Here is a 72089-nt window from a genome sequence, read left to right as displayed (position 1 = left end):
TGGAAATATTAGCCTTTAAGTCTACATTAATGTAGTGCTGTGTATATACCATGGCCATTAATTATTTTTGGGTATATGGGTTGTGTAAATATTATTGTAGAAACATTATTAGAGCTACCATATAAAAATCATGAGATCTCGAAAGCCGGATTGCACGTCGAAAGATTGCTTTTCATAATCATTGCTGTACCAAATAGAGGTGCTCTTTTATTATTGGATAGTATTTATGTAAAATTTTGTATAACGCTGTAAACAACCAGAGCTTGCAGTTTGTTACACAAAACAAAGTTATAAAAAATACTACACGTTTGTAACCATCTTTTATTGTACATATATGTGATCCAAGCAAAATCGGTCAGAACTCGGAAATATTGATTTTGAGATACAGCCAAACTCAAGGAACTATTTCTGTTTCTTTGCCTGTTGTTTTGGAGTCTCTTAACTGCCTGCATATCTTTGGAACTGGTTATTTCAATTTCAATGGGATTTTCTGCAAAAATCCAGTTTTGTAAAATGCTTTTTCACACTATCTTTGAAGAAACTGATAATTTTAATTGTTCCGAGTTCCGACCGATTTTAACTTTGATCATATCACATATAATATTTTAGAACGTCGTCAGTTATAGAATGCTTAATTGTTAGCTCCTTAATTTGATAACTTTTGGATTGTTCTGAGATATACATTTTTGGTTAGTGGACTTTGCTTTCTCATTCTGACACCCTGTTCGTAAATATCGAGTAAGGCGACTAAGATCATGCGCTTATAGAGCCCTCGAAACCCTAAAAATCAAAAGTTGCAATTTTAACGATTCAATTCGTGCTTGTGTACAATACAGCAGATACGTTCCCATTGAAAATCGTTGAAATTGCAACTTTTGCAGTTTTGTTCGATTTTTCACTAATAGAATGTAGTCCAGCTAAAAAATGTATATTTCAGAATAAGCAAAAATTATCAGGTTGTTGGAATAACAAGACTGACTTTATAGCTGAAACTAGTTTCTTTATGTACCTGGTGTACTTGTGCAATTTGAATTCAAACAAAAAGCTATTACATAATGGATTCAAGTACCAGGAACTTTGGATTTACAATCAATATCGATTGACTTCTTGGGTCAAAAACTGCGTCAAGAAATTTTTCCAATAAAAATTACACAGATCCGAATTAGATGTCACAAAATCTAATGCGTGAGTTAAGGGAAAACGGGTAGCCATATTCGTTTTCGTTTTTTTGTATAACAATGATTAAAATAAAAATACAAACCAATACATGAAATGTGCGCATCCTACAGGAAAAAAAAAAGTTATAACGTTGTTGTTTGTTTTAGTGAACTTTTATATGCCTTTGGTATTATAATAGATTTTAAAATTTTTTATTGGTTTTTAGCATGTTGGAATTAATGCACTGCCTAAATTAGTCTATCATGCTGTTGGGTTGTTGTTGTTGTATTTAGTGGACTTGATTGGGCCATACATTACTAATCCGATTTAAAATTTTATTGGTTTTATCATGTGCGATTAATGTACTTCTTAATTAGTCATCATCTGCTCTCTCGCATGGATTCCATGGTCAATCCTTCCATTGCAATACCAGTCCCTGGAAAACGCCAACTATGGAAATTAAAACTTTTGACGGTGTGCAATGTTCAGCAGCAAGAAACCACACTTCTGTCAATAGAATTGCAGCAGCCAATACAATTTAATCTAACTAAATCTTTAAACCATTTTCACCCTGGAGGTGGAAGTATCGTCCAGTTCGTGATGGTATCCATGGGTTCGGAAGCCAATATAGTGCAAAGTGATTTGCAAAAAAAAAATAAAACCAGGAAACTCAGCCTGATAACAGGGACACCTGAGGATGATCCAAAGGGATCAATCATGTCACTTCTAGCAAAAGATAAAAAGCAAAAGCTGCTAAAACGTGACATTGTATTCAGTGGAGGAATAACACAAAGGTGTAAACCCCTAACATTTCGAGAAGACGCGCATTTGGCATGCTGTTTGTGCAAATAAAAAGTGAGAGAACAGCTTTCCTATAGAGCAGATAAACATCTCAAATAAAAGTAACTAACACCCTCCCGCTTAAAAATGGCCATTAATCAAAACGGACTTTGTATTACAAATCTATAAAATGCATTGGAAGCAGAATTTATTTCAAGTGCATTTTGACACCTCATTTGATACGATAGTTCAGAAAACAATAAAAACACCGGTCAATTAAATGTATTTTGATTTGAAAGTTGCACTTACATACAATACAAAAACACTCAGATATCATTACACAGATTTCCTTCCATAATATACAGAATACAAAAGCAATACAATTTACTGCAACTATCAAATCTTGGGTTACATTGATTTAAATGCTACGCTGTGACGTCAATATTTAATCAATTGCTGCAAATTATGTGTCAAAATGTGCAGAAATAAATTCTGGCTGTCCAACGCATTTTACAGATTTGTAATACACCAGTTGCCCGTTTTGAATAACGGTCATTATTCAAGGGGGGTTAGTTACTTGATGTTTGAAGAATGTTCAGGACTAAGCGCACCAGTATTCGATCCAATCAATACAAAAGACATTACATTATGGTACACTTCTCACAAAATTAATCCGACTTTTTGCCCATTGATAATTTAACCTTAGTGTGAACTCTATTGACCTCGATGATTGCAATAATAACACGGTTTCTTCCATGATTTGATCAAGCACCAAATAAGTATGAGTTGTTTCCAGAGTTCCAGTCAGCTAAACTCTGAAATACAGGATAAGAACATTTGTATTACACGTGTCCCGCATAAACTCAAAATTTCCATATTTTACTGTCTTTTTGTTGACATAGCTGATATAGCTTTTTGATTGATGATGCAATGGGCGGACTCAGAGGTACAATGCAAAAAGAAAGAAAATTTATAACCAGACCATTCTTCCACGCCTCCACAGTCCTAACAGTACTAGTCTTGATGCCAAAACTGACCAGATGCAGTATCTGCTCTGATTGTAGGACATCACCAGAGTCAGACTGTAGTTTTATCAATCGCTCATATGGACTGGCAGCTCAGACACCGGACTCCTAAATTGCCTCTCTGTCTCCATACCTCATTAGTCCAGACAAAAAACTTGGACTCGCACCTGATAAATCATGGTCTGAGCTGCTTGTTCACATAATGCATTGGCAAAGCTAAATATAGCTCTCTAACATGTGGCATGTAAATTGAGTCATTTGGAGTCATTTTAAAGAAAAGTTGAACAATGATGGCGCCCTAACATTTCCTTCCTTCTCTTCTGGGAGAGGGCCAAGATTGACTGAATTTTGACGTCGTCAGCTTGGTTTTACGTAATCACGAAATGTCTCAAATTATTCCAAAAGTGTATGCATGTTATTGCCACTATTTTATCAGTTCTAAATCCGTTGAGGTTCGACAGTGAACCTCATTGTAAGTACTGTTTTTGAATGCTTGTATGAATAACGCACGATATGTTTATGATTATATCTAAAAATTTCGCCCATCGTGTATCCATGTTTGCGTGGTCTATCGGTAAGGTTTTCGCCTCCCACGCAGAGGGTCCCGAGATCGATTCCCACTCCCGGCTATAATAATTTTTTTTTCTTCACATAAAAAAAAAAAAAAAAAATATTTATTTTCATGTGAAAAAATGTATACATTTGCATGTACTGAGAAATATATATTTTGTGCATTTTTGTTTCTGTAACGGAGCCAATAGAGGCTAAAAATGCACTCTCGGCATGGGGCGTCTCAACGTCCAGGCAGTGTTGCTGTCATATTGTCTGTTTTGTTTACGCTATTGGCTGTTGCCATTGAATAATGTCGGCCACCGTCGTCTGCTTTTTCTTGGCATTCCGATGGCCTCTCTTACCAACTCGTGTGTCTTCCTTTGCCTCCAGCTCACTTCCTCCGAACTCTTCTCCACAGCCACAGTTCAGAGACTTTGGATCTTTCTGTCTTCTTTCTTTCTCAGTGTCCAACTTTTACATCCTTAAAGAGCGATGCTGGAGCAGGGCCTTCCTATATCAGGTACATTCAACATTTTCAAATTCCAACTCAAATCTTTGGACTTCCATACTTTCCATACTTCCACAAGGTCTATTGTTACTTTTTTTGCTATCCCCGCCTGATCTTAATCTCTGTCTCACTGTACATAAATGAGTATACCATTTGCTGGAAGACTGGGTTGGACATTTTAGAATGAAGAGTGGCGCATGATTCTCATCTATAGTATTAAACATTTAAACACCAATGACAACAACATCAATAACAAGAATGTCAATTCTGCAACAGATGTTCCTAAAACTACTTTAGCATCAACTCGTCGAAAGTGCATGCACCTCTATGCTGTACCGCTTTGAATGTAAAACATATTGAACATGTATGAAGTTATGGATTTACATAGGACATCGCAGAGATGAAATCGATAGATAGCGACAAGAAGCGGATGCTCTAGGAAGCTAGTAAAATAATGATTGTATGTGATGCTGTGCTCTTTAAAACACGCTTAGCCTAACATTGACTATTTTAATAATGTACAGCAACAAAATAATGTTCATTCTATGTAAGTCTTTTTGATTTCAAAACGGAACAACAGTGCGTGTTACTAAAAACGAAAAAATTAATCAGGTTGCTGGATCATTTCAACAATAGCATTTAATGTTCTTGAGATTTTAAAATATAGCCGCAGGTCACAAACTGAATACATTTATAAACATCGCTTCATGTACCAGTTTCATCATTTTCGAGTCACTGTACATTACAACTTTGACAACTCCCCACGTACATTTTGTCACAGTTATAAAAAGAAGTGGAAAATGGTGCTTGAATATCCTAATATTATATGTTTTCTCCATACGGCATGTTTCATTAATTCGTTAAAATCAAAAGAATATTATTACTTTGATACATGACTTCACCTTGATTAAATTCATATTCGTTGTCCTTACACCTCTTTTTTCATATGGGAGCCTTGCATTCAAAATAAAGATACTCGCTGAGAACTACCGAGATATAACTTTGTCAATTGAATACAGAAATAAAATAATTGATTCAATTTTGTTGATTCAAGCATATGTCATTTAAAAACAACTAGAACCACCTGTTACAAGTCTATATAGACCTCACCTTTATCAAGCCTTTTTTTGGGTAGCGAAGTTTATCAAGCGGATGTGGTGGTTACTACCAACCTACATATGCTTATTTGGCACCATGAGATAGGTATGTGTCTCCCATTTCCATTGAGAGCAAAATAAGCACCATTCTTAAACACTTCAGAAAGTTCCTGCAATCTTATTGGTTCTTCGTCGTGTGATATGGACACGATATAACACGGTTTAGCGCGTGCGATTCGAAGCGATACGCGTGCGCGCTATAATTTGTCATATAATTTTATTATATCGCGAATTTCAACAAATCAAAATTATTTGATATCATCAGAATATTCCGTATATTCAGAATGCAATTTGGTGTGTCTGATGTTCTCTCAGGCCCCATCAAAAATACTGTGCAAACATGGCAAAGGTGGCAGACCGATCCCCTAACCTAATATAGTCTATTTTAATATTTATAGCAGCAAGTAATATTCATAATAAATGTGTAAAGCTTTTTTGTTTAAAAAGATCAATAGACGTGTTACTATGCTTTCAAACAGGAAACATAAAGCAGACTGCTGATCATTTTAACAATATAGCACTTAATGTTCTTGAGATTTGGAAAACTTAGTCCTCAGGTCACGAATTGAGCAATTTGAAAACATCACTTCAATTGCAATTTTCTTCCTTTTTTGCGTCGCGATACATTCCATATTTACTCCCAACGTACATCTTGGATCATGGATAAAAGGGGTGTAAAATAGTGCTTAGCCTAGTATATTTTTATGTTTTCTTCAAACTACAAGGTTCAATTCTTCAAAACAAAAAGAATATATTTCACGCATATTTTACTTTGACACCTGATGAAATGAGTGCATCTTGTTAAATTTATATTCGTCGTCCTTTACACCTTGCAGGGGCTGGTCACCCACCTTTCCACAGTATTTTTGTTGGACATAGGGAGCACATCAGACACACTAAATTACATTCTGAATACGAGGAATGTCCTTCATGTTATCGCGTATATATATCGCGAATTAAAAAAATTATTTGATATCAGAAGGACATTTCGTATTCAAAATGGTTAATTAGGTGTGTCTGATGATGCTCTCAGGTTCCATGAAAAAACTCCACAAACCGATCCTCTTTAACAGCATTGGTCTTTGTATTTGAGAAATCATTTTGTGATGTGCATTAAATTTAGACTTGCAGCCGAGCAACTGACAAGTTTTTTAATTGTTTTAAGGGCTCTGGAGCGTTTGGACAGTATTTTTTTGGGACATGAGAGCACATCAGACATATCGAATTGCATTCTGAATAGGAAGAATGATCCATCTGATATCAAATAATTTTTTGATTTTTTTTTAATTCGCGATATAATATGTAAACTTTCTTTATGACAAATTATTAAAATTTGATATTTTGGTAAGTTTTGATATATAGCAGTGCTCGAAGGAACTTTATATAAATCTAATGATATGTACTTAAAGTGTATGTAGCTGGGATGAAAAGCCGATGATCAATTGGAAATTTTGACCTTTCATATTGAAAATATTAAAATTTTGCCCCAAAAGACCTTTCCAGGTTTTTTGTGTGTGTGTGTGTTTTAGGGAAATAATCCATATCATCAATACAAAAGGTCAAAGTTTCAATTGATCGTCGGATGTTCATCCAAGCTACATACACTTTAAGTACATACCATTAGATTTATAAAGTTTACTTCGAGGACTGTTGGATATCAAAAATTTAAATTTCTTTAATCATTTGCCAAAAATATATATCATATCGCGAATTTAAAAAAATCGAAATTATTTGATATCAGAAGGACATGCTATCATTTAAAACAGAACCACCTGTATAACTGTGAAATCGACTTTTGATCTTTGCAAGAATTTGAATTGAAATACATGCAAATGTACATAAAAAACACAATAAAATGCATATATAGCCGGAATTCCCCACATAAATTTTGTCACTGATAAAAGGCGTGAAACATTCTCTTCCAGTTTTAAAGTGTTTTGTTTTTTAAACACAAGACAAATCAAAATATTCAAACTAAAAATTAAAAATCACCTTCATATTACCAACAAGAGGCCGATGGAGTAAAATTAAGAACACCAACACTTCAAAAGCTTCAAATAATTATGATCAAGTGATCAAATAATTATGATAAAGCAAGTTTATTTAGCAAATATTATAATTAAACAATATACTAAATTTAGTTTTAGAAATCTATATTTAACAAGTTAAACCTCTAACAATAGCAGACAGGTGTCCAAAATAGGTATTTTCTATTATTATCTAAATGTCAATACAGCCGGTGCAAAGGTCATAAGAGTCTGACAGATCAAATAGTATGATCATATTGTTGTGTTCGCGTGATAAGGATTAATCTAAGATAGCTGCCGTTTTAATTTAACAAGTTCACAGTAGATAATCACGTCTACCCGTCATCCTTTTTTGTTTAAATTTCTTTTTTTAACCCACGCATAAATCTGTAATACTTTTATCAATCTGAGAAAATTATGAAATTGGATATTCATATTTTGATATTCAATTTTTTTTGAAGTTCAACACTACTTCAAATATGATCGTTTACTGGGAACGCTTTCAGTAGTACAATCCGCGTCCTCAGCCGGATGTTATGGCTTTGATGATTTATGGCTTGACAACCATGGATGACTTGGATGAACTTAAACAGAGACACTGGAGTGGACTTTATAGATCCAGTTTGCTTTTACAACTCAACATTCCCAATAGCAACCAGGGGGCCGAGGAAAAACACCTTTGATGTCATCTAAAAGTGTGACGTCATCCACGGCTGTCAAGCCATAAATCATCAGATCTATAACATAAGGCGGAGGACGCAGTTAGGTGTGAAAGCGTTCAAAGTAAGCGATCAAATTTTAGTAGTGTTGAAGATAGCAAATTCTTCTAATCCAAGAAATTAATTGACTGTGAGGTTCGGAATCGATTGTTTAAAAAAGAATCCTGCCAGAAAGATAGATCGTATGAGCACTTTAACAACGTACGATAGCTCAATTTCATGCAATAAAACCACGGTATTGGCAGTTGAGGATATTCTGCTGTGATTATATTCTCCAAGATATATCACAATTAGTTCTTTACATGTTGCTTCAAGAGCTTTCAAGTGACCGTAATAATAAACTTAAATGTCAATCCTATACGAGCTCAGTAACACCGTCAGCGAGCTAGAAATCGTTTATGTCCGTATATACATATGGAAGCTTGCCTGCTCAACTTGGGGAGTGGGGTCGTTCGGTTCAATGAAAAAACATTTCTAAAGTGGAAACACTTTTCGTGAGTAAAGTGAGTCAGCCAATTAGTAAAATTGTAAAGTACACTCATTTCCTAATGTGACACAAATAAACTTGGGTTCAATTGTGACAACACCAAGGTGTGCGACTTCTTCAGATGGTGCAATTTATTTAACAAACATAGAAGTCTTTATATTCTACAGCATGCTTCGACTATATTAATTAATACGTATTTATAAATAGCTTGTAAACAGTGAGTCTCGAAGTGCTCTACATAGCGGGTGGTCTTCCTGTACATTTGATTGTAAAGGCGGTACAACACGAGACTAATAACATACAGCAAAAATAATTGTCTATTTTGTTTATATTAAACGTTTCTGTCGGCAAATACTTTCAAAAATGTTGTTTTTGATAACATATTACTAAACCCGGCACCCCATTTGTAATAACTTTGCTATTCAATTAATAATTAAATTGAATGATATAAGCCAACATTCTAAAGAGTTCCTATCCTTTTCTTTATAGCGGTCAATGGCATGAAGATTTGGACACTCTTGCTTGTGTTGTTATATATGTCGTGCCCATGGGTCACATGCGCATATTTATAAGTACGTATTTATAAATATAGTCGAAGCTATTACCAATGTTCTATGTTACTTTAATAACCAAGCAACTCCCCGACTGGTCAGAAAATGTATAATAGGTAAATAATCGGAAAGGATCTATTACCTGTAGCATCTCTGTGCATATTAGCTAAAGATAAACCTATAACTCTTGGACTTGATACTAGCTTTAAAGAGTTAACACATCTGGATTATTCATAAAAAGTGTTACACAAGCTCAACATTTAATCCACTATCCATGATAATTGAAGGGTCCAACTCCCCAAGGTCCTGACCAGTGTAAAAGAACACAGATATGTGGAAGACAAGATTACCTGCCCAAATCCTAGTATAAACATTTAGTAATTGCTGATAACTGTACAAACCAGAGCAGTTGGCATTGCCAACGATGTTAAAACCATTAATAAGATACATGCAGCAGCTATTGCACAAGGTAGTAACACCTTGAAATAGCAAACACTATATTGACAACTAAATAAACACAAAGAATACACAGATAGTGTATATAGAAGAGTCACCATTACACCACGAATGAGCTGTAAATGTTCTACAATTGGCATGAAGGTCCATATTCATAAATATTATTCAGTTTGGTGCTACGTATCTCATTAAATGAGGTACACGTAGCACCAAATTGAGGTACCTATGAATACGACCTTTCATGCCCATTTTACACTGTAACTCAGAATACAATTGAGGACATTTACGCACTCATTCAGGTGTATGGTCACATATATGATCCGACAATAATTGTTCTTACTTGTTATGCGACGATGAGATTGAGTAATATTGCATTGGTCACCTGATAAGAACGTCTCTCGTATATAGGCCTGTCGCACGTATGTATTATGCCTTTCTGATAGAAAAAAACAACACAAAAAATCAAAATGGCCAGACCTGTCCAGACCCGATAGACCACTGAAAAGCAACTTAGTCTGATTCGGGAGTTCCCAGATGAGGCGGAGGAGGCTAGTTTGTTTCCACTCATGATGAGGTGCCTGTGAAAGAAGTAAAACAAGAAACAACTAAAAAGTAGAGGAGGTTCTATCAGATTCAAAGGAGGTAGGTGGAATTGATACTGTAGCTACTATGGGCTATATCGGTTGAGATCCTTACACCCTATGGAAGTAATGACAGGGAGTGTGAATTTCGAAAGGGTTTATGAAATAGGTGACTCCATTAGAAATTCACACCACCTTTTGTGGGGAGATTAAGGTCATGTCTTCCTTTAATAGGGGTGTATAGAATTCAAACTATTTAGGCTATATCAAACTTATTGGTACCTTATCCGTTTTGCTGTGATTTAGAAGACCAAGCTTCTATCTCAAGATATGTTTGATCCTCTTGAAGCGACCACAATGTATAACATTCAAGCTACAAAAGTAAATATATATTTTATGTTATATTTCCATGTCTCAGTCTTGTCTCATATCAATTGAAAACTGATGGGGAACCAGTCATTTTGATACAACCTGCACACGTATTAACAGTGTGTTACCTAGTAGGTGTTTCAATTAAACCCTTAGTCACTGTAGTAACTTTTAATGAACACGTTTATTAAACCCCATATCAAATTATTTTAAAATTCAGTCTACGTCAGTGTGGGCATCTCTCTGGATAACGTCACCTTCCATTGAGAGATATTGTGATTCATTCGATGATAACCATCATTAGTAACTTTTATATGAATACAAATTATGAAGATCCAAAACCACATGAAACATGTACTAGGACGCCAGGATACGAGATATATTATAACAACATACTGTGTACATTTGAGCTTGCAAAATTAAGGTTTATTACTCCTGAAACGAAGATTTCTTAGTAGGCAAAAACAAAATTGGTCTCGCAGTAGAAAATGAAAAAGGCAGCTGCTCCGCTTTTTACACGATTTTTATGGAATGCAAAATGCGTAGTCTTTATTTAAATTTGGATGAGCTGATTTGCAACCAAATTTGATGTTCCTGATGAGTAAAAAACACCTTCAATACCTTAACAAATTTAAAGATAAGAATTTGAAAAAGCTACTCACGCGGTCTTTTGAGATGGGCCTCCTCATTTAAAGGGCATATCTCTACACAATTTGACTTATTACATCGCTGCTGAGTTGGACACATAGTTCAAAGCCGTTATTACTACCGGGAGTTGAGCCAAAATGAAAACCATGTAAATAGAGATGACACGGAATCGTAAATTTATGGAATTTGTTTACGTAGAATCCGTAATCAAAACGTCAGTGTAGTTCCTGATCATCACACCGCTAATTGAATAGAACATTTTTTCAATAGTGTGGTCATTTCAGAGGGTAATCACCTCTTGCCGTAACGCTGTTGCATAACGTCTGAGAATGTGATATGCATGCTGAATATAATAGAACATTCAACATCATGTAGAATACAGTAAGCCAAAGAATTTTGGTACCAGTTATGTTTACCTGTATATCCTAAACAAAGATATATATGTCATAACTGGAACCATCAACCAATAGTTGTATCTTTTTAGCTCAAATTTGAAGACCTCATTTGTTGAAATTGATCAAGAAATAAAAGACACTACGATACAAAAAGCCAAAAAGAAGATGCAAATTGAAAAGTTGCAGTTTGGCTCCATAACATGCCCTATTGATTTGTACACAACGCCTTCAAGCGAACAAGAGAACTAGCGCCGTGCTTCTATTGATTACCATGTTAAAACTAGTGTCGTGCTTTCATTGATTAGAACACAAAAGTGCAACTTTTGATTTCGTTTCTTCATTAGGTTTTGGATCACCGTTTCTTTAATTCTCAACTGATTTCAACAAAATATGGTCTTTAATCAGAGCTAAAGAGCATGGGATTGGCTGCTTGTTTTATTCATTTGACATATGTCTTTTATTTAGGATAATAGTGAGTGAACACAATTGGTACCTTAATTCTTTGGCTTAATGTAGGGTGTTTATGTACATTGACTCAGTTCAAGTATTTGGTAATTTACTTAAATAAAGCACAGCACTTTTCGTAATCTGGATCTGGATCTGGATTTGGATTGATAATCGGCACCGCCTCCTCTGGAGGATCACGCCAATGGGGGGTTAGGTCAGCTGATTAGATACGCTAGTTTAAATGTTCTTTGAGTCTTTCTTTAAAGGATGGTGTAGAAGGTGCCTCAATACTATTCCATTTTCCAGAAACTGGTTATCAGGAAAATCCAATTCTACATTAGCATTAAACTGTCAAATACATTGGAAATTAATAAATCATTACGCTACTAAACAGACTAAACAAATAAGTCCTATTTTGCCATTTGGTTTTTAAAAGGGATTCAGGTATACTATGATCATTATATGCTTTAAGCATGTCACATGTTACCAACTGTCAACATTAAGATCACCAAATGTCAAAGGTAAACGTCCATTTCTGAAAGCTGGATTGAGTAATGTCATCTGATGTTACTGATCCTCATCTGGGTCATATAATTGCCCATGACTTCATGCCGAATTAGTCATTTTCAAAATATAGGCTTACGAGCCTATTAAAGCCATATTGTATTATTTTAGATGAAACAGATTAGCATTTCTTTTCCATAAATGTCAGGTTTTACTGTCAGATATATTCCCTTTTAAATTTGAGCCGAACAACCGAGATAAAGCAAAGAAAATTGTAATTTACTACCTAGCTCCAATGTCGCCAATATGTATCACTCCTTCGCACGCCACGGTCCTTTTGATGTGCGTATTATCACCGTCCCGCATGCCATGTGACTATTATTTCCATCGTAATAATTAAACAACGATTCCAGCGTTTTATTCAAAATCTCGGATTTTCACAAAACTACAGCACCTAAGGTCTTGAATTTTGCAGGGTATGTTAGTTAAATAAAATACATTACAATCGTGTAAAACAGCAGAGAGCGTTCTCAAAATGTTACAATATGGCATTTTAATCAATTATTTAATGATTTAAGGGATCTGGAATGAGCGTTTTGAGCGTTTCGACAGTATTTGAGAGAAATCAGACATATCGAATTGCATTCTGAATACGAAAATGTCTTTCTGATATCAAATAATTTTCATTTTTGAAATTCACGATATAATACAAATTTTATGACAAATTATTAAAATTCGATATTTTCACATTTTTGATATATAACAGTCCTCGAAGTAAATTTGATAAATCTAATGACATATTCTTAAAGTGTATGTAGCTGGGAGGAAAAGCCGACGATCAATTGAAATTTTGACCTTTCATATTGAAGATATGGATTTTTTTTCCAAAAAAACCTAATTATTTTGGTGTTTTGGGAAAAATCCATATCTTCAATACGAAAGGTCAAAATTTTCAATTGATCGTCGGCTTTTCATCCCACCATATAGACTTTAAGTATAAATCATCAGATTTATAAAGTTTACTTCGAGTACTGCTAAATATCTAAAATATCAATTTTTAATGACTTGCCATAAAATGTGTATTTCATTGCGAATTTCAAAAAAACCAAATTATTTGATATCAGAAGAACATTCTTCGTATTCAGAATGCAATTCGATATGTCTGATGTGCTCTAATGTCCTACAATAAATACTGTCCAAACGTTCATACCCCACCCCTTAATATATTCCATTTTTCATATTAGATCTTGGACTACAGGCATCTTCGATGGCACCGTCTTGCAAGTCTGAAACCCAATAATAGGAGTTTCAAAATCCTTTACGAAACCATTGCTTATCGTATTATGAAAGATTTGAACTGAACCAACACACACACAAATATTAAGGTTCGACAATCATTATATCCATAGAAATATTTAAGTAATATTCAAATAGCAGTACAATTCAAACAAGGATTATCTATATTTTATTTTCTCCTGTTATATTTATTACTATTAATGATCTATTTTCAGCATACACCACTTTACAACCACCACAACCACAAAGACGCCGTAAAATGCCATCAATGTCTACTAAAAGGTCCAAAATGAGCGTGTGCAATAAAATTTGTTACGGGTTAGGAGGAGCGCCATACCAGCTTACAAACACTGTAATAGGATTTTATATTTCTGTGTATCTTTTAGACACAGCGGAGGTAAGGTTTTCTTTCAGATATAGTATACTAGTACTACATGACGCACCCTAAAAAGAATTTTTTCGGTGAAAAATCTGTGACCGGTTAAAAATCCGTGAAAAATCTGTGTTTGACTCCTTAAACAAATCAGTCCTATTTTATTTTAGCTAAAAGGGTTTATTATTCATTTGATCATACTATGCAGCATGAGACCTGTTACCAACTGTCAACATTTGACAAAAATTGCCTGAGGCGCAAGTCAATTGCTGGAAAGCTGGACTGAACAAGGTCATTAGTCTAGCGTAACTGAAGTTCGCCTTCTGGGTCATTATATAGCCATTTGCTGTGTGGCCAACGTACATCATTCTTGGTCATTTCAGAATGAGCTATTCTAGTTGAAATCCATACACCCTATGGAAGACACGACCATAATCTTCCACACAGGGGTTTGAATATCAAATGGGATTGCCTGAATGCGTGACTCCATCTGAAGTCTACACAACTTGTGTAGGTGATTAAAGTTATGTCTTCCATAAGGTGTGTGATTTTCAACTGGAATAGCCCAATCCGGCAGGAAATAATGCTGTCAAGAATCTGGCAACTATATAAAGAGGTACCTGTCGCATGAAATGAGTGGTCCCTTTGTTTATAATCATGATAATATAAGTTATTAAAATTAATAGTTACATGCAGGCATGTATCCGGGGCCTGTATCTGTGTTCGTTCTATCATATCATATCATTAGGGATTGGGTATGAATGTTTGGACAGTATTTATTGTGGGACATTAGAGCATTTCAGACATATCGAATTGCATTCTGAATATGAAGAATTTCCTTCTGATATCAATTTTTTTTTTTTAATTCGCAATGTAATACACATTGTATGTCAAATTATTAAAAATTGATATTTTTGATAAAGTAAACTTTATAAATCTGATTATTTATACTTAAAGTGTATGTAGGTGGGATGAAAAGCCGACGATCAAAAAATATGGATTTTTTCCCCAAAACACCAAAATAAATTTTTGGAAAAAAATCCATATCTTCAATATGAAAGGTCAAAATTTTCAATTGATCATCGGCTTTTCCTCCTAGCTACATAGGCCCCTACACTTTAAGAACATATCATTAGATTTATATAATTTACTTCGAGGACTGTTATATATCAAAATATGAAAAATATCAAATTTGTCCTAAAATTTGTATTATATCGTGAATTTCAAAAAATGAAAATTATTTGATATCAGAAAGACATTCTTCGTATTCAGACATGTCTGATGTGCTCTCATGACCCACAATAAATACTGAAAACACTCATTCCAGATCCCTTAAAGTAACCACACAGTTTATTCTGTTTCGAATACAGAGGTTACCAAAAGGTAAAGTTTGCAAACAAACGCATTGGTATGCTTTAATTACTAAACCCATATGCAATTGACGTAACTCTATTACATTTTCACTCTAATACATCTGGTTAGTCCGGTGTTAATACGTGTTGTTTTATCTAATATAGGTCGTTTAACATGGTAATGAACATCAGTTTCTAGTTAATGTAGTCCTCTGGAGTATGGCATCCCAATGTTATGTATTCCGTGGAGTATGCAAGGGAATACTAAACATGCGTAGGATGCGTATTTGTAATCTATATACCGTACAAAAATGTTCTGCACGTGTACTTTACTCGAATAATTAACTTACCGGGAAAAGTTCTTGTATTATATTGATTTTTGTTGGAAATCCGAGTGCTACTTCTGACTGCTTCATGTGTCCCAATCTTTAGTCCGCTCATTACAGGTCTGATAAAAAAATCAACCATGAATTGATGGAGTAGAATATCTGAACCATCGATCAGTTCAAACACACTGCGGAAGCGTTAGCAAATTTGTAATTAGTTTTAAATCCGCAAGCTCAGATTTCCGCAATACATGAATGCAACATGCATTTTATTGTACTGATCCAACTGATCTAACTTCTCTTGTACCCCTTTTTCCTTAATACACTCCAAAATAGTATTTTTTTCTCTACTATGATGTCAATTCCCTGGAGTGTCAATGAATAAATTTAATGATGGTCCCACTCAGAGGTTTGCCCTAATCCATATGTAACACTCTTCTTCCATTATAAATAATGTACATGTATTACATCAGTGGTTCATATTTTTATATGAGTAACCTATATTTGTAAAAGCCTTTGTTGACAATTGGCGCTTTAAATAAGTAGGCTACTACTTTTGTGCCACTGCAATATTAAAGGTATATTACAATATACGGTATAATTTTAACAGAAATATAAATCACAAAGTTCTTGTGTGCAAATCCAGGAATACATTAAGTCGCTGATGTAGTTTCGTGGTACATCATATAGCACTTTCTCAAGTTGAATGTCCAATTCTTCCTTCTGTTGGAATACGACGTTGGTGTCGCAATTTTTGGTGTTCAAGAGCTTGTCATATATATGAGGTAAAAAGTGATTCCCCTCATCCCCTCATCTCTTTTTTTCGAATAGTATTGCTCTGATGAGTTTGACACATCGTTTTTTAATAGCTTCTTCCATGTGTCAATGTTATCATGGTTATGAGTTATCAAGGATAGAGAAAGTTTGGGGAGGAGTATACCAGTAAATGATTCATGTGGGAGAAAAAAACAATAAGAAGAAAAATTAGAATAGAAAAAAACATTGTTCCTGAGAAAGAAACCACTTTCAACATGTCCGTCACTTGTTATTGATTTTGTGACTTACAAGCTCAAATTTTTATTAAATTGTGCCAAACCGCCTTGATATCTGCAGGGACTGCATTGAGACAGTTACAAAGTGCTTTACCAAAAATAAGTTAAAAACGCTGCCTCATTAACAGTATTTTATATTATAAAAGCAAAATTAATGCTTTACATCCCTTATCTATGTTCGAGCTCGTTTAGGCTAGAGTGTCCCTATAACTCTACACCATACACCAATCTACACCATACGTGACATCGACGACAAGAGATGTGATTTATATTAATATGAAACAATTATGAAAATGCTTATAAAAGGTTGCCAGAAAACGTTTAAATGTCGGGTTATATAAAGGGCATATAAAGGGTATAAAATGTTTTCATAACATTCAAAACATTTGTTGATAACCTACTGTAAATATTCTAACATAATGTTATTTACGTGTTGACAAAATATTTTGCAAAAATGTTTGCAAAAATATTTTACAATAACAATTTTAAAACATTTTTAAAATATTGTCCTAGTGTGTTTTCATACGTTTTCTTAACCTTTATATAACCCGACATTTAATGTTATTAAAACGTTTTTATCTGAACTAAAACCCAACCTGTTTAAAACGTTTTAAAAACGTTTTTGAGTTTGCTGGGAACTAAAAAAATCCACAGGACAATATAGAAATTATGTTTTGTCTCAGCTTTCTGTGTTCATACATACCACGTATTTCCGTTTCCTCCCATGTTCTCGACTTTTTGTAATCTTCAGAAAAAAATAAGTAAAAAGTGGTAAAAGTACAATATATTCTCTCTTTCTTTTCTCTGTCTATATTTCTCCTTCCTCACTCACTTTTCGCTTCTTTTACGATTCCTTTTTTCTTCTTTTTTTCATTATCTCGATTGTATTTCGTCCTTACTCTATGACTCAATAACACACTTGTTTCCAATTATTTACTTCAGATTCCTCCAATCTACGCAAGTCTGATCATATTCCTTGGTAGATTATGGGATGCTATGTCAGATCCGTTGGTAGGAAGGCTTGTCACAAAATACAACACAAGATTTGGAAAACTGAAACCTTGGTAAGCAGAGGATGATAATAATAAGTAATAAACCCGTTTTGATTGAAAAGACAGCCCCGTGTAACATTTCAAGGATATTTGTTTCATATGACGATTCTATATAAAAACAAAACAAAATGAAAATGCCGAAAGATTGCCGTGCCTCAACTTTTGTCGTAAGTAAACAAGTAAAATAATACGTATGTATACGGATTTTTATCATACGCATCCAAATACATATAACTGTCGAAACACAAAACATTAAAGGAAAAAGCAAATAAGTCTGATTGATTCGTTTTTATAATACTTAGGTACAAAATTAATTTTATTTATTTATCGAGGTTAAGTTTTTCGTGTGGAAGTGGATGTGGTAAATTGCTACACTCCACAGACGAACAACTATATAGAAGTTTCGTTCAAATCGGAACAGTCTTTATTCTCGGCCCCTATTTGAGCCTAAAATCTACCGCATACACTTTGCACAGGAAACTCATAACTGTTATCCAAAGTAAAGGAAAAACACCGTGATACACTGGCATTAAACTTTGAATCTTGGTAAACTGCGCGACTACTGATGGTAAAACAAATAAGTTAGATTGCCATACCTATTAAGATTTAAACAAAGCAAAAAGTAAGCTGAACTGGTAAATAGTGTTTACCGGAAATATATACTAAGGAGACTATTCGTTTATATTTGATAATTTGGAATTATATTCTATTGACAAAGTGGTTTGCAAAAAATACAAAAAAAAAAAGAAATAATATCAAAACGCTACAGAAGCATAAAACGATCACAGAGTATGTTGACAATAAAAAAACACTTTTTATGTGGGTGGTTTAACAAAAATATATGTATATTATACAGTAGTTATACAACTAAACATCTCAAAAAAAGTAACTAACCCCCCCCCCCCTTAAATAATGTGCATTATTTAAAAAGGAGCTTTCATATTCCAAATCTGTAAAATGCGTTGGAAGCATAATTTATTTCTGCACATTTTGACACCTCATTTGCAGCAATTGACTAAATATTGACATCACAGCGTACATTTACATCAATGTAACCCAAGATTTGAAAGTTGCAGTAAATTGTATTGATTTTTGTATTCAGTGTAATGGAAGGAAATCTGTGTCATGATATCTTGGTGTTTTTGTATTGTAAAAATGTGTGCAACTTTCAAATCGGGACCTCACTACATTAAATTGGCCGGTGTTTTATTGTTTTCTGGGCTATCGTATCAAATGAGGTGTCAAAATGCGCAGAAATCAATTTTGCTTCCAATGCATTTACAGATTTGTAATACAATACCCCTTTTGAATAATGGCCATTATTTAAGGGGGTGAGTTACTTTTTGAGATGTTTACTTGTTACTTGTTTACTACTCAGCAAGCTGTAGTATAGTCAATAATAGCTATTCTAAAAACCTTTTGAATTGGATCCAAGGACTTGCTACCTTATCTGTGGTCAAATGCTCTGCAAAATATTGAATTGACAACAAGGAAACACAGAACATTGTTATGAATAACGTTATAAAGAATGCATACAAGAGGTTACCCAGCAAACACAAAACGTTTTCGACATCATTCGCAAATGCTTATAAAAGGTTGTCAGAAAACGTTTAAATGTCGGTTTATATAAAGGGTACATTAATGGTATAAAAACGTTTTCATAACATTAAATAACATTTGTTGGTAATTTACTGCACAGCAAACACAAATGTTTTACAGAAAACATTTAAATGTCGGGTTATACATGTATAAAGGGTATAAAAACGTTTAATAACATTCCAAATACATTTTTGAAAACTTGGTACAAATCATTCCTAAAACAGAATGTTATTTTGGGGTTGAAAAAATATTTTGCAAAAAATGTTTGCCCAAAATATTTACAATAACGTTTTTAAAATGTTTTCACGACCTTTATATAACCCGACGTTTAAATGTTATTAAAACGTTTTGTAAAATACATTTAAGAACATTTCTGTGTTTGCTAAGTGCAAATATTTTAACATAATGTTATTTAAGTGTTGACAAAATATTTGGCCTAAAATGTTTGTAAAAATAGTTTACAATGACATTTCGAAAACATTTTTAAAAATATTGTTGTAGTGTTTTTTCATACAAAACGTTTTAAAACGTTATCATGACCTTTATATAACCCGACATTTTAATGTTATTTACCTAAACCAAAACCAAAACCCAAACTATAACTTATTTAAAACGTTTTAAAAACGTTTTTGTTTTTGCTAGGTAACCAGTTGCGAGTATTTTAAGAGGAACCCCCACCTGAGCAGTTTTCTGGGATGAACCAAGCTCTGCCTGGTCATCCAATTAATCAGTGACAAGGTTATCTCTGCATTTGACAGGTGCTAATTGATGTTTAAATGTTATTACATCAATTAGCACCTGTCAAATTCAGAAAGAACAGTCACTGATTAATTTGATAACCAGGCAGGTTTGGTCCACCCCAGAAGAACTACTCTGGCGGGGCTTCCTCATTAAGATTTTAATCTTCTCCCCATTCTAGAAAAATACAAAACTACTTTTTTTTAGATTTAAAAAATATTATTCTGTTTTGCCAAATGAAACATAGCTAAATCCTAATCCTTTAATTAGTTCTAACTGACAATAAAAGTCAAATTTTAGGGAAATTTTAGGGAATAAGGACCCAAAACAGCCGCCGTTTTTAGTCAGGGGTTTTAGTGTGTTTTTCGTATGTTGTGACACGCCAGCCCAAAGATTTGTACTAACACCACTTTCAGGTTATGCATTCTAATTTTGTAACACATTATTTTCGAATATATTTCATAACCAATTCTCATAACTAACATAAAATATTAAACTTTTGAGCAAACTACAAATTTTAAATGCTGTTGACTGAAATTGTCAGAAATCATGTAAAATTGCATGTTTTGGCTCATTTCGCCTGGAAATACAACACTATTTAAATTTCACTTTTATTGCCTGTTAGAAATAACTAAAGCTACGTTTCATCTGGCAAAACAGGATAATATACTTGAATCCAAAAATATTAGCGCTGTATTTTTCTGGAATGGTGAGTAGTAGCAACTCTAAAACGACAACAAAAGGAAACTTTTTTAATAAAGGAAATTTTTAGGAAATACATTTTTAAATCATGTATAATGATTGAGTGTTTCTGCTTCAATACACGATGTATTTATTTGTATTTCTATTTTTATTACATTTAGGATGTTTTAGGGACGCCGTTAGCAGTGACATCATATTTCTGTATTTGGTATATTCCTGAAACAAATAATTTATTTAACAAAGTCATCTGGTATTTGATGTTTTATTGTGCCTTTCAAACATTCCTCACGGTAAGGGTTGTAATACTAATTTGTCTTTCATATCAATAAAAATCAGATAAAAATCGGGATAAAAAAGGTTAAATGTATTATCCATACTAGTCTTGAGCAGAACAGTTAACCGGCACATTAAAAAAAACCTCTCTGGGTCTTAAGAATGGCTTTGAAATTAAGAAGGTACGACAAACGGAAAGTAATTTATACAATGGTCACAACTTTATTTGTTTTCTTGTTCATGTTATGTGTGTTTTGTTTTTCAGTTTTATCAAATGCCGTTTGGTACTTTATCTTTATTTGTTACCGATAAACCAGAGGAAAGAGAAGGTGCTGTTATGATAAGTAAGTCACTCCTGCAAACTGCGATCTTGCGTTCGACCACAGTACGAGAGGTGCGAGTTCGAACCCTGGCGGTGGTTTAGTACGCTCTCTTGGGAAAAATTGAGTTAGCTTGAAATTCCCATGGCCAAGGAGCTTACTGGTAAATGTAACCCGTACGAAACTCAGGGAGCTGATCTTGGTTGAGAAGTTCCTTTTTGGATTGTCTAGGGTATGCACTATTGAAGCTACAGAGTACTTATGCTGTTGTTAAATGGTTTATGGAATGATGTGGGCCGTAGTGGTCAGTGACAACCTGTAAGGTATACTGAGGCTTGTGGATCAACGTCTAGGCGCTGTGCCTGTGCGTAGCGCACTATAAATCACCGCGCTTTTATAAAAATAAAAAAAAGCGGTCACGGTGGTATTAATATTTTTGTGTCTGTTATCCTAAGTAAAGAGTGTTTTACTAGTATACCGTATTTGACTCACATAGAAGATTAATTAAAGCACAAATATTCACTATAGGTAATGATTTCAAATATATTTATAGGAATGTTCGTCGAACTGTTCGCTAATGTCCTGGGCAACGTTATTATGGGCCAGTCTTTATCCCTCTACGTCGATGCAAGGGTAGAAAACCCCGGATGTCAGCCAATCAACGAAACAAAGGTCACTGTACCACCAAGGGTGCTCGAAGTCCGGGTAAGTTCACGCTGTAATTGTTTGTATGAACGGTCAAGTGTGTAGGGACACATAGAAGTTTAATATTTTCCCTATCGTAATAAACCAATGAAAGGTTGTAAAGTGCTGTCAAGATTGGTCTGCGAGGTGAAGGCAATCAAAGTATCGAAATCACATTAGACGCCCACATACACAGGACAAAAACAAATTAATTTGCTATAGGAATAGCGATATTTTACTAGCCAATTTGAGCGAGTATTACTTCCTACTTCCGAACATTCATTTAGCCAATCACTGCTGTTTATAGAACGTCAAAACCATACACATTTGCACTACGGCACTCAATATTAGCATTTAAAAGCAAAAGAGTACAATCATAGATAAAGTAAATAATGAATGAGCATTTACGAAGAGATGTCGTCAACAGTTTCAATGTGTTTAGCAATTTTGATATGATCTAGACGATTGCTTTGGATGTTGTAATTATTCAGCGTGACATGAAAGTGACCTATTAGCTATCGGAATTTGTGTGGTTGGGGGGGGTGTAGACATCTACCTTCATGATAAGTTTTTGTTGAGGCGGTAACCTGTGCCGTCTAACCATATTGAACTGTAAGACTTATCAGTTATAAAAGTCGTTGGCCTTGCCGGCGTGAACTCTATCGGTGTTAATTATTTGGTCTTATGTGAGCAAAATAAGGAATCGCATTATGAATAACAATTACCGTTCTTGTTGCAATAACGTGGGGAATTAGTTTGTCCTAAACGTTGCTTGCGGTTGTATGTATTCCAGATTCATAACACACTGCTTGTTTTAGTGTAGGTGGCCTTACAAATTATAAGGGTTGGTTCCGGTGTGCTCTTGTAGAATTATGTTTATCAAGTTTTAGTTCAAAGTATTTACTTTGCAGCTATTGCGGATTTTAAAGTTTGTGTGCAAATATGAATCAACCAATCATTACCCACAGTGCATTGTGATTATTTATAAATTATCTTCTTTTACTTTTTCAGTATAAAAAGAAACAACATCTGTAATATATCTTGCAATGTGTCAAAATTGTCTAAAATATGGAACAATATTTAATACATTGATTTAGTTTTGTTATAATTATAGTATCAGAAATAACGAATTTGTCCCACCCAATGTGTAACGAGAAAAAAAAACTCCGCATAGAAAAGTATATACCGTCCTCATGCCAATGATGTTCTTCTTATTGCTGTTGTCCGTTTTGCAATTGTTGTTTTAAAGACATCAAACGGAATATGCCTTTTCGAAGTATGGCGTACACAAAAGGAGGGCAGTCTTCAATTCAGGTAAACCCGGCAAATTCAAATGACTTTACCCACTTCGTGCAGCGCCATCCTATTGTGTCCGCCCCATATCTCGAAAAGGCTAATGGATCACTGTCCATCACGGAAGCTGCCAGCTTCATTATGTGTTTAGAATGCTAAGCTTTATTACATATGCATGCTTAGAAACAAGAGCATAACCCCTTGATATGGTACCCTTTTCCTCAGTAATACATATACAATGGGTATGATGGTTTCAAGCTTGGCAAGAAACAACTTTGTACCTCATCTAATTAAAGAGAAATGGAATATCATGTTGTTTTGTTTGTTTTTCTGTTTTGTTTTTGATAGGGACAAGCCTACATGATTGGTGCAGGGACTATTGGTGGAATTTTCCTGATATGCGCAATGGCTGTTATATTTGGAACAAAAGAACACAAATGTAGGTATCATCAAATTCTTTAACTGGGATAGTAACTTTTATTTTATAACAAGACTATTGTATTGTGATACGTGGTAAAAACACTCAAGCGGAGTGTAATACAATGGTATTGCGAAAAGTGGTAAACCTTCGTTGTTTTTTACATTTTAATATATATACAATGCTAAATGCGATAGGTTGTAAAATTAATGTATATTATACAATGGTATTGCTAGAAGTGGTGAAACTGTAGAGTATTATAAAATGGTATTGCGAGCAGTGGTAACACTACATTATTATATTGGCATATTGATATAATGGTATTGCGAGAAGTTGTAAAACTATATTATCTGGCAGGGTGATATACATTGGTATTGCTAGAAATGGTATAGACTACATTACTTGGAAAACAATGTTGATGGTATTGTGAGACGTATAGTGCAATAATGGTAATGGCAGTGACATTTCAACAATGTACATTGCCTGGCAGAGTAATATACAATAGTTATATGAGAAGTAAAACTACTTGTTTTTTGTATTTGAGACTGAAAACTACAGTGAGCAAAGAATTAAGGTACCAGTTGTGTTTACTCCTGTATATCCTAAATAATGACAAATGTGTCAAATTTAAAACAAGCAACCAATGCCTGTACTCTTTAGCGCTTATTTAAGACCTTATTTGTTGAAATTGGTTGAGAATTAAAGAAACGGTGATCAAAACCTAATGAAGATACTAAATAAAAAAGTTGCACTTTTGTGTTTTAATCAAAGAAAGTACAACGCTAGTTTTTCGTGCTAATCAATGAAAGCACGGCGCTACTTCTCTTGTTCGCGAACGCTTTGTGTACAAATCAATAGGGCATGCAATGTGGCAAACTGCAACTTTTTCATTTGCATCTTCCTTGGGTTTTGGATCGTCGTGTCTTTATTTCTTGAACACTTTCAACAAATGAGGTTTTAAAATCGAGATAAGCGATGCAGTTATTGGCTGTTGGTTCCAATTAAGACATATCTGTCTTAGTTTAGGATATACATGGGGTGAACGTAACTGGTACCTTAATTAGTTGGCTTGCTGTATATAGAGCTACAATGAAATATGCAATTATTGTATCGCAAAGAAATTGTCAAACTATAATTATTATGAACAGGGCAAAATACAATGTTTTTGTGTTAACCATTAATGTTAAACATTATGTTCCCTGTGATGCATAGTTAACAAACCATTCATAATACCAAGAGAGGAGCCATTTCTGAAAGCCATTAAGAGAGTGGTTACGTTCAAACCATGGTTACTGCACGTTGGAACATTCTTAAGTTTTATCATATCACTGCAGGTAAATGTTTTTCTTGCAAAAAAATTTATAAAATAAAAATATGATCTAGAATGTTTTATTTTGTTGCAAAAGAAAACATCACATTTGCAAGTTAATATTTTGAATAATATTTAAAACTATAGCCAAATAAATTAGTCCTTTTATTAAATTTTCTCTTTTTACCCTTTAACTTCCTTTTGTATACATATTGCACTGGCCTTCTTCGTTTGTCTTCTTGTCTTTCTTATTCACCTGCTGTCCTAAAATTGAATATTTACCATAGTTTAAATATATATTTCTCTTTTTTCAGATTGTGCAGGGAAATTTTGCGTTATTTAATAAATACACAGTTGGTCTTTACAACTATCAAAATGCCATTATTCTTGTTTTGGTAAGTATCAACACAATGTACACAAGCTGCATTGAAGCAAATAAACATGTGTTGTTAATGTTAAAATAAAGTGTCCGTTCGCTTTTAGAGATGCGATGTTTTGCAAACCGTTTACGAAATTGCGGAGTAAAAATTAAAATATTATATTGCATATTGCTACAGTTTCTGTCATAAGTATAGTTCGATGTCGGTAGTTAAAGTTTAATTTATTTTCTGCCCTGGAATATGCTAAAATGCGTAAGACTGACCTGCGGATTACATTTTAAGTTTACACATTCAAGGAAGCTCTGTAATCAATCAACAACTATTAATAATAGGATTCTTTTTCCACATTCCCCTTTAGTTATCTGCCTTCGGGTTTGTTCCTTTTTGGAACAAATTTAAAACATGGTATGGGAAAAAGGCGACGCTTGCAGTTGGAATGCTGGTAGGTAGATTATTATACATAAGTTAATTGAGGTCATTGATATTACTAAAACATGTAAAAGATCATAGTAAAACGTTTCCTAATATAAAAGCAGCGTATCCAAACGGTAAAGAAATTTGACTCTGATGCAAAAGGTCCACTGTTCAATTCCCTGGTGGAAGCTAATATCAAAAATATCTAAACAGCTCTTGTCGTGGGGCTGGTGTAGTGAATGACAAAGCTCTCGCCATCAGTTCCGATCAGGGTATTGCTTGGCTGTTTTATACCATACCCTGGGCATCATTGCTTGTTATATTATTCCTAATTGCACATATTCCATCTTTTTTTAACCAAACTTGAATTAAGTTATTTACACAATCATTTTAATTATTTAAAGTAGCGTCATATAACGTGATTACTTTGCCTTAATTACCATTAACTTTGACAGCCGACGTTTCCGCTAATAATAATATGGGGCACGATACAGGAAGGTGATATATGGCTTCAGTATGTATGTTGTGTAATTATGGGTAGCTCTCTGGCGGTGGTCCAGCTGGCTCCTTGGTAAGTCAGATTTACCATAATTATCAGTCTGTGTTTAAGGCAACTTCGTAGAACAATTTAAAATGAAAGTTCTAGTATTAGTAAGACATTGGAGGGCATTTTAGTAAAGATCTTTCCAATTTCTGTAATGGATAGGTAATGCGTATTTTAACTTAAGAGAGTAGTCACATATACCCATAAAATCAGTACTTTGTATGCATTTCAGAAACTCTTTGACTTAAATGAAAAGTTAAAGTTCATTATGCAAAATGTGTTACCCTACAAGTAATTGAACCCTTCGTAGAATTTTTAACATATTGTTAACATCTAACCTGTAAGGAAAAACACTTTCGGTGAAACTTGATAATTATGTACCACATCACATACATTTCGTGATAAGAGGTGCGCTGCTTGGGGAACACAGTCAAATTCCTTCGTAATACTAAGTGGCCAAGGAGGTCCGTATAATGTACCCAATATTTGGCTTTTCTATTTATTGCGCATAAACACCCAGATTTTGTATGTGTAATTGATTGACTGATTGAGTATACCTCATGTGTATCTTAGTACTCGTTGTGTATCTTAGTACTATTTGAATTTAATACAGCATCTAATTGTGGCGCACCCATGCGGTATCACCCAAGAAGTGTCTCTTTGATCACACGTTTACCGCATGGTTATCAACTACACGAAACTCAATGTGTTGACGTCAAGTTACTTAATGGGTATTCCGGATATACCCCAAAAAGGAATTCTACAAGCACATCTCATGCATTTATAATAGCATACTTTTCAAAATATTCTCCACATACAGGGCCATGGTTCCAGATGTCATCGATGCCTTTCTACTGGAGACCAACTGCAGTTATGAAACTATATTCTTCACATTTTATGTAATGTTTGTTAAATTTGCGGCTGGAATGTGCCTTAGTGCTTCAACATTTTGCTTGGGTAAATATTCAGCTTTCTTATTGCGATGTTCCTCTGTAGATATGAACGTAATTGCATCCGACGGGAGTATTAGACCCAAGAGTTCTTTAAGCCTTAACATTCTGAGCCAAGTCAGCACAAAACTTGTTGCACTAATATCACCGAAATCAATGTCAGGTTAAGGTGGCTGTGTACTCTCAGACATGCATGTAGTAAAAGTGCAATAACTTTGTAATTATTCGCGCAAGACATATAAAAGTATACATTTTTATGACGGCAAGACATCAATAAATCTTAATATAAATACAGATTTGGGGTAAAAACAACAATTATGAAGAAAATCACAAAAAAGTGAGTTTTTTGGCAATATTTGTTAGGTACATCATAACAAAAAACACTCTTTCCAAAATATTTTATTTTGTTTTTAGCTCAATCTTGAGGCTCCATTCCAAAAACGGTTTTTTTTTTTTTGATATTGGCCTTATTTTTTGAGATATTAACCATATAAGGCATCAAATTGAACTATTTAAAATTCACAAACGCCTATTTGCACAAAATGATGCCTAAAATCAGAAATAGACCAAAATATAAAAAAATGAGAAAACCGTTTCTTGAGTCGATCATGCTTTTCACGATGATCATATTTGCTTACCTATAGATGCTGTATTTATTGAGTTATCGTGTACCTAAATCGTCATTTTACCGAGAAAATGAACATTGAAATAATGGCCGTTAAAGTTTAAAGTGGTCACATTTTGCCCTTTCATCGAATCTCGCAGGAGAATGCGGCAGTTTTCGTTTTTCTACCTTATATTATGTGAACATCGGGTAAATCCACAGCCCGTTGAGAAGTTTAAGCGAAATCCATTCATAACTTGATATTCAAATCGAGGAAAAGAACTTGAAAAAACCCACATTTTATCAGCTAAAACGGAGCCATTTGACCACTTGAAATTAGTGTTTCCAAAGGATGCGCCACGCATGCAGATAAGCGTCGCGTATGCGTAGCGTATCTGTGCGTTAACAAATTGCGCGATACGCAGCGCGATGCGTTGTTGCGCGCGTGTCACCCCGTTGATACAACAAAGATTTTCTCTCTTTTAAAATTGCAAACACGAATGAAATAGTGAAATAAAATACATAAAATAGCGCAGTTGGAGTTTATAAATCTGGATTTTCTTTCCTTGTATTTATAAAAAACATAACAAAGTAACAAATATCAAAAAAGCTCAATTTTGCGAAAGAAACAACGTCTTGAGTACACAGCCGCGTTAATAATCCCACTTGATAGATGTCGCCCTATTCGCCGTAGAATGGAAGGTAATTAAATACCACAGCAACATGTTAAAACCCTTTGCGATGTTCTCTGTTGCTAATGTAAGTTATATTGCTATATCAAAATTCGACACGATTAAGTTTTTTTTCATCCTTTTTATAAAATTATGTCAAGTTATGCGAAGAAATATTCTTTAATTTTAAAGGGGGAATTGTTTTTTAACCCTTTAAAACGGTATTGCTAGAAGTGGTAAAAATGTATTATCTGGCAGGGTGATATACATTGGTATTGCTAGAAATGGTATAGACTACATTACTTGCAAAAAACAATGTTGATGGTATTGTGAGACGTATAGCGCAATAATGGTAATGGTAGTGGAAAAAAATGATAAATGCTTATTAATAGCCTTACAAAGTTACAGCCCGTAACCTGTTTTACATCCATGCGGAGATTGGTGTAAAGACATTGTGCGCAGAGCAACAATACTGTAGGTTGCAAAATAATTTCGATTTCTTTCGATATTCAGTCATGCAAGAACCTTTCAATAGTTCAAAATTTGCACATTATCAGAGACATTATCGGATACATTACTAATAGTGTTTGGTGAATAGATTATGTAGCTAAGTGCAGCGCTAAATTACATTTAAGTACGGAGTTCGTCAATCGTAATGTTCGTCAATTCTCATTTTCCTGTCCAAAATAAGCTTGGTAGCTCGTGAAATTTATACGCCTAAATTGACACCATTTAACAGACGAAGGGGTTCAAGAAGACATTCTCCCACCTTGCTGTATAATGGGCAGGTGGTACAGTGTGAACTTGAAACTGTATCCATTCACTTTCCTGTTTTGTATTTTCTCTCTGTTCTAGTGTCGTAGCTGGTTACGAAACGCGAGCATGTGAGCAACCTGAGTCTGTTATACTTATGTTACGTTTGTTAGTCACCGTTGTACCCACTGCTGGCTTGCTACTTGGTTATATTTTCCTCTGGCATTATCCAATTGATGAAGAGGTCCGACAGAAGAATCAAACAATAATGGAGATTTGGAGGTATGCTGTCTTTTTTTTTTTCTTTAAACTGGTTATAACTATATTGTGAAATAAAATATGCTTGTTGGTTAACCCTTGTATCACTGACGTATTTCTTTTTGGTTTTCTAAGGTAGATAGGGTAGCCCGCATGGATTTGTAAACAAAACTTCCTGTACTATTATTACACTGGAATCAAAGAATAGCCCCGGCATCCAGTGATAAAAAAATAAGTACCAGCTTGTTCAATATTGTGCCGTTATAACATCACAATGCGAGTGCGCCTTCGCAAAATAGAAAAATATGGCTATGTACAAATCATATGCCAACAATGTAGAAAAATAATCGTGCAAACATACGATTTTCACCGGATTTTTGGCTGAATAGAGCAAAAATAAAAGGCAATCAAGTGCTTTTACAACTCCTCTGACACAATAAGTTTAGCCGACCACCCTGCCCTCGATTACCGTGGTAGGGCAAACTTTGTTTCGCTATAACGATCTCAAATGATGGACTTAAGATTACCTCAAGTCATTTGGGCAATATAACAATAAGCGTTTTTAACCACCATAGCATCGATAAGGGAAGGAGTTCATACCCTTTCCATAAGACGAGGATTTTGTTTTCTTGGTTCATTTGTTGGTATTTACTTTAAACCTCTCTTCTTATATCTTTTTGTATACAATAGGGACGATACAGACGTAAGAAGGAAGACTACTTTATTCCGATCAAAGAACAACGATCACGGTCACGGTCCATGCGTACCTCTACCATGAGTTTCATGTGAAAACCCGCACATGCTATGTTGATGATTTCTGTACGTATAGATGTGTATTTATGAAGGAGAGCAAGATAGTTTGTCATGTTTCTATGTTGTTCCTTTCTATGTTGTGCCAACATCTGACATTGAGAACAACATCTGCCATTTCGATAATGTGAACATTGTATTGGAGGGATGTTGAAAGTGATCTTCAAATGTGACCAAATTTGGAAACCAAATTTCAAAATCGATCCAGTAGAGTCGAGAAGAGTATTAAACGTGGTACGATTCTGAGGTTACCACTAGCCTACCACTTAACCGTAAAAATATAATGTGCTCTAATGCCACTCTTGTTCATTTCAAAATAACAAAAACGTAGCCCTATATGCAAAGAGCATTGTAAGTGGTCGAAACACATTCTGGTTGCTTAGTGCTTAGAAATGAGAAGGGATGCCACGTCGCGTCATCTATCTATGCGTTCAATATGTAAGCTATGTCGTCTGCCCTCAATACTGAAATGAACGATGTTGATTGAAAGCGATGAAACGATGGGGTGCGTGCGTTTATTTGTTCGTCTTAGGTGTATTTTATGTAAATGTGTAAGTCCAGTGATTCAAGTGCAGCTACCAGAGTGCACACGTGGACAGGTGGCATTGTCATATTGAATGTAAATGATTTGTATTACCATTTGGACATTCCATACTTTCTCATTATACCCAGCAAACAAAAAACGTTATATTTTCGCTTTTGGTTTAGATAAAACATTTTAATAACAATAAATGTCGGGCTATATTAAGGTCATGAAAAGGTTTTAAAACACACTGCAACAGTATTTTTTTAATGTTTTCAAAATATTATTGTAAAACTATTTTTTTGCAAACATTTTCCGCCAAATATTTTGTCAACACTTAAATACCATTATGTTAAATCATTTACAGTGAGTTATCAAAATGTTTTTAATGTTATGAAAACAATTTATACCCTTTATATAACCTTTCTATAACCCGACATTTTAACGATTTCGGACAACCTTTTTTTAACCTTTTGCGAATGATGTCGAAAACGTTTTGTGTTTGCTGGGTATTTTTACAAAGCTCGTGAACAATTACCTGAACCATTATGTAAGTTGTATCATCTACCCTAAATACTGAAATGAACGATGGTGAAAGCGCTGAAACGATGGAGTGGGTATTTTTGCCTCACGTGTAGTTTTGTGTTTAGGTAGGAGGTGGGGTGGGTTTGTGCACAGGCGTTCAAAAAGTGTCCACCTTTAAGGGGCACAGGATCACTCAAAGTCGGAAATTTTAAACATTATTTTGTATTGTATCTTTAAAAGTAATGATGATAAATTCATAAAAGTATACATTTTCAGAAAAGAAATGACACAAGGAATCCAACTAGCACAGCAGATTTCTGCAAAAATGAGCAGTTTTTGAGAAAAGCACCACCAATTTTTCGGTCCGCCATAACAACTTACCCAAAATATCAAAATGGATGAAAATTGCATATTTGTGTGCTAAAGACACGCATCTAGAAAGTGTGTTTTTTTAATTTTGAATTTTTTCTTCGTTTTAAAACTATGGGTCAAAAAATATCAAAATTTGACCTTTTTTTCAATTTTGACCAAAATTTAAGATAATTTAAGGTATGTTTTCAAAACGAAGAAAAAATTCAAAAATTTGAGAAAACACTTTCTAGATTTGTGTCTTTAGAACACAGATATGCCACTTTTGTCAATTTTGATATTTAGGGTAAGTTGTTATGGCGGACCGAAAAAAATTGGCATGGAAATTTAATTTTGGCGCTTTTCTCAAAGAGTGCTCATTTTTGCAGAAATCTGCCGTGCTAGTTGGATTCCTTGTGTCATTTCCTTTCTGAAAATGTATACTTTTATGAACTTATCATCCTTACTTTTTAAAGATACAATACAAAATAATGTTTAAAATTTCCCACTTTGAGTGATCCTGTGTGCCACCTGTGTGGACAGGTGGTATTGTCATATTGTATGTATTGTATGTAAATTATGATTTATATTACTCGTTGGACATTCCATAGTTTGTATAGGTATTACATACATAGACAGTATTTTTACTATATTCGGGAAAATTTTGTATTTCCTTTAATATCGGCATACATTGTATTTCATACTCTATGAGCAGGATAGCTGGTGGTTATTGTATTTGTCAAATCTAACTAAATGTAAATGCAATTAAAATTCATAAAACTATCAAGCTTACGTAAGAGCCAGTTTTGTTTTACAAACATTACAAAGAAACGTGATTCGTTTTTGCTTAGTTTAGCACTAAGGTGTATTATCATTTAGCAACATGTTAAACTGACTGTTCCTTAGTTAAATATACATACAAAAATACAAAGACCACAGATGGAAATTGTCTTCTGCTTTCACCAGTTGATTGCCACCTGTCTTGGGGAGTTTCGGCCTTCTTATAATTAAGACTCCCTCGAGGTGGGGGCCGGCAGTAAAAATCACCACCTCCCGCTGGTGAGCTACTAATTTTAGCAACATGTTAAACCATAGACTCTGCTTACTGTTCCTTATACAGATACACATTGGCTGTTATCTGGGGCTGTTGTAGATGATTAGAATTGTTAAAAAACAAACTTCGGACTTGTGAGTCACGGTTTCACCTGTCATGGACGATAGGCATCTTCAAAATGACGATATTTAACCTTTAGTTGTTGTCGGACAGATCGCAATTTTAGAGGGCGTATTATCAGCCAAGTTATAAACATGAATCTCCCGTTTCTATTCATGGCGTTTGGCACCCTTCAACTGGAATAATGCTAGAAATCATTGAAGAGTGTGATAATTCATATAATCCAATTGGAAACCAAAGTCATGAATTGAGACGAGATTCCACTTTCTATTTCATTTGTATGATCTCCTGCCTGATAATCCGCCCTTTGAACCTGTCCAACCTGAGTTAAAGGACCTATCATCGTCATTCTGCAGATCGTCAATCGTCAATGATAGAACAAACCGTCAAACGAGATTCAAAATGTACAATAAATCCATTCTAATCAAACTGTGTGGGTTGAAAAATGGTCGTGACATGTTTGGTGCCTCTAAAGATATCGCCTTTCTAAAAAATCGTTGCTAAAAGTGCAATCAAATTTTTAGCATTTAAATTTATTCACAATGATCATGTACAGCTAGGTTCCGACATTAAGGAATGCGATACAGGTTGTTTCTAAAAGATTGGCACCTGAGTTAATGTGGTTGCTATAATAATATTTCTAGTTACAAAGTTCGAACAGAAAGTGTTTAATATCAATTTTATTACAATTTCCTTGACCAAAATGTTAGCTTTTTGTATAATAAGGACTACTAGTATGTTTAAGATTTTGCATCCAAAGGTTAATATTTGTATATACTGAATACTTTGTATTATAATGTCGTTTTATATATTGGGATTGATAATAACTTTGTATAATATGTTGAATGTAAATAAAACAGCTCATGCAGCAAATACTCGAAAATATTGTATTTTATTATTTTCCAAAGGTCATAAACATTTTACTTCTTTTGACTACTTCAAAAATAGTTTATTTATTTATATTTATGCTAGACCATGTGATAGAAAATCATAGAGCAATAAAATATAGTAACAACTTTTGAAAATAAAACAAACAACAATACCTGTGTCCGTCTGTACGAGGTTGTTTGCAAAATCTGTTTTCATTAATGTATATAGTACAAGGCGCTATCGGGTGATTTTTGAATTAGCATCTAGTTTTGCTAAATTAAGTGGAACCAATGTTTTTGGCATCCTTACACCTCAAATAATAACACTAGAATTGGTTCTTTTTTTCTATGCCCCTATGCTTCCCACGAGGGGTCGAAGGTAAAATGGGGCCAAAATTTAAATTTTGTTTTATCACGTTGTAATATACCTCAAATTGCTCCTCTCGTTTTAATTGTTACTAATAACGTCTATAAACTTCTGTCATTCTGCACTATAATGCTTATTTCAAGAGTTATAGAGTAAACTAGGTCAAATGTCAAATATCTCGTGCACAGAGGCCAAATTTGAAAAATGCACCGATTCAATCGCAACTTGTCTCAAATAACTCCTCTCGGCAAACGAAATAGGGCAATAATTTGAGAAATGTAAAACCTCAGAATCGAATGAAATCATGGGGAAAAGGTTATGCAAGTTCATATTTCTATTGGACTTTGGCTGCAGTAACTCTAAAGGGGACATGACAATAAAAATTGAACCTAAATTGTGAATTATGTATATGTGATTATGTTCTATATGAGATCTCCTGTATTAAGTGGAGTAATTTGAGACCAGTTTCGATAAAATTTGAAAAAATTTTAATTTTGACCAATGTGTATGAAAAACTAACAAACCCTAAGCACCTTTAAAAAACATGACAATTTACTTTTTTTATTTCCTGTGATAAGAGGAACAATTTGAGATACATTACAACATGATGGGATGATTTTTAAGTTTTGGCCCACTGTGACCTTGAACCATAGGGGGTATAGAAGAAAATGGAACCAGTCAGATTTTTTTTCATTTCAGCTTTAAGGATGCAAAAAAAACATTGGTTCCAATTGAAATTATAGTGCTATGTACTATTATGTCGAGGACATAATGGTGTTTTATATTGTTTTAATATTTTTAGAAAATGCACATGTATTAATCATTTTTGCATACCGCAAATAAAGGAAAATAAACCAAAGTGGTCGGCTCAATATAAAATATAAATATGAAGAGCTTATTTACGAACCGAGTTAAGTACACAAACACATGTTTCTGATGTACCTGTGCGATATTGCAATGGGTTGTGATGCTGTAGGTATTACAATTTCAGTTGCATGCACCATTACAAAGCAAACACTGGATGGATGCACAGTAACAATACTGTGTGAGGCCTTTGTTCCCAAATGAGAACAATAGTCTGCATATTATATTGTTATGCTGCATTGTTATGGTAAATGATGGCTTGTTGATGGTACAAATCATTGTTGTCAAAGTAATTGTGATTGTATCACACAAGTAAATGAGAAACATGTGGTTTTCACACTTAGTTGACTTTTTACATGAATTATACACTTTAAATATTTACAAGAGTAGGGTTGAAAAATTATTGATCATTACTATACATTATATTCGAATTCATACAGTCCATCTGGCTTCCTCGAGAGAGTGACGTCGTTCATTGCGCGTAGTAAATGAATCGCACACGTTGACCTAAACAAGTGGTGTGTTTACACGCGCGATCAAACTCGGTACATCTGTACGCACGAGATGTAAATCCGCCAAAATACTGACGTCACTCACTCGAGGAAGCCAAATGAACTATAGTTATCTTAGCACAATTATATACACCATAAACAGGTTTTACTGAGTAACTGATCAGTAATATTTCAAATGATATTCTATATGAGTTTACGTGTCATGCATGTTAACAATTTTGAAAATTTACAGTTGATCAGGCTGTCGTTTGAGAACTAAAATGGTGGCTTTATGTGGTTGATTCCTTTGACATTATGCTATCTAAATTTGCTAATACAATGTGTGAAACGTTTTTAATAAAAAGATTGGTATCTTTTTGGTCTATTTTGCTAAATATAATTAAATTAATTTTCTCATCGACATGATCAAAGGGCTTTTACAAGCCTGCCCTGCCGTGTTTACCAATCGTATGTTTGCAATTTGGACATGTGTGGTAGACATCTTTTAATCCCGACATGCAGAATGGAATGAAACATAGACAGCATATCCAGCCACTGAAACGAAAAAATAAAATAATGGTAAAAACACCGGTTTTAATATCTTAGTTTGATATCCCTATTACCGTAGATATACTTTTATAGGTTATCTAACTGCAGATTACTTGTTGGGAGTGAAATTGTGGAAAATAATTTACGCGTACTCATACTGCTGCACCAATGTCATGAATGTAGGGCCGCCATCGAACCAACATTGGACCAATGTTGATTTAAATTCCCAGGCTGTTCCAGTATTTGGCCAACGTTAGGACAATGCTGTTAAACATGAGACAAAAACATTGTCCAAAAGTTGTACCTATATTTGCCCAATGTTGGTTAACCTATAATTGGCCCAAAATTGGCATACCTACGTCGACTGCAGCACTTTTGGACGTTGAACCAATCTTGGACCGATGTTGGTTAACCTATAAATGGATCACCATTGTAAAGAATATTGGGCCAACGTTGCATTGCCAATGCCAACAATATTAAAACAAAGTTGTCCCAACGTTTGCCCAACGTCAACAGAACAACATTTGCTAAACGTTAGCTTGCCGACCATAACCAATGTTGGACCAATATTGTATAGGTGACTTATGCACTTAATAGATTCATTAGCTTTAACGATACATACTTATGAAGATTCGGGCAAATTTTAGTTTTTTTGTTTTAAAGATTATTCATATTTAAGTACCAACCAGTTTTCTTCCGCATTCATTAATATTAGGCATGTCACAGTGGCTGCACAATACTTCTGCCACACTGTGCATGCAAGCATAAAGCAGTATACAGACTTTTTATTGTACGTACAATATTGTATGTACAATATGTACGTTATTTAATCTATTGCCATTCTATTTCAGTAATGTTTAAGTTCTAACGAATGTTTGATGACGTAAAATCGATAATATATTTCTGCTAGATATTGTATGTAACATATTATCGATTTTTCGTCATCAAACATTCGTTAGAACGTTCAAAACATTACTGGAAATAGAATGGCAATAGATTAAATAACGTACATATTGTACATACAATATTGTACGTACAATACTCGGAGTCTGTATACGACTTAACAGTAAATTGAAAAGCGCGCGCATGAAAGTTGTTCAATTTTTGCAAACATCCATGTCGAAAAATTAATTTCCTCATATGTACTATTTATCACAATTGTTTGAATTTTTGATATATGGTGTGTGAAACCTTTCTGTGACTACCATCGGGTTTTTAAAAAATATATATTGCTTCGTTTAAGAGCTACTACCTGTTTTTATGGATTGTTGAAGATGCCTCATAAATCAATAAATATAGGCCTTTTGAAAAATCAAGACCTACCACCATTTAGCTAAAATACTAATCTTTCTAAGCATGTAAATTATTTCCGTCGACAACGAATGGCACACTTGAGGAAAACGATTTGAAACAAAACATTTTTAAGTGAGTTTAAAGGGAGTAATATTTTAAACCACAATAGCTCTAAGCCATTGTGTGTGTCCAAGGCCACACCATTTTTGTATACGCGGTATAGTAGAGTTGCTGTTCCTTTTACCGTTTGTCTTCCCATGTTAATCCAGATAACAAAATGTTAATTTAAAGTCTCATTGCAAATGAATTTTTATTTTTACTTTTCGGATTTGGCTTTGAGCAATAGTGACACATACCATATTTACAGAAAAAATGAAAATTCAATTCAAGACACCGTCAAAATGTCAAAGTTTGTATTTTTTGTATTATATTAAAGTAATTAACTGCAGATTCTTTACTCAACATCATAACAGGTTCATACTTGACAAATTTATGATGAATGAAAAGACTTTCATTAAATATTGAAAAAAACACAAAATTACTCATGCCTATTTACATAATAATATCATGAATACATAATTAGCTGTAATAAGCTAATTTGCATAATTGATTACTTTTTGTGTATTTTTTTGTTATCAATTGAAAGAAATTGTATAGATATGTGTACGAAAAAAACCGCACCCTGATATCATGTACGGTTTTCTTTTGGTATCAATTTTGCATATTAATTAGCTGAACTTAGTCATTTTTTCAACTTTAATTTGTCTGCAGATTGGCCGTAATTGCTAAAATAGTATATTTGGTTAATTTATTATAATTATTCAATGATAGATTTTTAAATTTTGTTTTCTTTGACGAAGTTAGAAAAGATAGGCAATTAACATATGATACTTAAATTACCGTTGCTTTTTCAAGCAAGTGTCCATTCCATTCATGAGCATCTTAAAATTGACACTACATCACAATACATTGACCGATTTCAATTCGGTTTTTTGATTTTTGATGCTTTAATAAAGGTCATTCATGTAGAAACATTAAATAACGTGTTTCTGCTGCCCTTATTTTTGAGGTGATATACCTATTAATATCTTCTTGAAAAAGATCAGAATTTATAGTTTTGTTTTCATCACATTAATCTATATTTTTTTAGGTTCATCTTATGTTGCATATGAATTCAACAGTCTTGTCCATAATTACTGGAACATAATGGTATCACTTATATTTATATAGCCTGAGTCTGTATAATTATATCATAATAAGATTTCCAAAAGAGCTTACCGAATATACAAATAATGAATGCTACAAGATATACAAGCAGTCCTGTTTGCAATCTGGTATCGGTTGTAATTTGTTGATGGCAATTCGGGCATTCTATTTGCACAGGAATAGATCCCTGTAATCTGATAACATCTTGAGGTTCTGAAAAAGATAATAAGAAAGAATTTGACTGTGTTGATGGTAATCGTAATTCATTAAATGTATGCTTTAATTTATAGCCACAACCCCACGTTTGGTCCTATAGCGCTATTGTTGCCACCCCATCTCCCCTCCGGTACTGTTGACGGATCTTTCTATCGATATGGCTTTGAGATGTACAGGGTGTCTCAATAAAAAAAATAGTGAATTGGGGGACTTAACTTAAAATGTCTCAAGTAAAATCAAAACTTTTTTGTAGATTCAAGAACCATGACATTTCTTCTTTAAAATTGTGCATAAATCATCAAAATCTGTTTACGCGTCACTGAGAAAATTGGGATTGTACAAATAGACCCATTTTGGGGCGTTCCAATGTGCCACTACGCGTAATGTGCTGCATTGTAGTCTAGAATGGAAGAAATAAATAAATTAAACTCTCAGACTTGCTGGGTATGAGTTGTCATCAACCAATCTCTCAAAGAATGTTACTATTTGGGTTAACAATATGTGAATGTATACCTTCTAAAATATGAACTTCATACATTTCTCAAGTAACAACAGGGTCATAGTGTTGAGGGGTTCGATTAAGTTTCATAGTGTACACATGCGTGACCAGAAAACTTAGATGTGCTCTGTTCACTGAGGTTATTTCGTCACTATCATGACTATCGACCCATGTTGCACTACATAGCAAATCAGGACAGAAAATTGAAAGAATTTGAAGAAATGCTTATGGGAAGTGTAAGATATCCTCTCTGGGGCACATGATGGGGTAGATTGAAGAAAGCACACAGTGACGTCGTTTCAACTCCTCTCCATATGCAGTCTTGAAGAATGGCAAATATGAAACATGAGTAACGGATAATAATACCCGCCTATTACCCGCCTAATGGTTGTACTGGTTTTATTTCATTATTTCCCCGTGGCTGGACCAGGAAATCTACAAGGTCAGCCAAGGAATGAACATGTATCAATTTACTTGCGCCCTACCCTTTGTGGTGGGAGATTGTCTAGTTTGGTTTAATATCAAATGGATACGGTCAAATCAAAATTCTAGAGCTTTTAAGAGAAGAACTGGAACCGGTGGTTATGATTTTGTAGTTCTGTCATTAATTAAGCTTTCCCGCCGTCGCTCATTACAAAAAATGTTCAACAACGTTTTGCCGCCACTACATCTGCAGTTTACCCAGATATGGGGTTCAGCCCGAAAGGCATACAGCATGTACAGGCGGGGATCTAAGTTCTTGACATGGGGGAGTGAAGCGAATCAAAAAAGCAAATGATAATGTTTGGTAATACTTAAACGCAAATTAGATAAAAATAACAGATTGATGATCTTACGTTGCGCTATATATTGTACTTGGGTGCCGTATCCTGTGGGTGGGACAGTCGTGACAGTTGGTTGTGACTGACCAAGAGGCGCTTGTGGTACTGGATAGGTGTCCGCATAAGATTGTGGCGGGGCTGAATACGCGGGTAACTCGGGTCCTTTTTCCCCGCCTACATTATGTACATTCGATGGCGGGTAAGCCGGGTCGACTGGGTTGACTTGGCTTGGATAAGGTAATTCTGGTGGTGGAGCAGATAGTGATGATAGACTCTCGTCGGCTGATGACATCTTTTGGTAAAGAAATTAAATTCATATAAATTGAATAAGCAGTTTTAAAAAGTATCATTGGGAAAATGCAACAGATGAAATGTCTGGATGAGATGGCTAGATTAACCATTGATAAAATTTTGTATCTCATCAACAGTCTTGTATTCACAATGCCTGGAATGTATAGATATTCTAAAAATAGATATATATTTTACCAATGTGTATTGGGCTTAATAATTTCATGTTGTGATAGTGTTCCTCAGTGTATGACTTAAGAAGGGAAGATTAACCAACACATGATCAATCGCTTTCAGTTTTGTTATGCTGTTTTACTTTAATATTTTTCAGTTTACGCTGGGGTAATCCGGTGTTGGTGGGAACACCGACTCTATCATGGGGCGCCATATTCAAGATAATTGGGCAGGGCGCCATATTAATAGCTCCGCCATGTTGAAAATTGTGTTCCCGTCATTAAGATTATTCCACAGAAATAATCAACAGCTTTAAATAATGAATTCTCTACGTAAGATACCGGTAACAAGTATAGTTAAATTAACCTAATAGACACAATGACTATTATTATCTTCAATAATAAAGAAACAGTCGTGAATATTGTTTTAATCTCTTACCTTTAAAACTACTGTGGCTCTTCAAAATACTTGCTCTTTACGGAATGCTCTATCTTCAAAATACAATTTGTAGACGCTGAAATTGAATTAATGTGTAAGCAATGTCAACAACAATAAGGATCTCTCTGCAAAACGATGTGTGTAAATTGATGTTGACATAGTTTACACATCGGTACAAAGTTCATGTATAATGTCTACCGATATAACAACCCTTTTGTTGGCTGGGCGTAATATTAAACACGAATTAGCAATAATTTATATGTTTACGTATATTACCAAAAAATTATTTCATGACCAAATTTTGGATTTGGAATTAAAGAAGAGTGTGTAATGAATAGCAGAGCTGCCTGGTTCCAAGCAGATATAGGTTGCACCAAAAACCTTTTGACAGACCCGGTATAAAAATTTGGGCGTTAAATCAAGCAGTCATGTGTTTATGATAAACACATATATTGGGCATGTGACGTTGATACACTGGTATGCTATAAATAGCCTAAAATGAAGCAATATTTTATATTTGGAAAGGGGAGAATATTTGCTGTCTTGTACTTTTTATAGGAAACAATTGAGTTGTGGTTTCGAAGTTCCAAATGGAATATTTCGTGATTTAGTAAGGTGATTTCTTTTAACAGTTTATTAATTTTCGAGCAGCGATATTTATTACTTATTTTATTGTTTCCTTAACCTACAATAATTAAGATATCTATTATATACCAAACGCAAAATAATCCCATTATATTAATAGCATATTACTACTTTCGCAACATATGATGCAATCTGGACTTGAAATTCCCAGGAATAATTATAAACATTAACCTTTCACATTGCAACACTTCCTGCAGATTTTTCGTAAGCCCAACATGATGTCATATTCACTTTACAGTCTCAGAGGAATACTCAATTCATAGCTGGTCCTGGCTTTGTTTACTGTGATTACATCACAAAGGGCTTGCGAACGAAAACGTATATATTATGGTCAAATTTATTTCAATTTCTGTGACCAAAATAGATGAAACAATTTCATATAACAAACCCAAATTTTACTCACTAGTTTGACGGTTTCGCTATTCATGGACAAAAAGCATCATCAGAATATTGATCGAGGATCACTTCTTCCGGCTGGACAAATTCCGACCACAGAGGGTGTAGAATTGTCACTCAGTAGAGGATCATATACGTGACTTAGATGGTGTATTTATCTACAAACCTGATGAATCTGAGACCATGCGATAGATAATCCTAGAGTATAGTAACAACTTTTGCAAAAGAGACGAAAAACAAAACCTGTATCCGTTTGTACAAGGATGTTTGTAAAATCTGTTTCCATCGATGTATATGATATGGACACCACAAATAACAAGCAAAGTAGTTGGCTCAATATGAAATACACATAATATTGATTGCATACTTTTATATTGTTTTACTTTTTACATGAAATATACACTTGAATTATTTACGAGAGTAAGATTAAAATGTTTTTACTATACATTAAATTAGCATTCTTACAACTTATTTGACTTCCTCAAGAGAGTGACGTCGTCCAAGGTGCGTAGTATTAAATCAAAGAACTGACGTGTTTTAAACGCGCAATCAAAGGCAGTACCAGTGGCGTAGCTGCCGGGGGGGGGGGGGCAATTGCCCCCTGGCAAAATTTGCCTATTTGGGCGCCCCGCCCCTAGTGCAAGGAAAAAAGAGGAAAAAGGAGGGAGGAAGAGGAAAAAAGAGAGGAGAGAGAGAGGGGGAGAGAGGGAGAAGAGGGGCCGAGAGATGGAGAATACATACGATATGCAATACCATACGATTATTATCAATAAACCTGGCAAAAATTGTCTATTTGGGCCCCTGCCCCTCTCCCCCAAGTGCAGGGAATTTGGTGGATTAGGGCCCCCGCCCCATACAGGCTTGCCCAGCTACGCCGCTGGGCAGTACATCTGTACACACCAGAAGTAACTCCGACAAAGTACTCATTACATTAATATTTTTGAGTCAACTAATCTGATATTATGTCCGTAACATATAGTTGTGCGGAAGACTCTTTTCATGCTCATTCATCTGTAAAGAAATGTCCTTGAGTACTAGAAATAGGCAACTAACTAAAAGCAAGCCTCCTAATCTCAGTGTGAAAGCTATGGAGCGTAAACTTTTTCATTTGCATAACAAGGAACCACTTTAATAAGAGCCAACACCCTTTATATCAATTTAGTTCATAGCCGGGTTTTCATGTGACATCATTCTCTTGAGGAACTATAGTTATTATACCCAGGTTATTTACTGAGTTACTGTGTAATTTAAAATGTTCTAAAGTCTTATGTTAACAACAGCTTAGCAAATTTACAGTTGATCAGGCTGCACTCGATACTAAAATAAATGTGTTACTATTTCATCTGTGATCTAGAAAAGTGGCTTATGTTGTTGATTCCTTTGATCTATGCGTTTCTAATTATGCTCGTACAATGTGTAAAACAATTCTCCCAAAAAATTGTGGTCTGTTTTGCAGAGTTCATAATAATTAGGTAGGTTTACAATAAATATTGTTAGCTCCTCCATGAAAAATTTAGGGATTCAATCATGTTTCACCGTTGTTCATCACCGATTAACAACGATGCGTCCGCGTCATCTGCGTGGTTTACTTCGCGAGGGCAGCTTTAGCAGTCCGAGCGAAGTAAACCACGCAGACGCGCCGGACGCGAGTTGTTAATCGGTGATGAACATCGGTGAAACATGATTGAATCCCTTTCAACAACGAAAACAAGCTACAGATCGTCCAAATTCACATGATTCTTTCATTCGGAATATCCATTTGCCATTGCCAATCAACCTTACAAGAAGATATCAGCAATAAAACTACAGAATATTAAGCGGTAATGTTTAGCTTTACTTTAAGAACATATTTAAGAAAGTGTTTACGCATAAGTTCCAGACATGACGAATTTTACGCGCTCACGCGTAACGAGTACGCGTAACCTTGCGTTCGCGTATACGCTACTGGAAAAGTGTGGATTCATCATGGAACAACGGTTGGCTCCTGTACAAAGGTATAGGAAGAGTTTTTGAAGATGCATTGAAGTATTTTCTCATTTCGTTGTAATGACTGTATGCATAAACTCCATTGCACACTTGCGTTTTGTATTATAAATTTCTTCATCAACATGATCATGTATCCCTGCCATGCTCTCAGATCGTACAAGTACATCCATATATCCATATCTATAAATGAGAAGTTTGATCTGAACAGTAGCTTGCGTTGTCCCCTAACTCAGCCTGGCGTATCGACCAATTGCATGTTTACAATTTGGACACGTGTGGTAGACATCTTTCAATCCCGGAATGCAGAATGGAATGAAACACAAACAGAATATCCAACCACTGAAAAATAAAATAACAATGTCAACAGCGGTTTTAGTATCTTAGTTTGATACAGCTATTGTCGAAGATATACCTTTCATAGGCTAATAGCTGCATTTTATTACTTGTTGGGGTGGACTTGTACAAAATATTTAAAGCCATATTATAACATTTGCTGAGGAGGACGCCCTCACTGAATTTTTTAATTCATTTTTTACACGATTAAATTTTACTTTATTAAACCAATATAGCCTGCAAAAATCAAGACTCTAGGTGCTGTAGTTTTGTCAAAATCCGAGATTTTGAATAAAACGCCGGATTCGGCGCTTTATTATTATGATGGAATTATTAGTCGAACGCATACACGATGTTCATACCACACAGTACGTACACGGCGTGCGGGACGGTGATATACACAACAAAAGGTCGTACTATAACATGACCGAAGGAGTGGTACGTATTGGCGACATGTGCGCTGATAGTAAATACCAATTTTCTTTGCTTTGCCGTAGTTGTTCGGCTCAAAAATAAAAGGGGATATATCTGACAGTAAAAGCTAACATTTTATGGCAAAGAAATGCTAATCTATTTTGTTTGAAAATGTTATAATCGAGAGATGTCGACGCGTCTAACACTAGCGGGGGAGTGTATTAGACGCATCAACATCTCAGTTCTAGTGAGATATTTTGCACAATTTTAGGGCAGGTCAACGTTGGTCCAACACTGCTGCACCAATGTCATGAAAGTAGGGCGGACATCGAACCAACATTAGACCAATGTTAATTTTCACTGCCAGGCAGTACCAATATTTGGCAAACGTTGGGCCAATGTTGGCCCACTTGAGACAGAAACATTGTCCTAACGTTGAATCAATGTTTGCCTGATCATGGTTAACCGATAATTAATCCAACATTGGCTGAACAACATTTGGAAAACGGAATACATTGCCAATGCTGACTGCACAACACTTTCTGAAGTTCAGAAATGTTGGTCCGATGTTGGTTAAACAATAATTCGGCATAACATTAGTCTCATCATGGCTTATCGACCATAACCAACGTTGGCCCAACCCGGGGCCCAACAATGTATTGCAGAGTCGTGCACCGGTCACTGAATAGATTTATCAGCTTTGACGATATATTAATATGAAGATTCTTGCAAATTTTGGTTTGGTTTTCAATAATCTGTCTGTTTCTTCTGCATGTTTGAATATCTTCTTGAAAAGACCAGAATTTGTAGTTTTGTTTTCATTGCATTGATCAACATATTAGGTTCTTGGATTCGGTAGTCTTGTCCATAATCTTCCGTGGAACAGATTGGTATCAATACCTTTATATAGCTTGAGACTGTTTGTAACCTGTGTATATCTTAAATAAGATAAAGAAAACATCTTCAAAAAAGAGCTTACCCGAATATACAAACCAAAAGTGCAGCAATATATACAAGCATTCCTGATTGCAAGTTGGCATTGGTTGTAATTTGCTGATGACAACTCGGGCATTCAATATGTACAGGAATAGATCCCTGTAATCTGATAACATCTTGAGGTTCTGAAAAAGAGGATAAGAAAGAATTTGTGTTGATGGTAATCGTAATTCATTAAATGTATGCTTTAATTTACAACCACAAAGTGCCACCTACCAACAGGTACTGTTGGATTTTTCTATCGTACCATGGTCCGAAGATGTAATGCATTGTTCACTATTTATATCTTCAGGACACGATAGAAAGACCCATCGGTATATATCGGGCATCGATAGCGCCATACAACCAAACTAATCGTGGCACCTTACGAACTATATTACTACAATTGTCGCATTGGTGTTTAATATCAGTGGATGGCACACATAATGGGAGTAGAGCGAAGGATACAGCCTAAACAGTGACGTCGTTTCAACTCCTCTCCATTGTGCAGTCGTGAGAGTAGCATTACGGAACATGAGTAACAATTACACCTTAAGACAATTGCTGCACTGGATAATCTCATTATCTCCCCCATGTGGTCCGTTTGGTTGGACCAGAAAATCCACAAGATCAGCCACGGTATGCACATGTATCCAGTTACATGCGCCCTATCCTTTATGGTGGGAGATTTTATCTTAGCATTATCTAAATTCAAGAGGATAACTAATTATATTGGCTGTTGCACTTCTGATCACCATACTGCAGTACAACCAAGGTCAAAGATTTTACTTTCCAAATCTGACGTTATTCTAGAACTAAAATGGTCAGTCATGATTTTGTATTGCTTGCATTAACCATAACAGGACCGTGTACTACAAAATACTACTTGATATATGCGCTGTTCGTGCGTGCATCCCACGTGGTGTGATGACGCAATCGCCCCAAGTGATATATAGGCACAGTTTTGCTGGCCAGCGAAGCCCAAGACCCGTGGTAAAGTGTCGCCGATCCAGTGCGTGGCATGCGAAGGGTCTCGGGTTCGAATTCCACCCACAGAAAACAACTTCTTTCTTTCTTTTCTCTCTTTATTCCTTCCTTCTTTCCCTTCACGTCGCCAAAAAGCCAAGTGGCGGTTAGGGTTAACTGAGGTCAATTGCCCACTGCATACCGCATGAGCAGTTTGCCCAACTATATGGTACACGGGCACTGACCTACTTTTTTGAAACGGGGAAGGGGAGCGGCTAAAAAAATGATAATTTGTTGGTAATACTTAGAAGCAAAGTAGACAAAGATAACAGACTAAGGATCTTACGTTGAACTACATATTGTGCTTGGTTACCGTATCCTGTGGGCGGGTAAGTTGGTTGTGGCTGAGCAAGCGGCGGTTGTGGCGGTTGTGGCGCATAAGAAAGTGGTGGAGCTGAATATGGAGGCAACTCAGGTCCGGGCTCATGTCCCTTTTCCCTCTCATGGGTAGTAGTACCTCCGCCAATATTCTGTGTATTCAGTGGTGGGTAAGCTGGGTCGACTGGGTTGACTTGGTTTACGGTTGGATAAGGTAATGCTGGTGTTGTTGCTGGTGTAGGATTTGATGGTTGCGGTGGGATTCTCTCGGGAGTGGGATACGGCAGTTCTGGTGGTGGAACAGATGTAAACGATGGAATCTCGTCGTCTGATGACATCTATTGGTAAAAAAATGCAATTCTTATAACTATAAATAGAATAACTTGTGACAGTTTAAAAAAGTATTCAAGGGAAAATGCAAAAATATAAGATGAAATGTGCTGAGCTGTCGTTGTGTGATATTTCGATGGTTAGCCACTCTTGACACCCCTGTCATCTTGCGCTCATAAGTTAAGTTGCTTTTAAGATACGGAATTGAAACTAAGCAAACAGTTACAAGAAGGATCAATAATTAATATCTGAAAAAATGACATTGTTTTGTTGTACCATCACAAAATGCGCTTCATTTTCTACATGTAACCTTTTTATTGGACACCTTGTATATCATGGGCACCATCTTAATAGCTTCATCATGTGGAAAAATGCGTGCTCGTCATTAAGATTATTTCACAGAAATACAGCCTTAAATAATGAATGCTGATCGTAACAACGTTTTTTTAAACAGATTAAGGTACGGGTAACAACTTTAGTTTTAGCGTAAACACAATAACTATTCTCTTCAATAATAAAGGAAACAATTGTTAATTGTTTTAATCCCTTACCTTTAACAATACTTTGGCTCTTCAAAATACTTGCTCTTTGCTGAAGGTTCTTAAAAGTACAATTTTGTAGACGCTGAAATTGTATTATTGTGTAATAATTCCAACATTAATAATCATGTACTTCTCTACATAACGGTACAAAGTACATGTATAACACCTATCGATATAAAAGCATTTTGTTCTTGTTGGGCGCAATATTAAACCGGAATTTACATTAATTTTCGACTGTTGCGTGTATTACAAAGGAATTATTTCATAACCAAAACGTGGTTCTTGGACACAGCGTCCACAGCAGGTGCCTGGTTCTATGCAGATATAGCTTGCACCAAGAACTTTTTTGACAGGCCCGGTAAATTATTTGGGCGTTAAATCAAATATTGTGTAGTGTCATTATGGACTTTATTAAGTCCATAAGTCTAAACCACAATCTCATTATTGATCAAAACAAGTGGACTTGTAAATAAAAATATATAAATAAATAAAATAAATAAATAAAATAGAAAATGTTTTAGGACAGACTTGTTACAGTCTAAAAATTTCATGTTATTAGACTATGTGGTAAGACTTGGAACAAATTTTTACTATATATACAATTATTCACGGTGTGCAAACAGTCAGTGTTCCGAAACTAATAAAAGTGGCATGTTACTTTAAAAAAAAAAGACATTAGAAAAGGCTTTAAAACAACTTGAGATCTGATTATATTTAATCCTCATTGAGTTCGGGACATTTACTGCCTATAGACGAATCCAAATACACGCATTCCTACACCTGACTAGCAGCCTTTAGTTGGGTAGCCGTCGGCTACAATGCACTCAAAATGTGAAATGATTCGGCCTTGGCGGAAATTTTAAACTGCATTCCATCACCCGTTTTAAACCTTTCATAATAATCGGATTAAAGGGAGACACCTTATCCCAGTGTCGAGGAGCTTAAAACTACCTTTTGCCAGCATTTTGGCACTTGTGCCAACTCTTTCCATCTATGCTGGATTTTTTTCCAATTGGGTACTTACACCTTGTCCCATTTTGGATGCTCCTACCTACACTACTCTATATTTCATCCTTTTCTATTTTTTCATCCTTCTATCTGTCTACCTTCTCTACCTTAAAACTTCCTTTCGCAACACAGCTGGTTAGGAAAGGTGAGCCAAGTTAGTTGGCTTGGTAGTTTGTTTTTTTGTCTGGTGTTGTTTTTGGATTGGAGCTTTCGTCCTAAGTATCGTAGAGGATGGGAGTTCTTATTCCACATACTAGGGTAAAGGCGCTGAATTCCAGTACTGATGGGTACATAAATCATATCACACTGGCGGTACAGGACACAGATCCCCAGTGTGAAGGTGACAGCGTAACCCCACACGGGCATCAGGAAATGGGCGATACTGTCAAATTAAATCCGGACTGTGGACAAAAGGTTGTCCACAGACGGACAACATCATCCATTTCCTTTTGTCGGGTAAAAGCTAGTGTGGGTGCCAGCTTGTGTTGTGACTTTTACTTTTACTTCTTCTCTTCATCTTTCTTTCTTGCTGTCCCAATCATAGTGTTTTGTGTAGGATGTGGATTCTCAGGGGCGCTGAGACCCCTGTCAGTATAACAGCAAGAGCTGACTTCAAGAACTCCTCTCTTCCAACTCGGAGCTCATCCAGCCTCTACCATGTTATCTCGCCAGTGTGGTATGAGTAGGCAGAAGGAAGGGACACTTTCGTAGGGTGAACCTTCTTTAACCCAGCTATGGGTAAATAGCGAATACTAGCTATGGTTTAAATAGTCGTCAATGGTCAACAGCATTGATGTATGTGTTGCGCCGGAGGAATCAACCGTATGGTCAACGACAAAACACAATTACACAAAGCTCACATCTGGCATCCAGGGAGATGGTTTGTGTCAAGAGGAGGCTAGTACTGTAAGAACTCAGGAATGGCCCTCTACTGTTGGTACGGAAGGACCTGGCCACCCACCGTACTATTTGGCCTTGAATGTAAGCATGAGAGTACAAAGTCAAAAGAAAACGATGGTATCGGAAGGTGCGACCCGCAGGCCGGAAGATACGTCAATGGCTACTGGGGAAGAGAGAGATGCTGCTCAGAGTACACCTGTTGGTGATGACAGATCAGGATTAAAGCCTGCTACAGGAAGTCCTGTTCTTGACGGTCCCAGGAAGGAAAGGAACAGCACCCCTTTAAGGAAGCCAATAAATATTGCTACATGGAATGTACGCAGTATGTCAGGAGGAAAGATTGAAGTTGTGGAGAAGGAGATGGTTGCAAACAATATTAAGATCCTAGGAGTAACAGAGTTGTGGTGGCTTGGACAAGGGAGGTTCACTACAGATGATGGAAGTATGTTTATCTATTCTGGAAAAGATACTGGAAGGAAACGTGGAGGTGTGGGTTTCATAATAGAAAGAACCACAGCCAAGTGTGTTTTGGGATATAATCCAATAAATGAAAGAGTGATGACTGTAAGACTGCAAGGACATCCTTTAAATGTATCTATCATACAAGTGTATGCACCAACATCAGATGCATCAGAGAGCGAGATGACAGACTTCTATGAGATGGTACAAGGAGTTATGGATAGTATACCTAGAAGAGACTTACTCATCGTACTGGGGGATTGGAATGCTAAGATTGGCAAAATGAAGGAGAAAACTGGGTGTATAGGCCAATATGGACTTGGGATCAGAAATGAACGTGGAGACAGACTGGAGGAATTTTGTGAAGCTAATAACCTAGTCATTGGGAACACGTTATTTCAGCATCATCCACGGAGACTGTGGACTTGGATGAGCCCAGGAGATAGAACAAGAAACCAGATCGATTACATCATGGTCAGGAAGAGGTGGAGAACATCACTCCAAAATGTCAGGACACGACCAGGCGCTGACTGTGGTAGTGACCATCAGCTACTTGTAGCCAAAGTAAAACTAAAACTGAGAGCTAAGAGAGACAATGCACCACCTACCAGGTATGATGTTGACAACATTCCCACTCAATATTCAGTAGATGTGAAGAACAGGTTTGATGAGTTACTGAAAGTTAATGAAGAGGAGCAGACCCCAAATGAATTGTGGGAAGACATGAAAGAAGCAGTCCAGAGCACAGCAAAGAAGCACATCCCTAGAAAGATGAAACGGAAACAGCCGTGGATCTCTCAGCAGACCTTAAACCTAGCTGATGACAGGAAGAGAGCAAAGGCAGATGGAGGAAAGGAAGAATGGGCACGCTTAAACAAAGAGGTCTCCAAAAGTGTTAAGGAGGACAAAAGAAACTACATCGAAAGGAAGTGTGTGGAAATGGAAAGATGTAAGGGTGACTCAAAAATAGCTTTTGGTATTGCCAAAGAACTTACCAAGAAGTGGACCCCAGGATGGATGTTATAAATGATGAGAAAGGTAACACTCTTACCGAAAGTGTAGACATCAAAAGGCGATGGGTTCAGTATAGTTCCCAGCTGTTTGAGGCACAAGATGACAAGGTGTATGTACAGTGTGAAACGAGTGAGGAAGAACCTCCACCATTGAGATCTGAAGTTGAGCTTGCCATGGAACAAAGGAAAAATGCTAAGTCACCTGGCATTGATAATGTAGCTTCTGAGTTGTGGAAGGCAACTGGGAAAGAAGGGATAGACCTAATGTGGCGTCTATGTGGTATCATCTGGAAAAAGAAGAAATGGCCGAGAGACCGGTGCAGGGCAGTATTTATTCCACTGCCAAAGAAGGGAAACTTGAAAGAGTGTGCCAATCACCGGACCATCAGCCTGATTTGTCATGCAAGTAAAGTGCTTCTGAAGATCATCATCAAGAGAATGAAGAACAAAATGGAGCAGGAAATATCTGATGAGCAGGCAGGATTTCGTGAAGGAAGGGGTACTAGGGACCAAATTGTCAATATCAGGAATGTGATTGAGAAATGCAGAGAGCATAGACTTCCTCTTTACATGTGCTTCATAGATTACAGTAAAGCTTTTGACTGTGTTAGCCACCCTCAGATGTGGGAAACTATGAAAAGATGGGTTTTCCAAGTCATCTTGTGGATCTGATCAGCTGCTTATATGAAGACCAAGAATCGGCAGTCAGAACAAGTAGTGGAGACACAGATTGGTTCAAGATTGGAAGAGGCTTACGACAGGGCTGTGTGCTATCACCAAACCTATTTAACATCTACTCTGAAGACATAATGAGAACAGCTTTGGAGGGGTTTGAAGGTGGAGTGAAGTTTGGCGGTACAAGAATTACTAACCTGAGGTACGCCGATGATACCACTCTTATTTGTAGCAGCAGAGTAGAGCTGATTGATCTTTTGAAGCGCATCAAAGAGGCCAGTGAAGAAAAACACCTTCTCCTGAACACAAAGAAGACAAAAATAATGGTTGTAGACAGAGAGAGAAAAAGTGATGAGTTTGTGATAGATGGACAACAGATTGAGGAGGTGAAGCAATTTGAATATCTGGGTTCAATGATTAACAACAGTGGTGACAGCACAACGGAAATTAAGAGAAGACTGGCTATTGCAAGGACAACTGTGCAGGGCATGTCAAGCATATGGAAAAGCAGAGGCCTATCCATTGACCTCAAGGTACGCCTACTTCGTGCAACTGTGTTTTCCATTGCCACTTATGGATGCGAGTCTTGGGCTATGACCAAGAATGATAGGAAAAGAGTAGATGCTTTTGAGATGTGGTGTTACAGGAGGCTTCTACGAGTGACATGGAAAGACAGGAGAACAAATTCCTGGATCCTTGACAAGATTGGTACAAGTCTAACCATCAGAAGCGGCATAATGGAGAGAAAGCTGAAGTACTTTGGCCATATTGTCAGGAAACATGGAGGTGTAGAAAAACAGATTTTGCAAGGGGCCATGGAAGGCAAACGAGGAAGAGGACGTCCACCAACATCTTGGACTAATGACGTGAAGCTGGTTTCTAACCAGGGAATGCAAGGTGCAACACACTTGGCATCGGATCGAGTGAGATGGCGTACTCTTGTGAAGACCACAGCAGCGCTACACAGCGCCACCTGACACAGAGAGAGAGAATAATCGGATTAACTGCACGCGGTATCTATGTTTTGATATACTTCTCGTCCTTGCATCTTCTCTAGGTGTTAGGCGGCTTTTATTTGCACAATTGGACGCTCAAAACACTAGGTTGGTGCTAGCGGCTACCCAAAGATGTCCGACCAAATCCTGACCATGACTTGGCTCCTTGGATTCGTCTATAAAGATTTGACTCATTATGTATTGTTATCAGAAACACCAAGATATTTTTAGCTGGCGCGAGCACTTTATTGCACTGCGTTTGAACGTGGAAATTGTCAGGGTAAAAGCCTGTTCAATTTCATGATGGATTTCAAAGGTTAATTGAGTGATTTTTAAGTTCAAGTTCATGTTCGTATTTGAGGTGCATAGGCGTATAATAGTCGTTAAGGTAATAGATTTTAAATAGCTTTAAATCTTGGATGCAATGAAAAAAAAATCAGCTGATAATAATGCATTTGTCAATAAGACCAGGTCCGTCCTACCCTTGGTACCCGGTGAGGGTAACATTTCGATAACATTTCGACATCGAGTTGACCCATTTTTTTTTCACCGCAGGATCGGCAAATGTCAGCCTTATTCACGGACTTGACCATGTCCAAAGTTCCGGGTTTTTGGGCGGGAACTTGGCCGGAGTTTTACACACAAATATTTCCTGCCGGTCTGGGGCTTGGCCGGCCATCCAATGGTAGCCTGGGCCTGGGACAACATCTTGATCAAAAAATAATATGAATTCTTCTTTCAAATTAGCCTCAAACCATAATACGCGTGTAGAAAACCCCAATGGGAATATTTGGACGTTGTTAATTTGCAAAGGCTAAATTTAGTTTTGATTTTATTTCACAATATTTCTACGGTGAGAATTGTGCCCTGTCAATACGTAATTTATGCAGCCGTTTGGAGTCATAAATATGTGATATTTTGACAAAATAATGAGTACGCTTACCATTCGGCCTCCACGTGTGATCGCCACACAGTGTGCGTCGAGCGTCACGCAAAGATCAACTTTGCGTGACACTCGATACCCTGCGCGATTTTGCCAGCTCGTAGTACGCATCATGTTTGTCACGCCATAAAGAGTAAACAGATGATCAAAACAAAACAAAGATTGGTTTTCAAATAGCATCGCATTTTTTCCGTTTCTTTTTTATGTTTTACATCATGCAAACTGACACAAAGGTTAACAATGTACACTTCTTGTTTAAACAGTTATTTTCTGAAATATGAAGTAAAAGAAGACAAACCAATGAGAAAATGTGCAGTGTTTGATGTTTTCAAATTGCCATTACGTTTCACTACCTGAAGAGAATTGATAAAAAATTGAATTCCCCCCTAAGGTTGGTATCTGTCAATGAGTTGGCCACATCACAAGGATGCCTTTATAGCTAGAGGCAATATATATAATCGAATGGGTCAATAAGTTACATAAAATGACCTTGTGTGGTATTTAGTTCCCAGGATGTGAGTTTTGCCTGAAGCAATTTGTGGTTAAATGTTGAACCATCACTACAAGAGTTATTACCGTCGATTTGGTTGAAAAGGAGGTGAGACATGATCAAATCTCTCTAGGTAACAAAACGTAATGCGTGCACGTGAGAAACACACGTGTTGTTTGCTTACATACTCTCTAAATTATAAAGAGTGAACAATTCAATCCTCCTCGGAGTGACTCTTCGGGTCAATCGAAAAGATTGACATTTCAATCTACTAAGAGTGAAAATCACATATTTTTCTCCATACGAGTAAAATTTTCACTCTGCAAAGAGTGAAATTTCAATCTTTTTAGAGTGAAATTTGCAATCTTTTCACAGAGTGTTCCCTCAGCACAATCTCTCTCGATTGAAGTTTATTTATGTTTATTAAATTTAAAGTGACGTCACGGGAAAAGGATCTATAAGAAATAAAGCAAAGTGGTCGGCTCAAGATAAAATGCACATAATCTTCAATACGTATCGAATAAGATAGATGGATGGGTTATAACTCTTAAGCATTCATATAGTGCTTCCTCGAGTGTCGTCATTGTGTGATCTCTTGCGAGTAGTATTAAAACGCGCGGGTTGACTCAAAGAACTGACGTGTTTACACACAAAAAACCTGACGTCACTCTCGAGGAAGCCAAATGATCTATAATCATTTTAGCTTAGGCCTACATACACCATGCCAAAAATTTTACTGATGTTCTGAGTAATTTAAAATATTCTATAATCTTCTTATAACACGTGTTCCTGTTACAACTTGGAAAATTTACAGTTGATTGGTAGTAATGTGAGTGTTTCCTTTAATCTAAATTGTGCTAATATGGAAAATGATTTAAAAAAAAAAAGATGATTGTCTTATTGTCTATTTTACAGAATTCACAACAATATTATGTTTACAATAATTGAAGTAATTCCTCCCTGTTAAAAATTATGCATAGAGGAATCTTCTTATTTCATTCATTAGGTTTCACTACCTGAAGAGAATTGATTAAAAATTGAATTCACTCCTGAGGTTGGTATCTGTCAATAAGTTGACCAGATCACCAGGCTGTCATTATAGCTAGAGGCAGTGTATGACACAAATTGGTCAATGAGTTACATAAAAATGACCTCGTGTGGTATTTAGTTCCCAGGACGTGAGTTTTGCCTGAGGCAATTTGTGGTCAAATGTTGGTCCCTCACTACAAGAGTTATTACCGTCGATTTGGTTGAAAAGGAGATGAGACATGATCAATTCTGTTCAGGCAGTGAAATCTAATGTACATGTAACTCGACGGCATAGCGAATTGGATGCATTAATATAAATAAACATTTCATCATCAACATGATCAATGGGTTTTTGCAACCCTGGCATGCTTTTGCAAGCCTGATATTCTTTAAGTCCGTACAAGTACATCTATTTATCCATATCCAATGCAAAGTTCGATGGGAACAGTTAGCTTGCGTTGTCACCTAACTCAGCCTGGCGTATCGACCAATCGTATGTTTACAATTTGGACACGTGTGGTAGACATCTTTCAATTCAGGAATGAAGAATGGAATTAAACAACAACCGAGTATGCCACTGAAACAAAAAATGGAATAGTTATAGCAATATAATTTTTCACGTATATATAATTAGTTTAATATCCCTATTTTGTTGTCAAGATATATCTGAGCCTGTTTGTATATCCTAAATAACATAAACAGTAAGTAAGAACTTACCCGAATAAAATACAGCCAAATGCAATAAGATATGTAAGCGTTCCTGGTTCAAATCTGGTATCAGTTGTAATTTGCTGATGACATTTCGGACATTCTATATGTACAGGAATAGATCCCTGTAATCGGGCAATCTCTTGATGTTCTGAGAAAGAGTATAAAAAGGTATTCTTAACCAAGCTATAACCGTGCTAACTTACAACCTTAACGTTAAAATCATATTGTAACATTTGCTGAGGAAGACGCCCTCAATGTTTGTCAAAATTCAAATTTGTACATTGTCATGTACTTTAATAGACTAGTAGTCTCAAAAATCAAGGCATTAGGTGCTGTATATATTTGTGACGAAATCCGATATTTTTAATAAAACGAAGTGTGTGGTCCTTTTAATACGTTTTACGATAGAAATATTAGACGAATGCATACGCTATGTGAAACGCTGTATGTACATGGCATACGTGGTGGTCACAACATATAACACATCAACAGGACCGACCCATGGAGTGACAGCTGGCAACATATTACACAGATGATGGATTTAAATTGTGATTTTCTTTGTTTTACCTCAGTTGTTCGGCTCAAAACTTAAAGAGGCTATATCTGACAGTAAAACCGAACATTCTGGGGCATCGAATACTTGAAAGCAAATTGCATAAAAGATTGAGTATCTTACGTGGCGCTTCATACTGTGCTTGAGTGCCGTATCCTGTGGGCGCGTTTTCTGGTCGTTGCTGAACATCTGGTGGTTGTGGCACTGGAAACGTATCCGCATAAGAAGGTGGTGGAGCTGAATACGGGGGTATCACGGGTCCTTTTTCACCTGCGTTCTGCACATTACTCCCGGCACCAGATATCAAAGGGGTGGTTTCCCCTGCCGGTGATGCCTCCCCGCCCACATTCTGTGTATTTTGTGGTGGGTAAGGCGGGTTGACTTGGTTTGAGGTTGGCGTTTCTGATAGTTTAATCTCGTCGCCTTTCATTCTTTGGTAAATAAATGAAATTTATATAATTATTGATAGAATAAACACGTACTTAAAAAATATTCAATTGTTTGTTAGCAGAATTCAAAAATAAAAGATGAAATGTCTGGACGAAATAACGTTAATAACGTTGTTGTTTTCCATCAACATGCACTGTTGTATTCACTATGCCTGAAATGCATTATAGTAAAGTTTATTTCTTGAAAATGTATATTGTTCAAAGTTCAAATTTCATGTGGTGTCTCTCAGTATTTCAACAACTCTTTCTATAGATGAGTTGACCTCAATGTTTATCAACAAAGGCAAGGGACTGGTATATCGATATGCTTGAGTCAACCCCATGCAACCACTACACTGTTCAATAGCCTTATTGTGATGTGGTGGGAGTTTTAAAAATCCGAGCCCTGAACAAAATATGATGCGCGCGCATACTGCCAGCCAAAAAACAATGGAAATCAACTCATCTATAGAGTACCGAAGTGTGACGTCATAAAATTTTCATGACCATATTTCAGTAGAACATGATGAAAAACATCCACAGTCCAAATTTGGTGGGAATCGGATCATGAGGGCCCGAGATATGGCCGCATGAATACCTAATTAGCCCCATTGAAATCAGTGTAAATTGGCCTGGTTCATAACTGTTTGGATATGAACATTGAATATTGTTTGGCAGCATCAGGGGACAACGTTTGTATAATATTTTGTATGTAGCCTGGTTTTTGCACGATTCAGCCGGGACTTGAGTCAAGTATACAAAAACACAATATTTAAAATCGAAAATATTTCAGCCAATTCAGCATTTTTAAAACTGTTTCTGTGCACCCTCTAAGCGGTAAAAGTAACAAATTTTAGCGCGCTTCGAGCGCATTTAAACAAAAACAGTTTTAAGACCGAAGTTCTACTTGATTATAACCAAACCAAGTTAATGGTATTTGTGCAAATTCGACCACTCGCCTAGTTTCATGCTAGGGAGTGATTACACTGATTAACCATTTGCCTTCAAAATCTAGATGAAAAGGCCTGCTGATCGAAATGATGTCAATCAGCAGGCTAAGTTACCTGTAACACCATAGTTATTGTTTAAATCCCTTACCTTTATAACTACTTTGACTCTGCAAAATACTTCTTGCTCCTTGCTGGAGGCTTTTAAAAATACAACAATTGTATTACTGTATAATTAAGGCAACTCAGTTGATCATAGAAATCTCTACATAAGGGTACACAGTCCATGTATATAACGCGATTGCCTTATATAAATGCACATTTGCTTGATGGGCGTAATGTAAAACTGGACTTTGCGTGTATTTGCAGTTTCTAACGAAGAGCAGATAGAGCTACGTACATGTACGCAAATCATATAGTGCACCACATTTCATGGGGTTGCATGATCATTTGAGCTCGAAATCAAGTAGGCTATTTGTTTATGATAAACAAATACTTTGGGCATAAGTATGTTGTAGCTAAGGGAAGTCTAATATTTATGAGCCGGGGGGGGGGGCAAGTGGGGCCAGGCACGTTTTTATCAAACCGAAAGGGGGAAACGACTTTTGCACACAAGGGGCACCTTTTAAATAAAATGTATGAAATTGGCTTAGGAAAATATGTAAATATGCGCTCGCATAGATATTTATAGAGGAGGGGGAATATAAAGATTTTTTGGCAATCAGTGAGGGGGATATCAAATTTTTGGCACGTCGAGAGAGGGACAAGCAATTTTTGCACGCCTTTTTAAAATTTTACCCCAGGGCGCATAATTATTGCACAGCTCCGAAGTAAAACGGGACTCCCTAGTCTCTATTCATGGCGCTTCTTTTGCATTCTAAAGCCCATGTAATTGGTCAACCTGGTCTGTCGACTGTCCTATATAGTCATTTTACAATTGACCTTAAACTGATCAGATACGGCAGTTTATGCGAAAGAGTAATAGCGCCCTCTTTTGTTATTAATTGACTTTATTATGTATCATAAATGTTGTGAATTAATATTAAGACCAAAGAATATAAAAACAGGTATCTTTATAAAAGACATTAATGTTACTCAATTGCCAGCCCTGCGGCCTTGGTGTTGTTTTTTTGGTGATAAGTATAGTAACAACTTCTGCCAAAGAGACGAATAACAAATCCTGTGTCCGTTTGTACGAGGTTGTTGGTGAAATTTGTTTTCATCGATGTATATGTCGAAGACATCATAAAACTGATGTCCCATATTGTTTAAATATTAAAAAAATTTGCGTATGTGTTAATTAATTTGGATATCGTAAATAAAGAAAAATAAACCAAAGTGATCGGCTCATCAACTCAACATAAAATACAGATAGTTTGCATTCAATACTTTTATATTATTTGAAATTTTACATGAAATATACACTTACATGTTTTACAAGAGAAAGATTGAAAGAATGTTTTTTATACGTTGTATTAGCATTCCTGTAGTCCATTTGGCCTCTTAGAGAAAGTGACGTCGTCCATTGCGCGTAGTATTAAGTAGCACGCGTTGACTCAAAACAGGTAACATGTTACATGCGAAGTAATATCCGACAAAGCCAAAAAGAACAATTTATTTAAGCATGTACACACCATAATCTGTTTTTATTGGGAAATTTCAAATGATCTATGGTCTTCTCTTAGCACGTGTGCAACAGCTTAGAAAATTTGCAATTGATCAGGCCGCACTCGATACTAAAATAAACGTGTTTTTTAAACTAAAAAGGTGACCTGATGTGGTTGATTCATTCGATCTGTACGTTTATGCCATACAATGTATAAAATAATTTTAACAAAAATAAGATTTTCTTTTGGCCTATTTTGCAGAATTCACAATAATTATTTCTGTTTACAATTGAAGTACTTCTTCCCTGTGAAAACGATGCATAGAAGAATCTTCTCATTTCATTACAATCGCCGAGTGTAACTCAATAGAAGACTGGAAAGACTGCATTGTTAAATAGACATTTCCTCTGCAACATGATCAAAGGGCTTTTACAACCCTGCTCTGCTCTCAGACGGTTCACGTTCATAGTACATCCATTTATCTATAGCCAATACAAAGTAAGATCTCAACAGTTACTTTGTGTTGTCACCATGGAGCTTCTATAAAAAACTGTAACGGGTGATGCGTATACTGATGCATGGCCATAAACGTAAGCGTCACTCCCGGCTGATATCCACAAACGACGTCATTTGTTCTGGTGCTGCCACTTTCGGGTTTAATTCTTTAACGCAGGAGGAAGTACATGCCTTTTGCGAAAAAAATGGCGGACAATTAAGAACCGGCCCCTTTCCAGCGAAAATACAGCTCATTTAGCCAATCTGAACATGAGGTCATTCGTTCGTCGGATGTTTGACGAAGTGACCAGCTCGAATGATGTCACTATGTAAACAACGTAGTGGTATTAATAATTAATTAGGTAATACCAAATATGGAGGTAGGGTTATTAGAAGGCTCAACGAACCAGAATACGATTCTGGTATCAAAAATTATGCAAATGAGTTGAAGGTGGTTACGTGAACATGGATCGTCTCTAGTTTATAGTAGACCTCTGTGGTTGTCCCCTAACTCAGCCTGGCGTATCGACCAATCGTATTTTTGCAATTTGGACACGTGTGGTAGACATCTTTCAATCCCGGAATGCAGAATGGAAGTAAACATCCACAGAATATCCAACCACTAAAACGGAAAATAGAATAATAACAACAACAGCGGTTTTAATATCTCAGTTTGAAAGCCCTATTCTCGTAGATATTCTTTAATTTTTAGGCATAATTATAGGTTAATAACGGCATTATTACTTGTTGAGATGAAATTGTACAAACAATGCAGGCGTACTCAGTGTTCGAACTGACATGTTGATTAATGCGTTTAATGCACGAGTCCGGAAGTACATAAAGACGCATCAACATCTCGGTATTTTTTAAAAAAATTTTGTACGAGGAATAGGAAATAAGCAGTTATTAACCTATTTCATACACGAGAAAAAAATCCAGATATCAGTAGTTTTAATTTCTTTACATTGATCTACATATTGCGTGCATCTTATGTTGCATATGGATTCAGCAATATTGTCCATAATCACTGGCACAGATTGGTACCAAATACTTTCATAAAAGCCTGTTTGTAAACTTTTATATCCTAAATTAAGAGTAAGAAAACATTCACAAAACAGCTTACCCGAAATGTGATCTCAAGACTGTGACAATAACAATCCGGGCACAATCCGTTTTGAATCCGGTTATATCAAGGAACTGTTATTATGCAAGGCTAAGCCTTTAGCACAATACAGGTCCCGGATACAAGCTGCATCAAAATTATAACTATGCAGTGGTCATCGTTGGACCAATGAACATATTGACCTCATTATTGATAATCAATTGACCTTTTCGGTAGATCCCATAAGCCTTTGCGAGTACACCTGAGATGTCGTCATTTGACATCGTTTCTGCGTATTGCAATTCGGCGTGATGTCAAATGACGACATCTCGGGAGTACTCGCAAAGGCTTATTTGTTTTACCAAAAAGGTCAATTTTGGACCAACAATATTTTCTCCGGGCAAGCCAACTTTTGTCCAACGCTGCTTCACCAAATCAACATTGGATCAATACTGATCCAACCAATATTTTTCCCCTGTAAGGCTGTACCAACATTGAGATAACGTTGGGCTAATGTTGGCCCATATTTTGGCCCAATGTTTGTTGGTGTTGGTTAACTGGCCTAACGTTGTGCCGACGCAACCTGCGGTACTCATTGACGTTGAACCAATGTTGACCCATTGTTGGTTAACCAAAAATAAGATAAAGAAAATATTCCCCAAAAGAGCTTACCCAAATAAAATACAAATAAATGCAACCACATATACAAGCATTCCTGATTCAAATCTGGTATCGGTTGTAATTTGTTGATGACATCTCGGACATTCTACATGTACAGGAATAGATCCCTGTAATCTTACAATCTCTTGAGGTTCTGAAAAAGAGGAAAAGATGGTAATCGTAATTAAAACGATACCATAATGAACTACGCTACCAGTACAGGTGACACAACTTCTAAGTTCTCAATGTCAAATGATTGAATAAATCAATATACTTTCAACCGATTATAAGATTTCAAAAACGTGTTTTGAGATTGGCATGCAATGTATCTTCAGTGTTAAAATCGTGCGAATCCATCGATAAAGCAAAATAACTAAACATAACAGACTGAGAATCTTACGTGGTGCTACAGGTTGTGCTTGTGTACCGTATCCTGTGGGAGGGTAAGCTGGTCGTGGCTGAGCAGGAGGCGGTTGTGGTACTGGAAACGTATCAGCATAAGATGGTGGAGGAGCTGAATACGGTGGTAGCTCAGGTCCTTTATCTCCTGCATTCTGCGTTATACTCCCGGTACCGGATATCATAGGGCTGGTTTCCACTGCAGTAGTATCCCCGCCGACATTCTGTGCATTCGGTGGTGGGTAAGCCGGGTCGACTGGATATACTTGGTTTGAGGTAGGATAAGGTAATGCTGGCGGTGCTGCTGGTGCAGGACTTGATGGTTGCATTGGGATTATCTCAGGAGTAGGATACGGCAATTCTGGTGGCGGAGCAGATGGAATCTCGTCGCCTGATGACATCTTTTGGAAAAGAAATGAGTTTTATATGGAATAAACAGTAAGAAATGAAATGGCGGAGATTTATCATTGATAAGGTTTTTTGTATTTCATCAACAGTCTTGCATTCACAATCCCTGGAAGGTATATATCAAGCTATTTGAAAAATAGATATATCTTTGACGAATATATTGGGCTTAATAATTTCATATAGTGATAATCTTCCTCAGAGTATGATTTAAGCATAATCAACCGCTTCATTGTTGTTATTTTCTTTGCCTTATTTTCAATGTTATTTTACAAAAATTATTGCCGCGCCAATCTGGCGTAATCCGGTTTTGTAAAATTACGTACCTGTCATTAAGATTATTTAAGAGAAATAATCAGCAACCTTATAATTAAATGAATGTTGACCGTAATAACCACATTTAAACAGGTTACCCGGTACTATACCGGTAACAACCATAGTTTTCACCTAATTGAACACAATGACTATTATTCTCTTCAATAATGACTATGATCTGTTCATTAATAAAGAAAACAATTGTAAATTGTTTTAATCCCTTACCTTTATAACTACTTTGTCTCTTCAAAGTACCTGCTCGTCACTTTACTTTTTTACGATGAAATTGTTGTGTAATTATGCCAACACCAATAATCGTGCATCTCTCTGCATAACGGTACAAAGGTCATGTATAACGCGATTGACTATCGATATAACATCACTTTTTGCTTGTTGGGCGTAATATAACAAGATTTGCGTGTATTATCAATAATGCAACCGTGCTTCACAGTGGATTTCAGTTGCATATTTGGGCGTAAAATCAAACATGGTTTTGTGATAGACAAATAAATTATATTAGGCATGAGTTTGCTGACTTAAACTGACGTTAAGGCTTTTGGCAAATAAAACATATTTCCACTTGTTGTGAGTCAACGTATCGTGTCTCGTGCGTGATAGTGTCATTAAGTACTTTAATTTAAAGCAGTACGTATATTTCGTGGAAAATATTTTTAAGGATTTAAGTAAATGATTTTACTGATTAAGCTTTCTTAAAAATAAGTTTTGTATAGGACACAAAAAATACAAAGAAATATCGCTCGTTTTAACTTAGTTTAGCACTAAAGAAATACCATCCTTTAACAATATGTTACACTGTACTGTTTTTTAAAGGAGTAACTCTATCGGTATCGGATATGGATTGTCTTCAAACTCACATACAATTTCAAATATCGTCCCCTTTATGCATCTATGTGAGAAAACAAGAACATTTTCAGCGTAAAAAGTATTTTTCTTTATTTTGTTATTAATTAACTATTTAATTAATTATAGTAAGAAATTACAATGGAACCATCACTAGATACAGTTCTCAACTATAAAATATAGGAGCGAAATATATTTTTATTGTACTAGTGAAATTAGCACATAGCAATACAAATCTGTTTCGTAAAGAAGGTTTGACCCATCCACACTCGTCAGTGCTCAACTATAAAATATTACATTGCAACTGACGAGTGTGGATGGGTCAAACCATCTATACGAAACAGATTTATATTGCTATGTGCTAATTTCACTAGTACAATAATAATAATAAATTTAATTAATTAATTAATTAATTAATTTATTTAATTTATTTATTTATTTATTTATTTATTTATTTATTTATTTATTTATTTATTTATTTATTTTGTAGTGGGGGCATGCTCTATTATATTTTTTCAAGTTCCTCGTATTATGCTTGACAAGATAAGGTCTTGCTTTTTATTTATTTCGCCCCTAATGTGTTTCTTTATTTTTGTTTTAAGCGTGTATCATTATAGCGCCCTCTATTATTTTGGACCTATTTTCTTCATGCGAATTGGTATGGGAGTAAAACTGCTCGAATTCACGAATTCATTCTTTTCCTACCCAGATTGTCGAAGTGGAAACCACTATTTGCCTGTTTGCCAGGATTTCTCTATACGTCGATTTGGATCGTCACATTTCAGGATGGTAGTGAGGAGATATGATCTATTAAATAATACCAAATACTTACCAAAGATGAGAAAGATCGGGGAGATGATGCTGTCGATCGGGTTACGGACCTTTAATATACAGATTCATCAGGTTTTCAGATGATTGGAATTACTTTTTTTATATAAAATATTTGGTCTAAAGTATATAAAAGTATACATATTTAGAATGGCAAAGACTTGATAAATTAATCTACATGGTCAAATTTGGGCCAAAAAACCATAATGCCATTTCATTCGTTTTTAAGGTGTCAATACCACAAAAGCATTGCTACGTAAACCCCGGGACGTAAACAAGTGATTATGATCAATATAATTGTTATAATATTAATAACAAGAGTTACAAAGTTCGAAAAACATTTATATTATTATTGAAATTTATTAGTTCTGTGACAAAATATCAGTTTTTTTGTATAATAACGAGTGCTTTGTTCATGATCTTGCATATTTGTACAATACTACGTAAACAAGTAATTATAATCAATATAATTGTTTTTAAAGTTATAATAATAACAAAAGTTACAAAGTTCGAAAAACATATTGAAATTTATTACTTCTGTGACAAAATATAATTTTTTTTGTATAATAATGAGTTTTCGTTCACGATCTTGCATATTTGATCAATACTGAATACTTTGTGTGCTATATATCAACCCAATATATAAAAAATGTTGTTTTATATATTGAATTGATAATAATCTTAAATGTAACTCAAAGAACTCCAATACCCTGTTTTAGTATTATTAAATGGTCTAAAACTTTTTTTACTTGACTACATTTTTACTTGTTTGCACGACGTATGCTAGAACACGTGACAGGTAATCATAGAGCAATTAGTAAAGATTTGTATAGTAAAAAAAATCAAAAGAGACGAACAAAAAACCAGTTGTTTGTGACATCGGTTTCCATCGATGTACATGTATCGATAACGTCATAAAACTGATGTTTTATATTCTTTTAATATTAAAAATATGCACATGCGTTAATCATAAATGTTGGATACCGCAAATAAAAAAAAATAAAACAAAGTGATCGGCTCAACATAAGATACACATAAATTATATACTTCTTGCTTTTTACATGACATATACACTTTAATTATTTACAAAAGTACGATTAAACGATTATTTATTACTCTATAGGCCTGTATGTTATAATATCATTTAGATATATAAGATATTTTAGCATGTTTACACCATACCCAGCTTTTTCATGGGTAATTTCAAATGATTCTTTAGTCGTATGAATGTTAACACGTATGCAAGAACTTGGCAATGTTATGGTCGCAACACGAATTTCCAAACAACGGTTCCTATGCTCACGATGATTAAACTTTTGATATCAAATTTGGTATCAACCTTCGAAGGAAAGTGCATAGAAAATTATCATATAAATTATTTTGCCATAAACTCATCAGACTCTGATTAAATGGGGATGGAACAAGTGGCGACTTTTTAATTTAGCTGTGTTTATTATTGTGAAAAATAATGCATAGAAGTGCTTCTCATATCATAATAAACACTGCATGTAACTCGATGGCTGAAATGTTATATATACATTTCGTCATCAACATGATCAAAGGGCTTTTGTAACCCTGTCATTCTCTCAGACCATACTAGTACGTCCATTTATCCATATCCAGTGATCTGAACAGTTAGCTTGTGTTGTCACCTAATTAATCCTGACGTATTTACCAACCGTACTTTTGCAATTTGGACACGTGTGGTAGACATCTTTCAATCCGGGAATACAAAATGGAATTAAACAACAACCGAATATCCCACTGAAAAGGAATAACAAAATAAAATTGGTTTAAGTGTCATTTTATTTTTAAATTTAAAAATTATTTGTAATTGCTAAAATAAGGATGATAAATATGATCAACTAAATAACCTAGATAAGCAAAAAAATATAAGTATATGTACTCAATATACAGGTTTTTGGAGCACATATATAATTGTTCATTGACTCGACTACATTATGTTACACACACATATTTATAATATATGACCTGTTTATGATATATGTGACCACATACATCAGTTATTTTGGGGAAAAATAGGATGTGATCTAAGATTGTCACAATCACAATCCACTTTTGAATCCGGCTATATCAAGGAAGTGTTAATGTACAAGGCTTCAACACTATAAATGAGTTGACCTCAATGTTTATCAACAAAGGCAAGGGACTGGTATATCGATATGCTTTAGTGAATCCCATGCAACCACTACACTGTTCAATAACCTTATTGTGATGTGGCGGGAGTTTTAAAAACACGAGCCCTGCATGGACTTGAAAATATGATGCGTGCGCATACTGCCAGGTAAAAACAATGGAAATTGTGATGATGCGTGCGCATACCGCCAGGCATTGACGTCAGATGTCATGTCATCTATACAGGTCCCGGATACAGGCTGTATCAAACTTGCCAATTTTGGCACAATGTTTGTCAACCTATATAATTTGCACAACATCGGCATAATAACATTGGTCCAACGTTAGGTTGCCATCGCGACTGCAGCAGTTTCTCACTTTGAACCAATTTTGTTTAACCTACATTGGGTCCAACATTGGATTTTCAATGCCGACTGCAGCACTTCTGACGTTAAACCAAGCTCGTGCTGGTTATTAGGTAATACGCCCAACATTTTGCCGACGCAGCCCGTGGTACTCTTTGACGTTGAACCAATGTTGCCCCATTGTTAGTTAACCCATTGTGCCAAAAATAATAAAAGAAAATATTCCTAAAAAGAGCTTACCCGAATAAAATACAGACAAATGCAATCATATATACAAGCATTCCTGTTTCTAATCTGGTATTAGTTGTGATTTGCTGATGGCATTCCGGACATTCCATATGTACGGGCATAGCTCCCTGAATTCTAACCATGTCTTGAGGTTCTGAAAAGGAGTATAAAGTATTTGTGTTGATGGTAACTCATTAAGGTATGCTTTAACTTACGCCACAGCGTTTAATTTGGTCTTATAGTGCTATTGATACCCTGATAGGTACCAAAGGACCTTTCTATCGTACTCTGGCTTTGAGGTTTAATGCATTCCCTCATTTCAAATATTTAGTTTTGGTTTCTCTTTTGTTTAGAAACCAAAAATCAAGGGATTAAAAAGTAGAGCTGATCTGGTTTGCAATCATAACACTATTATGCTGGAAGGACACAGTATAGGGTATATAACCAGAAGTATACAATAGCCTATTGTGCTAACATATTAAATTATTATCATGATTGATATCGGAAATCTATCCCGCGGACGACAGTTGATGCTCTCTGTCGAAGGTAGGTGGCATATTACACTCACGAGTTCTAGGCCTAGAAATCATATACATGCGCGTATATATTGAAGGATGGGGCGGGGTGGGGGGATTTGTTTGTTTGTATGAAACATAAACGATGCATGGAGATGATTTGATTATGAATTAGTATATTATCCCAGGAAGCACAACCCATACCTCTTTAAGAGGGGCTCCCTCCCTATATAACCACCTTTTCCCTAAATTACCCTTTCCCCTCCTCCTCCCCTACATTCGATATCTTCATCTCGAGCTCTCCTCCCCTTCTCTTTCACTTCCAATGCTCTCTCTCATCTGTTTCTCTCTCTCCCGGCCCATATCCACCTTGCCCTCCAACCACCCCTACCACACACACACACACACCCCACACAATCTCTTTTCCCCTCTATCTTCTACTTTTTGCAGTAAAAATTGCTTCAGTAAAAGTCATTAGGTTATTAGAGGTCATATAATGGCCTTCCATCGATTCTGGTACATGGGATTAAGGACATGAATCGATTTTGTTTATAGCACCTATACAATTACAATAGTGACCCCTTTTGTAATGTCGAATGCAAATATTTCGATGGCCTATATTTTTTCACAGGTGAATTAGCCTAGACTTATTCGGTTTTGTAAACCACGTCTTTCAATGTAGATTACCATGGTCGATTTCTCTCCTCGTGAATATTGCACTGCGAAATTTAAACATTTCTTTTGTATACTTAGAGTAGGTAACTTCAAATCAAATAATTTTACGATCCACACCACTTATAAGAAACTAAAACCAAAACCGAAACTGACTGACACAAATGTTCGGTTTTAAACAAAAAGTAGAAACAATGAGTTCGATATCTTATGATTCAAGTGGTTAGGCAGGACAATAGGAAACCACGTGACCAAAACCAAAACCAAAACTAAAACTATATATTTGAAATGAGGCATTGTATCGAACAGAATAATACACATTTCCACAGTGCTAAAGTTTTAAAATGAAAACGATATCACCATGCATATCTTCAAGTCACTATATCGAAAGGGCCATCGGTATTATATCGGGCATCGATAGCGCAAAACGACCAGACTAAACGTGGTACCTTGCGAAGAACATTAATATAATTGTCGCGTTGCTGTTTAATTCTTTCGGTCGTGGCCACGTCACATCCATTCATGCATTGGAGTGAAAACAACTTATCACGTATTTTTATTTGCAGGGAGTCGAACCTGGTACAATAGTGTAATAGCTTGTGATACACTCCAGAGTTCAGTGAAATGAATGCGAATGTTGTTTTCACTCCAGTGCTATTGTCAGCCGGTTCGTGCCCGGATGTCCGAATGACAGAATATCAGATGATGGGACACATGGTGGGGTAGAGTGAAGAATGCCACAGTGACACGGACGCCGTTTCAAGTCCTCTCCATACGCAGGCCAGAAGAGTGCAAATATGGAACATGAGTGTCACGATAGTGAGTACGGCATCATCTCGGAGTCAATTTTACTTTTTATGCCATGTTCAATTTCGTGCCATTTCATCAAACTGTTTCATCATCTAAACTCTGATTTTAGTGAATTTCTGAGCTACATGGATACCAGAAAAAGGAGAAATCAATAAACAATATGCTAGACATTGTTGTCAGCGAAATAATTTGGATAACAATACCTTCCTTTGGCAATGGCTGTAGTGGGCTAATCTCGTTTTCTCACCGTGTGGTAAATTTGGCTTGACAAGGACACCAACAAGGTCAGCCATGGTATGCACGATATATCCAGTAACATGTGCTCTATCATTTCAGGTGGGAGATTTTCTGGTTTGTTTCAGTATCAAAGGGATACATTCAGATCAAGAACTCTAAACCTTTATCTAAATACAAGAGGAGAACCAATCACCACATGGTGCAGTACAGCCAAGGTCAAATTTAGTGTTGTTCTAGGAATGATAATATGGTTATGATTATGTTTAGTTGTCATTAACTGAGCTGCCCAACCTATTATAAAAAATGTTAAATAAAGTTTAACCGTCGCTGCACATTGCATACGCAGTTTGCCCGATTATGGGAGCCATCCTCGCAAGTTTATGGCGTACAGCCGCGAATCCAGGTGTTAGAAAGGGAAGTGGACCGGCTCAAACAAGCAAAATAATAATTTTGTTTATACTTAAAATAAAATAAACATAAAAAGATGAAGATCTTACGTGGCGCTACATAATGTGCTTGAGAGCCGTAAGCTGGTCGTGGCTGAGCAGGAGGCGGTTGTGGTACTGGAAAGGTATCCGCATAAGAAGGTGGCGGAGCTGAATACGGTGGTAACTCAGGTCCTTTATCTCCTGCATTCTGCGCTATACTCCCGGTACCAGATATCATTGGGCTGGTTTCCACCGCAGGGACCCCGCCGACATTCTGTGCATTCGGTGGTGGGTAAGCCGGGTCGACGGGGTTGACTTGGTTTAAAGTTGGATAAGGTAATGCTGGCGGTACTGCTGGCGCAGGATTTGAAGGTTGCAGAGGACTTAGCTCGGGAGTGGGATACGGCAGTTCTGGTGGTGGAGCAGATGGTGATGATGGAAACTCGTCGGCTGACGACATCTGTTGGTATTATTAAAAAATATTATGCCAAATGAAATATAGATCAGTCGTTTAGTTTTAACTGGCAGTAAAAGTCAAATCTTAATATTTTTGCATCATGATGAAAAATGTGCATATTATTGAAGTCACAAAATTCTTAGACTTGGCACAAGTCAAAGCAATCAAAATCTGGAGTATAAGACTTGCCCCATAATTTTAATATTTTATGTTATTTTGGGATTTGGGAATAATAATAATTTTTGAATCCAAATAAATTTATGCTGTATTTTTTGGAATATATGATAATAATTTCATGTAGTGATGGTGTTCTTCAGAATATGATTTAAGAAGGAAAAAGTAACCAGCACATATTCAGCCGCCTCCGTTAATTTTGTTATTTCGTCTTATACACCGGGCCAATTTTGGACCACATAGGCTGGTGTTATGATGACGTAAATGTACATGTTGTACAATAAGGGCACTATTTTAACAGATTATAGTCATTGTGAAAATTGCTTGCTCGTCATTAAGATTATTTCAGATCAGAGAAATAATCAACAAGTTGTTTGTATTGTTTTTAAGAAAAGGGTAAGGTTTACGTCCACAGTTTTATCCTTAAATGATTATAATCATTCTCTTTAGCAATAAAGAAAGCAATGGTGTTAGTCCCTTACCTTTATAATAATTTTGGCTCTTCAAAATACTTGCTCTTTTTATACGGAAAGCTCTTGAAAATACATGAAGTTGTATGATTGTGTAATTATACCAACACAACTGACATATCTCTGTGCATAAACGGTACAAAGTTCACACTCGATTGCCTAGCGATATAAAACACATTTCGGTCTTATTGGGCGTAAAAATAAACAAGAATTTGCAATGTATATTGACTTTTACGTGTATTCTAGCTTATTCTTGACCAAGAATTGATTTCACAGATAAACGAGAACTTTAAGAATGAAAGAGGTATTGTAACGAATAGCAGAACTGACTGGTTCTACGCACATCTTAGGTTGCACAAAGACTCGGTGCAACATTTGGGCGTGAAATCCATGATAAACAAATATATTGGGCATGCCTTTGCTGACTTGTGACGTTAAGGCTGTTGGTAAATAAAAACATATTATTTCCACTTATCGGCGTTTCGTGTCCGGGACTCGTGTTTGTGATGGTTACATTAAGCAAACATAGTATAATTCAAGGATAATGTTTAAAAAGGTTTTCCGACTTCCAGAAAAACACACAAACATTTTGGAAAGAAATTTGCATGAAAACGGCGACGATGAAAGGG

The 72089-nt window shown here is 35.8% G+C and overlaps 1 protein-coding gene across 1 annotated transcript; it reads left to right on the top strand.

The window, feature by feature from the left end:
* The first annotated feature begins 13891 nt into the window (after positions 1-13891).
* Positions 13892-31409, top strand: LOC140166755 (sodium-dependent lysophosphatidylcholine symporter 1-like). Its single transcript, XM_072190249.1, is given in 15 exon segments — positions 13892-14057; positions 17706-17827; positions 18918-18972; positions 21016-21144; positions 21393-21471; positions 22001-22152; positions 23773-23863; positions 25055-25176; positions 25466-25546; positions 25890-25973; positions 26401-26516; positions 27310-27417; positions 29570-29749; positions 30416-30453; positions 30456-31409. Coding segments are annotated over 15 exon segments (1554 nt in total). The 5' UTR covers positions 13892-13919; the 3' UTR covers positions 30515-31409.
* Positions 31410-72089: the final 40680 nt, after the last annotated feature.

The sequence above is a fragment of the Amphiura filiformis genome, chromosome 12 (assembly GCF_039555335.1).
Source record: "Amphiura filiformis chromosome 12, Afil_fr2py, whole genome shotgun sequence".
Classification (NCBI taxonomy): Eukaryota; Metazoa; Echinodermata; class Ophiuroidea; order Amphilepidida; family Amphiuridae; genus Amphiura; species Amphiura filiformis.
Note: the sequence above shows the minus strand (reverse complement) of the source record. Positions and strands in the feature narration are given on the sequence as shown.